General features: G+C 34.0%; 5 protein-coding genes, 1 long non-coding RNA gene and 1 pseudogene across 8 annotated transcripts; 3 read left to right on the forward strand and 4 right to left on the reverse strand.

The window, feature by feature from the left end:
* Positions 1–594: 594 nt before the first annotated feature.
* On the forward strand, positions 595–1,356 carry LOC102623691 (21 kDa protein-like). Its single transcript, XM_006490030.4, has one exon. The coding sequence runs from the start codon at positions 670–672 to the stop codon at positions 1,258–1,260; it is 591 nt and encodes a 196-aa protein (XP_006490093.2). The 5' UTR covers positions 595–669; the 3' UTR covers positions 1,261–1,356.
* Positions 1,357–9,786: 8,430 nt separating this feature from the next.
* Positions 9,787–10,701, forward strand: LOC102623982 (21 kDa protein). Its single transcript, XM_006490031.3, has one exon. It carries the CDS (start codon positions 9,859–9,861, stop codon positions 10,459–10,461), a length of 603 nt encoding a protein of 200 aa, XP_006490094.3. The 5' UTR covers positions 9,787–9,858; the 3' UTR covers positions 10,462–10,701.
* Positions 10,702–11,486: 785 nt separating this feature from the next.
* LOC102624263 (uncharacterized) lies at positions 11,487–15,055 on the reverse strand. Of its 2 annotated transcripts, none has more exons than XM_052433693.1 (7): positions 14,491–15,055; positions 14,138–14,402; positions 14,005–14,060; positions 13,720–13,843; positions 13,527–13,633; positions 11,798–11,867; positions 11,487–11,697 (listed from the first exon to the last, which is right to left on the reverse strand). In XM_052433693.1, the coding sequence occupies exons 2-7, from the start codon at positions 14,220–14,222 to the stop codon at positions 11,618–11,620; spliced, it is 522 nt and encodes a 173-aa protein (XP_052289653.1). In that variant the 5' UTR covers positions 14,223–14,402; positions 14,491–15,055; the 3' UTR covers positions 11,487–11,617. The 2 variants fall into 2 exon arrangements, with proteins under 2 accessions (XP_052289653.1, XP_052289652.1); XM_052433692.1 differs by having other exon boundaries at positions 14,138–14,405.
* A 13,998-nt stretch (positions 15,056–29,053) lies between these two features.
* Positions 29,054–31,188, reverse strand: LOC102609617 (endoglucanase 8-like). Its single transcript, XM_006490151.2, has 7 exons — positions 31,006–31,188; positions 30,518–30,925; positions 30,332–30,424; positions 30,030–30,227; positions 29,833–29,938; positions 29,569–29,732; positions 29,054–29,383 (listed from the first exon to the last, which is right to left on the reverse strand). Exons 1-7 carry the CDS (start codon positions 31,180–31,182, stop codon positions 29,054–29,056), a joined length of 1,476 nt encoding a protein of 491 aa, XP_006490214.2. The 5' UTR covers positions 31,183–31,188.
* A 999-nt stretch (positions 31,189–32,187) lies between these two features.
* Positions 32,188–37,123, reverse strand: LOC102624732 (endoglucanase 8-like; annotated as a pseudogene).
* A 6,358-nt stretch (positions 37,124–43,481) lies between these two features.
* Positions 43,482–46,330, reverse strand: LOC127899980 (uncharacterized). 2 transcript variants are annotated; one of them, XR_008051854.1, is made up of 5 exons: positions 46,009–46,330; positions 45,687–45,739; positions 44,699–44,756; positions 44,290–44,393; positions 43,482–43,858 (listed from the first exon to the last, which is right to left on the reverse strand). It is a non-coding gene; the product is annotated as an uncharacterized LOC127899980 (long non-coding RNA). The 2 variants fall into 2 exon arrangements; XR_008051855.1 differs by having other exon boundaries at positions 44,290–44,353; positions 46,009–46,326.
* Positions 46,331–55,023: 8,693 nt separating this feature from the next.
* Positions 55,024–60,498, forward strand: LOC102626776 (hypothetical protein). The gene is made up of 12 exons (XM_006493604.4): positions 55,024–55,697; positions 56,171–56,373; positions 56,442–56,639; positions 56,790–56,861; positions 57,037–57,132; positions 57,291–57,370; positions 57,552–57,627; positions 58,624–58,834; positions 58,926–59,119; positions 59,207–59,312; positions 59,402–59,491; positions 59,578–60,498. The coding sequence occupies exons 1-12, from the start codon at positions 55,151–55,153 to the stop codon at positions 60,321–60,323; spliced, it is 2,619 nt and encodes an 872-aa protein (XP_006493667.2). The 5' UTR covers positions 55,024–55,150; the 3' UTR covers positions 60,324–60,498.
* Positions 60,499–60,948: the final 450 nt, after the last annotated feature.

Here is a 60,948-nt window from a genome sequence, read left to right on the forward strand (position 1 = left end):
TTTTTGGCGATGAATAATAATAACAATAATAAAGGTCTTTTGTCGGCGCAAAACCATTGAGATTTTTTTCCCATTTAACAAATTTAGTTATCAAGGAAAAAAAAAATTAGCAACTCAATCTACCCGCTGAACTGGTTATATTTATCAAAATCATTGAAACCGATCAAAAATGTACTTGAGCGGAGGAAATTTCGCTGCAACCTATTAATTCAATCGTTCATCAAATCAGTCGGTTTTGGAATCAATTGAATTGTTTTCAACATCCTAACGAGAGTTGCATTATATTTATTTGTACATATATAACTAAATAAATTGCTTTAAAGAAACACTTAATTTGATTCACAAAATATCTTGTACAGATAATAATTCAAGTGAACATCATCGTCTCGGCTTTTATGCATCTGTATGGGATCCGTGACATATTGAACTGTCGCTAAATTTTGTTTCTACTCACCCACTTGCCTATATTAAAACCAATATATGTAGCAAGTACTAGCACACTTTTCTTGGCCGCTGGGCCACAGGTTCAATTTATTAGGGTCCCATTGATGTATTCATTGTCGCACTTTGTTGCCCTATAAAATGGAGACATTTTCTCCCCATTTTCGTCTCATGATCATCACAATATAGCCCATATATTCAGAATTCAGAAAAAGAGCAAGAGAGAAAATGGAATCTTCATCATCAAAATATTTGCTCATTTTACTAGCCATTTTTTACCTCATAAACTCAAGCTCAGCATCCAGAAATGTCCCCTCTAAAATTACAGCTAGCACTGAGTTCATCAAAACATCTTGCAGTTCAACAACTTATCCAACACTTTGCTATAAATCCCTTGCTAGACATGCAAGCTTAATCCAAACAAGCCCTAAGCTCCTCGCCCATGCATCCCTCAACGTGACCCTTGCAAAGGCTAAATCAACGTCAGCCGTCATGTTAAAGATGTCGAAAAGCCCTGGAATGAAGCCTAGAGAGGCGGATGCCATGCAAGATTGTTTGGAGGAGCTGAGTGATTCAGTTGATGAACTCAGAAAGTCTATTGGCGAAATGGGTCTGATCAAAGCTTCTAACTTTGAACTCACAATGAATGATATACAGACTTGGGTTAGTGCTGCTTTGACTGATGATACTACTTGCAGCGATGGATTTGAAAAAAATACGGTTAATGGGAAAGTTGTAAGAGGCCAGATTGTGAAGATTGCCCATATGACTAGCAATGCCTTGGCTTTGATCAATAGTTATGCTTCTCTTCATGCTTAATTAGAAACTGTGATGATGATGAGCTTCAGCATTAATGTTAACTCACATATGTGTATATTGTTAATCTTTTGTCAGGAAATAAAATTCTATTTAATATTGGTCATGTATCTTTAATATATTCCTACTGTAAGACAAACTGAGAACTGGAAAGAGATAGGTTGAAATGAGTGGTGGTACGTAGAAGATGTGTTAGGCGCTGTTTGTATTGAGCTCGCTCTATTGTAACTTCTTAAATTATTTGGTAAACATTAGTTATTGTGGTTTAGAAAGTAAATTGATTTGATCTCATAATTTCATAATGAAAAATTTATAAAATCTTTAATTTTTTTTAAAATTATTATTTAAAAATTATATTTACAATATATTTTTAACTTTTATTTTATAATTATAATTTTTTTTCCACAATAATTATCACTTAAAAACTCCAATACTTCAGTAACAAACAAGGCCTAAGTAAAGTTGTAAATGTTAACTTGGTAGATGCAAACATATTATGATAATTAGCTTTCAGTTGAATCCAAGAGAATATCACGTGGGCACAGAGGAAAAATTGGACAAACAAGAAGCTATGAACCAAGCGAAAATTGCTCCACCAAATTAGTGACAGACGATGATATGGAGGCCCTAAAAAAATGTCACATCAATCTAAAATTTTATACATTACCTTGAATTCATGACGAATTTCCTCAAGAACTTATGAGTTTCTCTTTTATTCTTGAAATTGATTGGGCCGAATGAAAAATTTGACCTGATCTGAGGCTGAATCATTTCATGGTGGTACACTAACAAAGTGAGATTTATATAATTAGTGGGTATATGTCGTCCAACAAATCTAAGGATGTTTACTTTATTCCGTTATTTTGTTAAGTGAGGCTATTTCGAATGCTGAACAATTAAGCAGGTTGCCAGATGTTGGGATTATATGCTCTTTTAAAGCATATTAATTTGTTTTTTTATTAATAAAACATTTTAGGTATTTTCAATTGCATAAATATATATTGAAAAATGTCTGTTTAATCATATTATATGTATTTATGTGATCATCATATGAATTCACAGAAGATATAAATACAAGTTATCTTATGATTAAATAAATTTAGTTCGTAGTTGATAAATAAAGTTGGACGCTCTATTTATGTTTAGATTGTAGTAAGTTCATTGAATGATTTGTCTTAATCATGTATGAATTTACTGATGTAGTTTTACTACATTGAACTGGATCACATATGAGATTTAATTAACCTTAAAATGACTGTCAGACTTATTAAATCTCATAGACATTGATTTTACTATAATCTTAATATTGAGTTAATTATGATTTCATGAATGTAATTGTTATTTCATTTGAGTTACCAATGGGCACGATACATACTTATAGTCAAGATTACCCAGTATCTTGGTGGGAGCAATTATAAGTATTGGAGTTATAGATTAACAATATAAAATTTGTACAACTCATCTCTTGATAGGTTTTCGGCACTTGATCATAGAATTCTCTAACCAGAGTGTGTCAACATATTTAGTATGTTGAAAATGATCATTAGAGAAAACCCGTAAGAATCAAGGAACAAGATGTAATTAAATTGATTGGATAATTGGGATATCAATTTAATTAATGATGTGGTACAAAAGATTATACAGTAAAGAAATAAATGTGGCTTGGGACGATTTATTATTCGAGCATACAATTATGGAGGTCAGTTCCAATCTTTTAGTGGAATAGATTTGGAATTAAATAATTGGGCTAGTTTAATTACAGGCCTAATTATTGTAGCTACTATTGTATGTTTCAAAATGATCCCCGGGTTAGCTCATTTAATTGACTGCACCAGCACCACTACTGGATTAATAAGGAAGATAACTAGCTATTTTGGTCAAAAGTCTAAATATATTATGTAGTGGGAGACTCCATTAATATGCTTGAGTGTAATGAGCATTGTGTTATTTTACAAGGTGGGCCCCTATAACACAATAACAAGTAAAGTGACTTTCGTTTTAATTATTTTTTAATTTAAATCAAAAGGGATTTAATAGAATTAAAAATAAATAAATATGGAGCCTAGGGTTTCCACTAGATAGAAATACACAAAGGGTTTATTTTCTCTTAAAAGAAGATATGAGTCACTTTATACAAATTAGAGAAAAATATTTTTCTCTCTAATTTTGAGAGAAAAAATTTCTCGTGCTAATTGCATTAGTGGTGATAAAGGTGCATACACGTCAAGTGCAGATTAAACCTGAGTCATAATCTGGAAGATTCTTGATGACAGTTCGTGATCTAACAAGTGTGGTGGTGACGGATCGTGATCTAACATGAGTAGTGGTGACGGATCGTGATCTGGGAGCCTAAATCACTTCAGTAGAAAAAGCCAAATTGAATTTTCAAGGTACGATTTTTAGATTACAAATTCTTATATATTGTATGAGAGTGATCTTAAAAATTTTTATAAAATTTTAAAAACTGATTTTTCTCCAACAATTGGTATCAGAGCCATCTCATATTAATATATAAGAATATTGTATGAAATCAATCTTGAAATATATGTATTAGAGTGGCACAATTTATTCAGATATATATTATTTGTTTAATATATGAATACAACATGTTTTGGTTTGTCTTAATTCATAGTTAGTGTTTAAGTATTAGAGTGGCAAAATATTTATCTTTTGCCACCAGCTTAGTGTTTTAGGTCTACATATGAAAATATTGTTATTCTCGCCGATATAAGTACAAAGGGTGTCAGTTGGCTCAACGGTTTAAATTTCTTAAGACGTTGAAAAAAAAAATTTGCTTCTCAAACTCTTGCTCATATAGGTAGAGGGCAGATTTAAATTTTAGCTAACTTACTGATCAAACTTGTTTTTATGCTTTTGTGTTTCGGACTAGCTAGTAGTGAAATCCTCGTTTTTCTTATCTTTTTTATTTCTTGGTGTAGATTAACTGATTCAGACACATTTTCATGGTTTTTGGTTTGAGTGTTAATCATTTAAGTTCATGTTATAGATGACAATAAGCCTAACTTATTTTCTTAACCCAATAACTAATCTTAAATGATGCGGGTATTTTCCCAAACTATCATCCTCCCCAAATGCAAATTGGTGTTTTCCATAGCCACTATCATGCAAAAAGTGAATGTATGTTCATTTGTACATTGAATTTATTGGATGTCAAATTTATATCATATATACATGGGGTATTGAAAATTATTGGATTTCATCTAAAAATGTTAGATTATATAAGTTTTAGATTATATAAGTCATAAAACTAAATATCTAAATTATTGCGGCACAATGCATAACAAATGTTTTTGTGAGAATTTAGTAAATTTATGTTATAGGAGTAAAATAGTCAAATTAAAATTATGTTAAAGCAAACTTATTGGTTTGTAAATTACAGTATGTGCAACGTGTATGTGCGACGTGTACTTTTTAGAGGTCATAACTTACGCTACATGTGTCTATTTTTTACGTATAATATACCGTTTCGAAGTTTACGAGGAGACGAATCAAACTCATAACATTTTCGCTGGTCTCCCCAATGATCAAACCAAAAATTTGTGTCAATTTAAATGCGACAGACACCTATTGTACATAAAGTTGTCTGTCGCACATATTCTCCGTTTTTGAGATATTTATGTAAAACGTGTCACATATTTACTTTATCATGTTTTGTAGTATGTATATGCGACACATTTTACATGGATGTCGCATATTTTCTGTTTGTGCGACATCCATGTAAAATGTGTCGCATATACATACTACAAAACATGATAAAGTAAATATGCGACACATTTTACATAGATGTCGCAAAAATGGAGAATATGTTCGATAGACAACTTTATGTGCAATAGGTGCTCATCACATTTAAAATGACGCTAATTTTTGGTTTGATCATTGGGGAGACCAGCGAAAACGTTATGAGTTTGATTCGTCTCCTCGTAAGCTTTGAAACGGTATATTATACGCAAAAAATAAACACATGTAGTTTAAGTTATGACTTCTAAAAAGTATCGTCGCACATACTATAATTTTGTGCGATATGCTGAATTATGTGCAACAGGTGCTTGTCGCACAAAAATATAGTTGTACTTATGTGCGACAGGCACTTATTGCTTAGCTTGTTGCACATAATTCAACATGTCGCACATAACTTGAATTTTATTTCTAACTCGAATTCTACTGTTTTCAATGATTTTTTTTTCTCAACTCAAATCTAACTACTTTAATAAATTACAGTATTTTATAAATGAAAAATAACAACATTTACAACAAAATCTATGTCAATTTTGAACTTAAACCATAGACTTAATCCATTAAAAATTTATATGTGTAAGAACATAAAATAACCTTTAGAATGCTCTTCAATTGATGATTTTATATTTTTCTTATGCTTATGCTGAGAGTGTTGAGAATATTAAGATTTATTGAGAGTGTTGAAAATGTTAAGATTTGTTAAGGGTGTTGAGAGTGTTAAGATTTGTTGAGAGTGTTGAGTATTATAAGAATCACATTGTTTGAAAATTTAATGAAAGTGGCAAGGGCAATTTGATCCAAAAGTTCAGTATTTGGCTAGTTATGATAGAAAAAAGTTTGAAGGGTTAAATTTAAAAAATGTAAAAATATTATAGCTATTTTTATAAATTTCCCTATATATTCCTACTGTAAGACAAAATGAGAACTGTAAAGAGATGTTGAAATGAGTGGTGGTACGTCGAAGATGTGTTAGGCACTGGTTGGTATTGAGCTTGCTCTATTGTAACTTATTAAATCATTTGGTAAACATTAGTTATTGTGGTTTAGAAAGTAAGTTGATTTGATCTCGTAATTTCATAATGAAAAAATGATAAAATCTTTACTTTAAAAAAAATTATTATTTAAAAGTTATATTTACAAAATATTTTCAACTTTTATTTTATAATTATAATTTTTTTACAAGTAATTATCACTTGAAAGTTCCAATACTTTAGTAACAAACAAGGCCTAAGTAAAGTTGTAAATGTTAACTTGGTAGATGCAAACATACTATGATAATTAGCTTTGAGTTAAATCCAAGAGAATATCACGTGGGCACAGAGGAAAAATTGGACGAACAAGTAGCTATGAACCAAGCGAAAATTGACCAAGCGAAAATTGCTCCACTAAATTAGTGACAGACGATGATATGAAGGCCCTAAAAAAATGTCACATCAATCTAAAATTTTATACATTACCTTGAGTTCATGACGAATTTCCTCAAGAACTTATGAGTTTCTCTTTTATTCTTGAAATTGATTGGGTCGAAAGAAAGATGTGACCTGATCTAAGGCTGAATCATTTCATGGTGGTACACTAACAAAGTGAGATGTATATATTTAGTGGGTATATGTCATCCAACAAATCTAAGGATGTTTGCTTTATTCCGTTATTTTGTCAAGTGAGGCTATTTCGAATGCTGAACAATTAAGCAGGCAAACGAATCAATAGTTGCAAACTCTTATTTTAGAAAAAAGATTATTTGCACACTGCTTAAGCAATGAAATTATGGGCATTATTATGGTCCCATGGTCAGAGCCTCTTTTCTTCCTTCGGTCCCACTGTTTAAATCAAGTCACTAATCACTATTATGTTGATAAGTCATTTTAAAATATTTGTCTTTTGCGACCGGCTTAGTGTTTTAAGTCTACATATTAATAGATTGTTATTCTCGCCGATATAAGTACAGAGGGTGTCAGTTGGCTCAACGGTTTAAATTTCCTAAGGCGTTGAAATAAAAAAATTTGCTTCTCAAACTCTTGCTCATATAGGTAGAGGGCAGATTTAGATTTTAGCTAACTTACTGATCAAACTCGCTTTTACACTTTTGTGTTTCGGACTAGTAGTGAAAGCCTCGTTTTTCTTATCCTTTTTATTTCTTGGCGTAGATTAACTGATTCAGACTCATTTTCATGGTTTTGGGTTTGATTGTTAATCATTTAAGTTCATGTTATAGATGACAATAAGCCTAACTTATACTTAAAAATTGAGAGATGTTTGCTTATATTCTTAACCCAATAACTAATCTTAAATTATGTGGGTATTTTCCCAAACTATCATCCTCCCCACATGCAAATTGGTGTTTTCCATAGCCATTATCATGCAAAAAGAGAATGTATGCTCATTTGTGCATTGAATTTATTGGATGTCAAATTTATATCATATAAACAGGGGTATTGAAAATTATTGGATTTCATCTAAAAGTGTTAGATTATATAAGTTATAAAATTAAATATCTAAATTATTGCGGCACAATACATAACAAATGTTTTTGTAAGAATTTAGTAAATTTATGTTATAGGAGTAAAATAATCAAATTAAACTTATATTAAAGCAAACTGATTGGTCTATAAAGAGATCTAAGTCAATGCAAAAAAAAAATCCAAAAAATTTTCATTATTTCAATTATTTAAAAATAATGGGAATTTTTGTATAGTTATTTTTTAAATCTAAAATACGAAAATTGTGGGAGTGTCCCCCACGCCATTCCTTTCCTTAAGATAGTGGCACTTTGGTCCCAAGCCCAGCATCATGCAATCTTTATTAGGGATGGCAATTTTTTCTGATGAGATGGGATCCTGCGGGATCCCATCCCATTTGGGACGGGATTGTGACATATTTTTGTCCCATAAAAAAATTTAGGGACGGGAGTAAGATATTTTTTTATCCCAATTACATATGCGGGACGAGAGTGGGATTGACAAATTCCGTCCCATCCCGTCTCATTATCGATTAAGAATGAAAATTTTTTCAATTGGGATGGGATACCGCAGGATCCCATCTCTTTTGGGACGAGATTAAGATATATTTTTGTTTCAAAAAAAATATAGGGACAAGAATGAGACGTTTTTTCATCCCATTTGCATATACGGGATGAGACTGGAATTGATAAATCCCATCTCATCCCGTCCCATTGACAACCCTAATCTTTATCATGCAAATTGAAACTAGTGGGCTCCGAGATGTGGCTAAGACAGACCCTACGCGGCTAAAGCAGCTAAATTTTGAAATTAAAATGCACTGCATTTCTTCAGCTTTCCATTCCTTTCTTTGGGGCAAACGTGAGGCCAATTTCCTCAACTTGTTTTGCAATTTGAGAGTTTAAGGATAGAATCGAATTATATTATTTCTTGTAGGTACACTCACACAACTTGTTAAGAGATTTTTTCTTAGAATATATCTCCAAATTTAATTAAGTTTCCTTGGTCAGTAGCAGTAGCCCGTAGGCCAAAGTTGAAACTAGAGGTGGCAAAAATACCTGCCCGGTCCGGACCTGGACCGTACCCGGGCGTTGTTGGCCGGGTATGAAGCTGGGTCGATCTTGGGCATCACTTGATAAACCCGAAACCCGGATTTTATTAAAAAAATATTATAAAATATATATTATTTTAAATATTTATATTTATTTGACTAATTTATTATACATATATAAAGTTTTAAACACTTAAAGTTTATATTTTTATGTCAAATTTTATTGAAATAAATTTAAAACTTATAAAATTACCAAAAAAATAAAAAATATACACATATAATATTAAAAAATATAAATTCGGGTACCCGGATTAAAACTCGGCCCGGACCCATACCAGGACCGGTTGCATCCGGGTAGGGTCCGGTCATTGCAATATCCGGACTCGGCCCGGGGTTTTGCCATCCCTAGTTGAAACCTTTCCCTCAACTTGGTCATTTTGTGGGCTCCCGGATTCAACATGCGGTTCAGTTTTGAATACCAATATGTTGTTCCTATCTTTCAAAAAGCATTGGATTTAATTTCGCCTTAACTTCATCTGCACAATTTGAGAGTTAAGGACGGGATCAATTATTGATTGTGCTCAGATATTTTTGGAATTGGCTTCCCGCCTTCCTTTTGGGCCCGCTGTCGACATTCTAAAAGCAAAATGAGTAGTAATAACCCAACAGTTGCACATAAACTCTAGAATCTGTTGAGCGTTACACGTTCCAATAATAAAGAAAGAAAGTGTGAGCACGGAAGTGCACTAGATCGGTTAAATCAAATTTTGATACATAAATCTATTTAATTAATAACAATAATCGATCAAAACAGATCAAATCAGATACAAATATCTCCTGCCAAAAACAAATTTATTATCGCTTGGTTCTTTAATTTTCTTTATTCAGAGATTGATATTTCTCCTTTTAACTACTTACTCTTTACAATTTTCAGAATAGTCGATTGACCATTCGCTGCCGAAATTTTGTAGCTGGAATGGGTTTATTTGCAAAAGTTCTAGCATAAGAGAGCAAAGGACTGTCATGAATTTAACCAGTTAACCACCTGCTACTGAAATGGAGAAACCGAGATTATGAGAGGAGCTTACTCCGTTAATTTCAAGATGAATTTTGTTCAAATTCACCACTCGCCTCGATTAGAATCTAAAATAGCTTTGAAGGATTAGTACATTGTTCTTGAACGTTGGCTACCAGTTGTCAACTTTGGGTCCCATTGATATTCTTGACTGTAGCACTTTTTGCCCTATAAAATGGACACCCTTTCCTTTCCGTTTTCATCACATAACTCAATCCTCACTTCATTTGCTCATAATTTCAAAGGTCAGAGAGAGAGACATGGAAGGTTCATCCTCAAATCATATGCTTAAATACTTTCTCATTTTACTAGCCATTTTTTCCTACTTAAATTCAAGCTCAGCCTCTAGACATTGCCCCTCTAAAATTGCTGCTGACAGAAGGTTCATCAAAACATCTTGCAGTTCAACAACTTATCCAACACTTTGCTATAAATCCCTTGCTAGACATGCAAGCTTAATCCAAACAAGCCCTAAGCTCCTCGCCCATGCATCCCTCAACGTGACCCTTGCAATGGCTAAATCAACGTCAGCCGTCATGTTAAAGATGTCGAAAAGCCCTGGAATGAAGCCTAGAGAGGTGGATGCCATGCAAGATTGCTTGGAGGAGCTGAGTGATTCAGTTGATGAGCTCAGAAAGTCCATTGGCGAAATGGGTCTGATCAAAGCTTCAAATTTTGAACTTACAATGAGTGATATACAGACTTGGGTTAGTGCTGCTTTGACTGATGAGACTACTTGCAGCGATGGATTTGAGAAGAATACGGTGAATGGGAAAGTTGTGAGGGCCCAGATTGTGAAGATTGCTCATATGACTAGCAATGCCTTGGCTTTGATCAATAGTTATGCTTCTCTTCGCGGTTAGATATTCTCATGATTAGCTCCATTATTGTAAGTGATTTATGCAGTATTAATCCTGCCTGTGGAGATCAGATTTATGAAAATGTAATCTTTACTGCAAGCAAATAACAGATCCAGAAAAAAAAAGTTGGATTTATCTATTTTCCTTTTCTGTTAGGGATGTCGAAGAAGCGTTGGCAAATGGCTTTGTAAATGTAAATTTGTACTATATAGTAATTAAATATAAATTTGAACTTGTTAGCTAGTTGCATGGTCTGTTTGATTAGAGGTTAGGTTATGATCACATGTAAACAGAGAAAAATTGGACAAACAAAAAACTATCAACCAAACCACAACTGCTCTTACCTTGTAGTTAGTTGGGCTGTGCAATCAAATACTAGGAAATTTTTCGTGATCGCCAAGAAAATTTATCATTTAGTAGGTAGTGTAACAAATCTAAGGAATATTTGGCTTTATTCTATCATTTTGGTTAGTGTGTGAATTTCAATCTACATTTCAATTTGCTCAAAAGCATATGGTGCCAGTTGCAAAGCACTGATACAACTATTATTTACTTTAAAACATTATTGCTAACTCCTTAAGCAAAGAAATTGTGGGCATTGCCGCATTGGCATGGCCCCATGGTCCCAAACTCTCTTTGTTTCCTTCTCATTCTCAATAAAGCACCAGAGAGCACACTCTAAGCCAGCCCAACCACTCTCCTTGTTCACGAATTACAGATTATAATGCAATGAGGCTGACCAAATAAGAGCAGTAAATGCTTTCACCATACAATTTTCTAAAGTGGTTTGTGTTTCGAATTTGCAAATGAGTGGAGCAAGATTTTTATGAAAGCTGACATGCTCATGAGCGTACTTAGATTGATTAAAACAGATGTGGGTCAGAGAGGCATGGTTCTGCATCATGCTTATAAAGGACAAAGAGAAGAAAAAGAAGTCTCATCATAATGAAAACTACAGTACAGGCACAAAAATATATTCCCATCGAGAAGCTCCTTGAGACAGAAAAGATGTAAAGCAAACCACTGGAAAGACAAAAGTAAATTCCTCTTTTAACCATTGACATATTAAGTGATTTTGCAGTTACAATCCAGCCAAAACAGAGCTCAGTTTGAAGATACAATCCCGCCCAAAAAAAAATATTTAAGTTATAGGAAACTACTAAGAAGATTTCTTGGGAGGAGACATGTTATGAACGAGGGAAATTGTAGTGCTGACAAGAAATATCTGTACCGATGATCCTGTATAAGGATACATAGAAAACAGTGTTTAGGTTATATAGATATTATGACACAAGCATGACAACAGATATACTAGTTAACATAAAGACAGTGAACTTACCGATCAGAACACGTGCAGTTTCAAGAAGTTCAAACTTCTTTGTTTCCCAGATGCTTGGGTTGTTTATAACCTAAACAAGAGATTCATATTACAGTCAGAGAGCTTGAGAGAACCGCTACTTAACCTCTGCAACATAACTTTTGAGATGAAATGAAAATCATTTTTCTTTAAGCATGCATTCATGCATTTGTAGTCTTGATGATCCAATTTTCTAATTCCAAACTCAGTAACCATTTTGAACATATGAGTTGAAGGGGAGCATACTCACCATTGATAAATATATAAAGTAGATCTATACCCTATTCCCTTCTTTCACAATGATTTCTGGAAATTATAATAGTTACAACATTATTAATCCGTGGTGGAAGGAGATATAACATCCAGATTCTTGGTAGAATTCTATAGGACCTGAAAGACTTATGTACTCTGTTTATTAGAAAATAACTCAACTAGCATTAAATAAGTACTGGATTATCCATTTTAGGAATTCCAGCATGACAGGATAAGTATTGTATGTTGATAGATAAACCAATCAGGAAGATTGTCTGTGCAAAATTCATCACTTCGAAATGCCATCATAAATTAGGCATGAATAAACAAATGTGATACCAACTTGCAATGATGTCCCAGGGTTAAGGTATTCATTTTTTTTCCCATGGGCCCCTCATGTCCTCTTGCTGTTTTACAAAAAAGGTTAAGAAAAATAAGCACCACCGAATTCAAATTCGTTGAATTAAGTCAATGCTAGACAGTCCATCCTCACTTAACTAAAATTACTTCCCCATGAACTTTATCAACAATAAGATCCATTTCCATATTTCCTCAAGCCACTTTGTAGAAACCAAAAATGGAACTGTTTTAATCTTGAACATTGTCAGCTTCTATAATGGAACAACAAGAACTTCTTGAGAAAAAGGGTCTCTAACACACATATATTCCCAATAAGACTCAACAGAAAAATCCACACTTCTGCAAAAACTCCTTGATCACTCTATAATGCTAGCAGATCATCAGAGCACTGTATTCCATATAAATCTACTGTATTCCATATAAATCTTACTCTCCAGTGCACACCCAACATATCCAACTTCAAAAAAAGATACAAATTTCTCACATTTTAAAAAATACATAAGTAGGGCTCTTCAACCAACTCAACTTTACCTATTCTAAGGCGGCAACTACTATTAAGCAATAACACACTCTACTTGATTGACATTGCGAATACTTCCCAAATACCAATAGGATAACACAAGCTAGTGGGCATTTTTACGAACTTCTGGTCCAGAATTGGAAAAAGAAAAAAGGACTTCAATACTTCAACGAACACCATATGTCATAGTCAATTAATATTTATTGGTTTGTAGAAATAGATTCTAAATATTATCAGGAAGAATGAGAATTGCTTGTTAGAAGTCAAAATCAGTTAATTTTGCGTGGCACAAGTCTTCTTCATCTAAATGCCACAACATGTTAGAAACATGTCTGTCATCCAGTCATTTCATACTCTAACGCACTGCCCCTTATTTTGGCTAGACTACTAAGTGCAGTCATCCATCAAGAACAACAATGTTAAGTTTTCTATCAAGATGGGAGTTCCATTTGAAACTAGTGCAATTGAAAAGACAAATAGCAATGTACCGAAACAGATAAATTAACACTTGTAAACAATGAAACTTCCCTCACAATTTTGAAAAAATTGAAAAGTGAAATAATAATAATAATAACTGACCTCTAAAATTGAATTAGTCCTGACGACACTAAATACAGAGAGAAGCACAGCAATAGACGATGCAACCACGCAAACTCTCAAGAGACTGACTCGGCTGCGCTTTTGACCTACAGTACATGAAGATATTCAACATTACGTGAACCAACAAGTCACATACAAAAATTAAAGGAAAATGATGAAGTTAAACAACAACCTAATTCTCCAATTATAAGAGAAACCAATCCAAGAGAAGCAGAGGAAAGAGAAAGTGGATTGGGACCCTCTTCCTTCGAATTTAATACAAACGTGAACAACAATCCTATCAATTGAATGGCAGCCTGCAATCACAAACATATACAAATCCAAAAGCAAAATTGAATTAAACCCAATTGATCAAATCAAATAAGAAGTTCAAAGAACCTACTAAAGCTCAGTGACCCAGTTCAAACTCAACAAACCCACAAAGTGTTACAAGTAAAATTACCAAAAAATTAGGTACCTGAGCGAAAATGAGTTTAGAGAGACGAGACTTCCCTCTAGCCACCTTTGTGTATCCTGTTGTTAAATTTTACCAACAAATCAAATGCATATACTGAATTTATGATCCTGTTATCATAAAAATGAAAACTTACGGGAATCGACGACCATCCGATACGAAAAATCAGATCCGTCGGTGCCAGATGGCCGCCCCGACGCAGTTGATTTTCTCTGCTGCATCTTGTTTCCCTGTTCTGGTTCACAGCTGCCACGGCGGGGACTGTGACGGTCGCTGCGGTTGCACGGTCGATTTCGCCGACGAACTCCGGCGAGGAACAGGTGATATCAGCTAATTCGTCGCCGGTGGCGGTGCCGACTACGACCGTGATTAGAACTACGAGTTGTACGACGATGCCGGAGCTTCTAGAAGAGAACGAAAAGTTGAGAAAAGAAAACGCGCAACTGAATAACGAGTTGAGTCAGTTGAAAGGATTGTGTAATAACATACTCGCTTTAATGACGAATTACGCGTCCGGTCAGCTGGACAACGTAAGTCTGCCGGAGGGGAAGACGGTGGATGTACTGCCGGCGAGGAAGGCCGATGAGGCGGCGCGAAGGTGGAGGAGGCGGAGGAGTTGGATCTGACTCCGAGGTTGTTTGGTGTGTCGATTGGGGCGAAGTGTGCGAGGAGAGAAGAGGAAGAAGAGCAGAATCAACTGCAGCAACAGCAAGGTGAGAATGAGCCGGGGTCGGATGTTAAATCAGAGCCGTTGGATGCGAATAATGATCATCATCAGGAACCTCCTTGGCTAGAACTGGGTAAATCGTGAGAACTGACGACGATATGGATTAATATGGTTGGTGCACGTGGTGATGGGGCGCCACGTGATGATATGTGCGGATCCGGTCAAATTGTTTGCTTATTAAAAGGCAAGCGCTTTTTGATCCCAGGAAGGTGGGAATGTGAAAGGAGTGCGGAGAGCAGCAAAGCGGCTGAAAAATGAGAGAAGGCAAACTCCTGAGGCGACGACGAAAAGGTAGAAAGCAACTGATTCAAGTTATAGGTTGCTCCAGCACAATGTGGAGGGGGCTTATTTGTGGAATTTTATTAAGATCTTCATGTTTACAGAGCAGTCCCTAGAGTTCGACGGAATTGTAGCAGATATACCGTCATACTTTTAAAATTATTTCAATACTCTAAAAATAGAATTTGCCAAAATTTTCATAGACACCCTTTAAAAACTGACATCAAATTATTAAATTGTCCTCATTTTAAAGCACTTCCAACTCAAACACAACTACTCTACTCAAACAAACACTCATATTCCATACATGCTAAATCAAACATCAACACGAGCAAATCGAGCATGAGAAGGGGAAGCTGCCACAACTGAGAAAGAGAAGCCTAGTTCGTTGTTGCACAATCGCGGGGAGAGCTGATCTTTTATTACAAAATTGTCAGAATCTAACTACTTAAGGTAAGTAATTCTTTGTAATTAGTTTTCTTATTGATATTTAGGGAAAAATAAAAAATTTAGGGTTTTATATTGAAAAAATAGATTAATTAGTTGTGTGTCTCTCATAACATATTCAAAAACAACTTTCTAGTTGTTTTGATGCATGCAAATTATGAAAAATTGATGGATTGTGCCTATTATAATTTGTTCATATAACACACAATTTGGTTGTGTAATGTCATGTAACATAAGATTCATAGTTGTGCAATACACGAGTTCATGTAATACACGATGCCCAGTCGTATATAACATGACTTTTTGTAATATTACACGACTTTCAATCATGTATTACAGGACCTTCACGACCTTCAGTTGTGTATTACACGACTTATATGTACTGCACGATTACACAATGCTTATGTATTACACGACCTTCATATATTATTCTAGTCAATTTCTTTTCATTGATATGTTTTTTTTCCTAATTGATTTCATGGAATTATCATATGCAGACAGTCCTCATATGTATACATATATGCTTTTGTAGAGGAAGAAAGCACTTTCAAAATAAAAAAAAGAATAAAATGATTGTAATCTCTTTAACTGCTATGTTCATTAGTGTATCCTATCAAGATATTAAAAAATCTCGAGAAAACTTTATTTGTTTATACTAATTACTTTAGTTATTTCTCGAAATGTTAGACATGTAAATTTAGCGGACTTATTGAAATTTTAAATTTCATTTCATGTACAACTGGGGTGATTGGAAAATTATAAGGCATGATAAGTCATGTATAATTAATGGGTTGGTATATGCACATATTTTTAATTAACAGTGAGTACAACTGAGGTTCTTATTAGGTTATATTACTACATGACATACTTACCAAAATAAAATACCATATATTTATATAGTTTTTGTTAAATCCAAGTCTCAACACCATACACTAACCCATTAATAATCAATCTATTAATTTATTCGTACATGATCAATTTATTCTTTGATGATTGCACATGTTTCCTTTAATATAATTTTGCTAGACAGTCGAAATTGATCTACATTCAAAAGTAACGTAGAGTGGGTTTCTAAACTTCATTCCACTAGCTACTTTCTCTAAGAAAAACTCTACATCATCATTGATTTAAATTGTAACTGGTGGCATAGGATCAGATCTCCTAAACTTGAACTTCATAGTGATTTCAAATTCCAAAGTATCTATATTAATAACTTGAGTTATCTTCTCCACCAATTCAACATATGTTGTTAATCGTGGTATCATTATCCCTTTAGCCTTAGAACCTTTGAACTTATACTTGTAATTTTGTTCAATCCATTCACTATTGAAGAGAATAGACACACATACCAAAACCATATCTATTGATACAATAAAAAAATAATATCAAATTTTATATACAAATAACTACACGCCCATGTTACTTACACGACCTACAAGACTTATATGACCTATATGACTATATAATCTACACGACTAATTACATGATGTACACGATGTCAAAAGTAATACGCGACACAAAACATTTTTGCCATAAATAAATTATATTGCTGAAAAAAAATTAAACAACCTACATATAAGGAAAAATGGTGAAAATAATTGAAAATGAAACATTATAATGTGAAGAAAATTTATAAATTTTCCTAAAAAAAAAAAAAAAACTTAAAACTCAACAATATTAACATACCTTATTAGGTTGTTTAATGAGCAATGCATCTCCTTTCAATTAAAAAAATAGTGGGAGTTAAAGAAGTAAATACATACTTGTATTTGTGGAAGAAGTTATGAGAGATTTTAGGAGATTTTGAGAGAATTTCGGTAAGAAGAGATTTGAGTGAAAGAAGTGAAAGAACTATGAAGATAGTGAAGTGAAGTGAATTTGATGAATTAGGATGTTTCAGACTTTACACGCATTTGTAAGGGTATCTATGAAAATAAATAAGAGAAGAGGTATTTAAATAATTTTATAACTATTAAAGGGTATTTAATTAAAAACCTCCTAGAGTTCTCTTTTATAATGTTCCAACCCTATCATGTTTGTCATTTTCAGATCTGACTCTAAATGGCATGTCATATATACTATTTAATTACAATCGACAAGTCATGTGATTTTTACTCCGGAATAAAAATTTCGAGACATTTTCATCTCCATGTTGAAACTACAAACAAAATTTCATACATATTTATAAGCTTAAAACATGTCATCTATGTGACGAAATGAAAAACGACAATCGTACAAAGTACGACTTTCATTTCGAAGTAAAAGCTTTACAATATGGCATTCACAACTTTGAAATTATAAAAATGACATTTCGTACAATAATAGTAGAATATTTACATTTTTCTCTGGTACTTTTCATTTTCCCTATTTATGCTTAATAAAAATTAATAAACCGCTCATTGTTTGAGTAATGAGCACCTCATCTCTTTATTTTTAAGGATGCTCTAATAATTTCAGTGACTCGCAACAAAATCTTATTTTCTTAAATCTTTTTTTTATTTGTTGAGCTGCATCAGTTTTCGATTCTATGTAAAAATTGCTTAAAATGGAAATCATTTTTTTATGATGAATAATTTTAAACCAAATTATGAGAGACCTAGAACCCATGAAAAATATAAGCCCAATAAAAATATTGTACATAAAATAATATGAGCTTATTCTCTATAAAAACGGTCAAGGTACTTATGATTCTAACAAAAGTATCTAAATGCAAGATATGACAAAATATCAAAAGTGGGATTCTTTAGAAAATATTTCTAAGTAGCCCACCCAAAGGACGAGTATTTGATAAAATGTCAAAGACAAGATTTAACAAAGAACTATCTATGTTCATTTATTACAAAAAAAATGACATAGGTCTATTCTTTACAAAGAACGACCTAAATCCATTCCTAACAAAGAACCACTTAGGTTCATTCTTTACAAAGAACGACTTAGATGAGATTTCGCACATTGGTTTTAATAGCGAGATACAAGTAAATAACGATCTTCTTTCTCAATCTTGACTTGTAAATCTTTTATTTTCATTTTTGGTTTGATTCTAACGCCATTCTATTGGGATTGCATGTGTTCTGGGCCCCCTAGAGAGAAAACGAGGTATTATCACTAAATGAATTTCAAAAGCATTATTCAAGTTTGAAGGACTTTCCAACCCCTGCATGCTCAAGTGATTGCTAATTAATCCAATTGCGCAAGACATATAAGCTTTGTGTTTATATTTTTATATGTTGCATTTAGGGGCTGTCATCCATTTAATTAAATGTTACTTAATCATTTATGTATTACAAAACGCACCATTTTGTGCAAGCTTTTGTGCACACTTGTGTGTGAGTACCATTTTCCATATGTATGACATATTGTTTACAGATATATATTAAAAAAAAATCACACAACCGTTGAGTAATAAAAAATCACATGACTCAGATCTGAAAACATCTTAATATTGTTTTATTTTATTTATTTGAAAATATGAATCATCATCAACCTTTGAGCAATCTAGTCAATGTCATGCGCATTTACACATTTACCACTTTTCTTATTCTTGAGCGGCGTTCTTCACCTTCTCATTCTCATTCGTCTTTTGCTCCATCATGTTCTTCATATTCTTCTCTATGAAGTCAAACACAACGATGAAAAACTGTATGAATTCGGCTATCCACTTTGTTTTTTCACAAAAATCTTTTAGTTTCGAAATTAGGCTGGGAATGGCCAGGAGACAAGAGACGATCACACGTGCTCTCGGAACGAATTTCATAACGACGGCAACCGAAATGCAAGTAACAACAAGTAGTATCTTCTTAGTTTGCACCGCCAGAAGCCGATTTCCGCCAAAAGAGTTGCTCTGTTTCGCGCAAGCGAGCGCGCGAAACCTGGCGCTATTCCTGAGATTCAAAATATAGCGAGAGTGCAACACGGAACCAACTGAAGTGATGAGATGCCTGCAGCGGCAGAGAATAAGTGCCGTCAGTGGCCGGACGATGACAGAGAGTGCTAATATCATGCTTTGCTCAACTGGAAAGAGAGAGAGCAACTTTGAATTTTAATTTCAAAAGCAACTTTGAATTTTAATTTCAAATGCTCTCTTTATATAGAGGAATAATTTTAAACCAAATTATGAGAGACCTAGAACCCATGAAAAATATAGGCCTAATAAAAATATTGTACATAAAATAATATGGGCTTATTTTCTATAAAAATGGTCAAGGTACTTATGATTCTAACGAAAGTATCTAAATGCAAGATATGACAAAACATCAAAAGTGTGATTCATCAAGAAAAGACGTAGATCTATTTTTTACAAAGAATGACCTAGGTCCACTTTTTACAGGTCCACTCTTTACAAAGAATGGCCAATATCCACTCTTTACAAAGAATGACCAATATCCACTCTTTATAAAGAATGACATAAGTCTACTCTTTACAAATAATGATCTAAGAATAACTTAGGTCCACTGTTTACAAAGAATGACCTAAGTCCACTCTTTACAGGTCCACTTTTTACAAATAATGACCAATATCCACTCTTTATAAAGAATGACCTAAGTCCACCCTTTACAAAGAATGACCTAGGTCTACCCTTTTACAAAGAATGATCTATGTCTATTCTTTAAAAAAAAAAATGAGGAATGACTTAGGAGTTTAGAAAATATTTCTAAGTAGCCCACCCAATGATCTATGTCTAAGGATTGTGCAGTAAAGAAATCAATGTGGCTTGGGACGAATTATTATTCGAGCATACAATTATGGAAGTCAGTTCCAATCTTTTAGTGGAGTAGATTTGGAATTAAATAATTGGGCTAGTTTAATTACAGGCCTAATTATTGTAGCCACTATTGTATGTTCCCAAATGATCCCCGGGTTAGCTCATTTAATTGACTGCACCACTACTGAACTAATAAGTAAGATAGCTAGTTATTTGGGTCAAAAGTCTAAATATATCATTTAGTGAGATGCTCCATTTAATTAGCTTTTGTATAAGGGGCCTTATGTTATTTTACAAGGTGGGTCCCCTATTGAAAAAGAAAATAACGTGAGTTTTATTTAGGGCATTATTTGGAGCCTAGGGTTTTCACTAAAGGGAGATATATAAGGCTTATTTCCTTAAAAGAAAATGGAGAAGCCACTTTATACAGATCGGAGAATAAAATTTTTCTCTCTATTGTTGAGAGAAAAATTTTCTCGTGCTAGTTGCTTTGGTAGTGATAAAGGTGCCCACACGTCAAGTGCAGATCGAACCTGAGTCATAACCTGGAAGATCATTGGTGACAGTTCATGATCTAACAAGCGTGGTGGTGACGGATCGTGATCTAGGAGCCTAAATCACTTCAGCGGAAAAAGCCAACTCAGATTTTCAAGGTACGATTTCTGGATTACGTATTCCTATATATTATATGAGAGCGGTCCTTAAAAGGTTTTATAAAATTTTAAAAACTTGATTTTTCCCCAACAATTGGTATCAGAGCCTCCTCATATTAATATATAAGAATTTCGTATGAAATCATTCTTGAAATTTATGTATTAGAGTGGCACAATGTATTCAGATATATATTAATTGTTTAATATATTAATTGTTTAATATATGAATAAAACATGTTTTGTTTTGTCTTAATTCATGGTTAGATTTTCCGTTGTATTTTTCCTTTAGATCTGTAACAAGAGGGGTGATTTTTTATCATCATGTTTCCCTCTTGATTTATTTTACTGTTATAGAATTTTTGTAAGCCAAAAATTGGCCTAAGAAATTTGTAAATTAATCTTGGATTTTCAAGATCAAAGCGACGGAGGCCGGAAATTTTGACTGACAGCGGCAGCAAACCAGGGCATGTTGCAGCAGCGCGCGCTGCGCTGCACGCAACAAAGCAGCGCGCGCGGCCAGCATTGGCCAGCGGCGCTCGCTGCGCTGCACGCAACAAAGCAGTGTGCGCGGCCAGCATTGGCCAGCGGTGCGCGCTGCGCTGGAAGCAACGCTGCTGAGGCCAGCAGCAAGTTGCGCGCGGGTTTGGTCGACTTCCGGTGACGCGGCGATGGTGGCTCCTCATCGGAGATGTGACGGAGACCGGCCGGCGTATCTGAATAGCGGCGGTTAACCGGGAACAACAGCTGGGCTTTTGTGGAGATGGTGGCTGAGGAAGAAGGAGAAGGAAAAATATGATTTTAGGGTTTCATGGTTTTTATCATAGAGGTCCCTATGGTTTCATAAGTTTTCCTTCGGGCAAAAATGTTTCAATTTTTTGCGTTTAAATTCAAAAACAGTTTTGGGCTTAAAGAATCCTAGTTTAAGGCCCAATTGAAATTTGAGCTTAATGGATTAAAATGCATAGATAAAATTGAACACATTAAATTTATTTTTGGTCCAAAAGTTTTATTTTAATAAAATTTTTAATTAATTATTTATTTCCTTCCAAAAATTAAAATTGGACCAATTATAAATTTAAAAACCCAATTTCCCCTAGTCCATTAACAAAGACAAGCCTATGGAAGATGGACATTGACAAGAAGCCCAATGAAGATTAGGCTTAGGGTTAATGTATTTTTCATTATTAGGAAAGCCATGAATTAAGTTTATTTAATTGTTTTTCTATATGTTATGTTTTGGATGATAACATGCCATGATAACATGTCATATAGAATAGGTAGTGCCACTCTATGTATAATGATACATGTCATTCATTAATTATGAATTTCATTATATTGTTTGATATTTGCATATGCTTAATAATATTTGATATCATCTAGATAATATTATAGGAAGCATGCAATTAACAATATGTATGTTTTAAAAAGGAAAAACCAATTTTAAAATATTGAGTGGGAGAGGGAAAATTCAAGATAATTTTCCCACGGGCTCCATTGTTAGTTCAATAATAAAATTATATATATACCTCGACTTCATGATACGGTGATGCTCCCTTCGGAGGGTATATATATTAGATATTTTATTTGATGAACTTCTTCAAAGATAAAATTGAAATATTTTTCAATCGATTGTTCACCCCAACGGTGACTATTGATATGAAAAATACGTAGATTGAAACAATGGTTATACACTCAACTGAAGTTTGTTATTAACCTTCCCAACGAAGCTTTGTTAACAAATTTAGGCCCAAAGGGATAACGATAATTATTTATCATGTCTCTACATGAAAGTAAATAATCTAATGGATAATTGGGTCTAGTAAGTGTAGACATGACTTCCCCAACGGATAGCTTGTTAAAGCGGTACTAGATTATCGTTACAATAAATTAAAATGCATTTATGGTTTTTTGCATTTTTGTCATTTATTGTGAATATTGTTTCAAAGTATTTATGCATGTTTATTTTATTTTATTTTGTCAGAAAATGTCTTTTATCAACCCATTTTTACTTATCCTTGTTAAAAATGAACTCACTAGCGAAAATTATTTAGATTGGAAACGCAATCTATTTAATATTCTCACTGCTAAGGGAAGAAAATATGTGTTGACCCAGCCTTGCCCTCCTGAACCATCGTTATACGATTATAGAAATCAAAGGGAGCCTTATGAGAAATGGTGCGAAGCTAACATAATGGCTAAGCGCTATATATTGGCTTCGATTTCTGTGGAACTGCATAAGAAACATCGGAGCATGGAAACAGCCACTGAAATAATGGCTAGTCTTCATCAGATGTTTGGACAAAATACCCATTTTGCCAGAGAAGCAGCATTGAAACGTATTACGGATACTAAGATGGAAGAGGGCACAAAAGTTCGTGATCATGTCCTCAAAATGATGGACTATTTGAATGAGGTAGAGATTCATGGTGTTCAAATCAATGATAAATCAAAGATTAACATGGTGATTGAATCTTTACCTGATACATTCAAAGAGTTTAAGGTCAGCTATATCTTAAACAATAAAGATATGACCTTAATTGAATTAATGCACGAACTACATGCTATAGAAGAGTTTTATCATAGCAGAAAACTTCCTGAAAAAGGATTCTCTTCAAGGCTTAAGTCGAAAGACAAGAATGAGCAAGCAAGAGTTGGGATCGACAAACTGTCCACTAAAAGAAGTGGCAAGCCAAAAGGCAAGTGTTACAAATTTGGACAGAAGGGTCACTGGAAGAAAGATTGTCCTAAGATTATTAAAATTAGGTATAGTAAATCTTTAAGCTTCCTAATTAATTCAGATTTCTATTGATTCATACAATAATGAATTCTGAGATAACTAATCTTATTTATAATTCATTTATTTGGTTTTCAGGAAACGAAGAGATTAAGTGAAGAAAGCTTCAAACAACAGTTGAGGACATGCTAGTTTATATCAATTGAAAGACTAGATCAATTTTACAAGACTTTAGTTTTGATATTTGTCTTTATTTTTCCAAATATTAGAGGAATATTAATTTCGGTGACTTGTTTTAATAAACAGGAGTACACTGTTATTTTTTTATCCTCTGTTTATTATTTATTTTGGTTATTTATAAAGACAATTTATATCATATAAGTCTATTGATCTATTCAAAGTAAGATATAATGATAAAGAGTATATGCATTTATCTAAGAAAAGAAATGTTTCTTCAAACCAAAATTACCTCTGATATTTATGCTTAAGTCATATAAACTATAATAAGATTTTAAGAAAATGATTAATGATAGACTTGTTGGCCTATTAAGATTGATCATTGTAACTCTATAAATCTTATTTAGAAAAGTAATATGACAATGATGCTCTGTTTGAGCTAAAAGCATAACATTGTATTTGATGATTTAGCGCATACAAATGTATACGGGCTAATTAGTTTACATGTTATAAGAGGTTATGTGTATTCTATCAATCTTGTTAATGAATATTCATTTTAATTTATGTTTGTCTAAATGCGTCATGATTCCATTGCTTTTGAAATTCAAAAGAGTACGTGGATAAGACAGAAGCAATTAGACAGGAACATAAAAGAACTTCGATATGATCGAAACAAAGAATATCTCTATGGAGAATTCAAGCACTATTTGGTTGTCAATGAACACTATGATACAATAGTGTAATTAAATGGAGAAACAAGATTCTTTTGGATAAGACAATATATCTACTAAGTGGTTTATCATTTACCTTTTTTGATTCCAGATACTAGTATTTGAAACTATAAAGTTTTGTTGAACTTAGTTTCATCTATCTCGGTGTCTACTACTCCAAGAAATTATGAAAAAGTCACAAACATGGTTTGAGACACATTTGTATTTGGAGTGTACTAGTATGTCTACTAGAATCAGAGATAGAGAAGATGGATTCGTGTTCAGAAGCTTGCATGTTTTAGGTATCTTAAAGGAATAAGGGAAAGTCCGAATTATAGTCCTCAAGATAGGAATGTATTTATAGAAATATTCTTTACTTTCTTTGAGGAAGACTATATAATGACTTATAACCTAAGAGTAAGGTAAAACTAGAGAAATAAAAGAGATCGGGTTGATGCTCAGCTTTCAACACCTGTTATAGAACAGGAAGAACAGCAACAACCAGCTGATCAGCACAGGATTATCCTTGAACAACCATCACTTTTAGAACCTCGTCGTAGTGGGAGGGTAACTAGGTTACCTGCGAGATACATGCTTTTGGGAGAAACCTATACGGCTATCTCAGATGAACATGTACAAGATCCCACTAGTTACAACGAAGCTCTAATAGATAAAGATGTTGAATTTTGAAAAAGGCCATGAATCAAGAAATGGAATTTATGTATTCCAATAAAGTCTGGGAACTTGTAGAGGCACCAAATGGGGTAAAATCTATAGGGTGCAAGTGGATCTACAAGAGAAAAAGAGGAGTAGACGGAAGGGTGGAAACATTTAAAGCAAGATTAGTAGCCGAAAGGTTTACTCAAAAAGAAGGTATCAATTATGAGGAAACCTTTTCTCTGGTTGCTATGCTTAAATCCATCAGGATTCTGCTCTCCATTGCTGCAGTTCTAGATTATGAAATTTAGCAAATGGATGTCAAGACTACCTTTCGTAATAGGCATCTTGAAGAAAACATCTACATGTAGTAACCAGATGGATTTATACAAAAAAGACCAAGAACACATGGTATGTAAGTTGCAAAGATCCATTTATGGATTGAAGCAAGCATCCCGGTCATGGAACATCAGATTTGATCAAGCGATTAAATCGCTTGGATTCATTCAGAACATTGATGAACCATGAGTATACAAGAAAATTCAGGGAAAATTTGTAGCCTTCCTAGTTCTTTGTGTGGACAATATTCTCCTGATTGGAAACGATATATGAGTATTGACTACAATAAAGATTTGGTTAGCAAAACAATTTGATATGAAAGACCTGGGAGAGATAAGTTATATTCTTGGTATCAAGTTACTACGAGACCGGAAGAATAAAACTTCAGCCTTGTCTCAAGCGGTCTATATCGATAAGATGTTGGCTAGATTTAGCATGGAAAATTCCAAGACTGGTTTATTACCATTCAGACATGGAATTACATTCTCTAAGGATCAATCACCTAAAACATCTGAAGAGATAGAGAGAATGAGACGAGTTCCCTATGCAGAAGTTGTGGGAAGTCTCATGTATGCCATGCTTTGCACTAGGCCAGACATCTGTTTTGCGGTAAGGATGGTTAGCAGATATCAATTTAATCCTGGACCTCAAATACTGGACTGCAGTCAAGCATATAATGAAGTATCTGAAAAGAACTAAAAATTATATGCTTGTGTATTCCGGTGATGATCTCATTCCAGTGGGTTATACTGATTCTGACTTTATGTCAGATAAGGATTCCAGAAAATCAACTTCCGGCTATGTGTTTACATTAGGAAGTGGAGCTATTAGTTGGATGAGTGTGAAACAATCTTGTATCACAGACTCAACAACTAAAGCTGAATATGTGGCTACATCTGAAGCTGCAAAAGAAGCTATATGGCTCCGCAAGTTCCTACGAAATCTTGAGGTGGTACCTGTTGTAACTGCACCCCATAAACTATTTTATGATAATGGTGGTGCGGAAACTCAATCTAAGGAACCAAGGAACCACAAGAAACAAAACATACTGACGGGAAGTATCATCTTATAAGGGAATAGTGTAGAAAGGTTATATGACAGTACCCCAAATGACATTAGATGCTAAATGGCAGATCTTATTACAATGGCCATTAGTGGGAAACCTTTATAACCTGCACTTAGAGCCCTAGAGCATGTACAATATGCTAGATATGCTTTGAGAGCTAGTTGGAGATTGTTGGGAAAATATGCTCTTTAAAAGCATATGTGTTTATTTAATTGTAATAAACAATTTTTCTGATTAATAAAATAAATGAAGTATTTTATTCAAATATCTTAATTGCATTAATATTTGTATTAAAGTCCATTTAATCATATTATATGTATTTATGTGATCACCATGTAGATTCACAGAAGACATAAATACAAGTTATCTTATGATTAAATAAATTTAGTTCGCAGTTGATAAATAAAGTTGGGCACTTTATTTAGGTATAGACTGTAATAAATTCATTGAATGATTTGTCTTAATCATGTATGAATTTATTGATGTAGTGCGACTACATTGAACAGGATCACATATGAGATTTAATTAACTTTGTAATAACTGTCAGACTTATTAAATCTCATAGGCATTGATTTTACTGTAATCTTAATCTTGAGTTAATTATGATTTCATGATTGTAATTGTTATTCCATTTGAGTTACCAATGGGCACGACACATACTTGTGGTCAAGATTACCCGGTATCTTGGTGGGAGCAATTATGAGTATTGGAGTTATGGATTAACAATATAGAATTTGTACAACACATCTCTTGATGGGTTTTCGGCACTTGATCATAGAATTCTCTGGCCAGAGTGTGTCAACATATTTAGTATGTTGAAAATGATCATTAGAGAAAACCAGTAAGTATCAAGGAATAAGATGTTATTAAATTGATTGGACAGTTGAGATATTAATTTAATTAACGATGTGGTACAAAGGATTGTGCAGTAAAGAAATCAATGTGGCTTGGGACGAATTATTATTCGAGCATACAATTATGGAAGTCAGTTCCAATCTTTTAGTGGAGTAGATTTAGAATTAAATAATTGGGCTAGTTTAATTACATGCCTAATTATTGTAGCCACTATTGTATGTTCCCAAATGATCCCCGAGTTAGCTCATTTAATTGACTGCACCACTACTGGACTAATAAGTAAGATAACTAGTTATTTGGGTTAAAAGTCTAAATATATCATTTAGTGGGAGGCTCCATTTAATTAGCTTTTGTATAAGGGGCCTTATGTTATTTTACAAGGTGGGTCCCCTATTGAAAAAGAAAATAACGTGAGTTTTATTTAGGGCATTATTTGGAGCCTAGGGTTTTCACTAAAGGGAGATATATAAAGCTTATTTTCTCAAAAGAAAAGGGAGAAGCCACTTTATACAGATCGGAGAATAAGATTTTTCTCTCTATTGTTGAGAGAAAAATTTTCTCGTGCTAGTTGCTTTGGTAGTGATAAAGGCGCCCACACGTCAAGTGCAGATCGAACTTGAGTCATAACCTGGAAGATCGTTGGTGACAGTTCGTGATTTAACAAGCGTGGTGGTGACGGATCGTGATCTAGGAGCCTAAATCACTTCAGCGGAAAAAGCCAACTCAGATTTTCAAGGTACGATTTCTGGATTACGTATTCCTATATATTATATGAGAGCAGTCCTTAAAAGGTTTTATAAAATTTTAAAAACCTGATTTTTCCCCAACATATGTATCTCCATGCATGGGTTTTGGCTGACATTTGTCACAAGAAAAATGCCACATAACCTCTCCAATTGACTATAAGTTGCTTATATAAAGGCCAAGACTTCTTATTTTTAGGGAAGAGAGAAAAAATGGTAAAGAAATGCTGTCATTCTCTCTTTAGATTCTCTCTCTATAATCAAATTTGAAAGGTTGACTTGAGCGTCGGAGGGTTATTGCCAGCAACCTCGGCACCCTTTGATAATTGTTTCTTTTTGCAAAACAATTAACCACAAGGAGACATGTGATTTGAGACACTTACCTCAAGGAAAAAAATAAGCCACAAAACTCGATTTAGAAGAAAGTCCAAAACACAAATAAATCACTGTACATTGAGCAAAAATTTGCATCAACAAATGAGAATAATCTCTTTTCTTTAGTATAAAATTGATCAACCAATCATAAACAATGTAATTAAAGCGGCTCTAATCTTAGAGATGGGGGGCTTTGCTTGAACTGTAACTTAGCAAATAAACAGTATTTGGGGGTGTGCCGGGGGGGGGGGGTGGTTGGGGAACCTCATGATTTCTGCTAGGTCGTTTAATTTAATAAACCTTCTTCTGGTTGATTTTCCCATCACCTTGTTTCAAGTTTCGAGTTTCATCGTCCTTAGACCTTCTCAGCTTTAAAGATGAATCCAGCTTGTAGTTATGGTTCAATTTATATAAAGGGATGCAAATACTGTCACATTAGTCCCAAATACTAGCTTTGAAGTTTAATTCGACTGATAAAATTAATGAATAAGGACATCATTAGTTTCAGCAAATTATGTTGTTTCCTTACACTTTAAATATGCTATAATTGCGATACATGAAGAACAGGAATTCAAATGTAGATATCTTCTAAGGATGAGGATATGCTTTGAAGTAAGACAATACTCCAACAAAAGGTGCATTTATGTATGTGGTAGGTTCTGATTGTGACCAATTAATCCTAGTATCATTGTACTGATCATTGATATCAGGTCCTCCAACAATTGCTCCTGTAAGCAAGTTAAAATTGGGATATTTGCTTTTGAAAAAAATGCTGCCCTCTAGACATTTTACATGCTTTGGATGTGTATCAATGGAAGGTAAGGAAGAGCCACGATGATGTATTCTTCTGGGAAACTTTCTGCCATATCCCACCATGTATGACATACTCAAAGGATTGCTTCCTAGTAAATAATCAGCCTGCAGTCAATTTAACACCAATTTCATGTAATGAATATAGAGTCATTCTCCAGTGCTGACTTTTGGCGTGTTACTTGAATTTCAAGTAATCAACAATAGATTATAGAGTCATTTTCTAATGCAGACGCCTATACGTCTTGAATTTAACATAGATTTTAGGCTAGATGAGAAATGTAGGAGCATACCTGGGTTTTTGCTACTTGTATGAGCCTGGATGGAGTGACAGCTATATTGCCACACTCAAGGCTTCTATGGAACCTTGTCAAATAGCGTGAATAAACAAGGAGAAGAAAGGACATAGCTGTAACATGTTGCGAGTTACTTCCTCCAGGTTTGAACAGTAAACCACCTGATAAATTATATATATTACTCATTAACTTTCAATTTTTTTAAAAAAAATTATCTAAAATGTCTACGCGTCTAACTCAGTTTGAGCTACAGAATGTTACCTGAAGAGTATGTGACAAGCTTGGTTGGTGATTCGGGCAATACAGAACAAATAAATTTGTCAGCGTGCCGAACAAAAGGATCGGATTTAGATGTATTCATCACCAACTGTGAAGACATCATATAATAAAAATATTAGATTTTGGATTAATGTGTTCTAATTGATTATAAAGGGGAGAAAAAAATGTTGTATGTTTACTCTGGAAATGAGCACGTTGATGCCAGCATGCTTGGCATCCCATCCGAATTCTGCAAAGCTACCACCTACGAATAGGGCTTCTTTGGATTGTCTCATGGTCGAATTTTCCAGGTAGTGAATGTTATCAACAACATATTTCATATAACTTTGTCTGTTGGTGGCTTTGAATAACCAGGCTGCTGCCCATATTAATTCATCCTGGAAAGCAGAATCCATAAAATTCTGTACTTGTGAATTAAGTTTTGGGCAATAATGTTGCAAATGAATAAATTTTAATTCTCTAGCTACTCTTTAGTCGATACCATATAGCCATCAAAATCGCAATAATAAGGGCAGACCCCACTCCCGACGCTGGTGTTATAAGAGCCCTGATACTGATCCGCAAATTGAAAAACCTATTCCAGGATTAAAAAAATAATAATAATAACGATAATGATTACTCGTCAATTGAAAACATATGTTAGATGACTGGTTTGGTGCTCAAGTACCTGAGATGCTCTCTGGAGAAGAATTTTAGAGTATTGTGAATTAACGGACTTGAAAACAATGGAAGAAGCTGCTAATGCAGCTGCAATTTCAGCAGAAACCTCCGAACCGGGATTTGTTGTATTAACAACATAGGAGGTTCGAGGAGTGTCCATGTCTTCAGGTCTCTCCCAGCAATTGTGGTCAGCATTGGGCTCACCAACTTGAGCAATAACTTTTCCTGGAACGCTGGTGGCTTTCAGGAAATAGTCTGTTCCCCACTTCAGAGCTTCTTGTGCATTTTTCTGCTCTGGGCCCATATGACTGCCGAATTCTAATATGCTCCAAGCCAGCATCGTTGTTGTAAAAGCCATTGGAAAACTGAATTTTATGTTGTCGCCAGCATCATAATAACCGCCCACCAAGTCTACCTGAAATTGTTCACCAAAATATTGTAAACGTGTTTTATTATCAGAGAATTGAATGTTCATCTAAACAGCGAGAGGCTTACACCAACATCAGTGCCGTCACGAAGAGCAGAATCCTTCCTCCAAGTCATCCTTTGAGTAGATGGTAGCTTCCCTGACCTCTGGCCTTCAAAGAACAAAACACACTTCGACAATGCGTCGCCATAATCGTGTGAAGCCACTCCCACTACCAAAATCATCCCCACCAATCCTAACAACATTTGGATGCTTCTATATTTTCCATTCATTTTTTATCTTTCAAGTTCTAACTCCTGTCAGCCCACCACCATTCACAAATGAAACTTAATTAAGCTTCTAAGTTCTAAGCAATGATGTGAAGTCTATGCAAGAAATTTATCACCTGTACCATTTCAGAATAGGTAGGAACATAAAGCTCTTGCATAAAATTTCAATGGCAAATATTATACTATAAAAAGAGGCACCGATTAATTGTTTTTAATCATGAGTAAATTCCTATATATGCAAGGTCCACACTGTAAGAGTCATAATTATTTGGCTTGATTATATTAAGCGGCATTATGGTGGCAAATAGTGCCTGATTTAATTCTCTATAATTGGTACTTTCTTCTTTCCTTGGGAATTCAACATTGCAATGCTCATAAAACACAATAGAAAGGCTTAAAATTCTCTCCCTACGACTAGGGCAAACATATAGGTTGTCTTTGCACGGGGTAAAGAAAGGGCAAAAAATGATGTTCTTGTAGAAAATAAAGACAACTGTAAAATGGATATCAAGATAAATAGAAAGAAAATAGAAGGCAAGTCAAAGAAGATAATCAAGAATTGATGGAAGAAAAATCAAGAGATTCAAGATTTCCAACTAAATTCATCCTTCTTTTCCATTTTTTCTTTTATTTATTTCCATGATTTCTCTCCAGTTGGTTTAATATTCCCATATACATCCTGCTAACTTTATGTTGTATAATACTATCCAAATCAGGAGAGAATCAAACTTATGGTAACCCCAATTTTCTTCTCTTTTTTGGTCTAAGTATCCCAACTAGCTACTTCAATCAATAAAGTTTCTTCTGTTTGAATTGACGCTGACCTTGGTCCAAGTTCCATTATCTTTTACCATTTTATAGAATGCAGCAATTGCCAAGAAAAAGCTAAAAGATTCGTAAAATCGACACGTTTACTGAAGTTTCAGCTAGAAGATTCTGATTTCTGCTAGCTGCTAAGGATACTTAGATAAATAAAAGTTTCTAAGGATTGGGATTTCCTTTGAAGTAAGCCAAAACTCCTACAAACGTTGCATTTATATTTGGCTCGGATTGTGAACAATTAAGCCGATTTTCTTGTAGTTACCATTGATATCAGGTCCTCCAACAATTGCTCCTGTAAGCACATTCAAATTAGGATCCTGTCTTTTGAAGAATTTGTCGCCATCGTGACACTTTATACGCTTTGGATATTTAGCAATGGAAGGTAGTGTAGAGCCTCGATGATGTATACTTTGTGGGAACTTTTTGCCGTATCCCACCATGTATGACATTCTCAATGGATTGCTTCCTAGTAAATAATCAACCTGCATCCATTTTAACACTTTATTTTCAGGTAACCAATAGCTGATTAAATCAGTAGACAATACTCTTGCTGTTAAGAATCTTTTATAAGATATGTGTTAAGAATCTTTTATAAGATATGAATTCAACTGCATCTGATGCGTAAGCAATCAATTTTAGGGTGTGTTTGTAATTGCTGTTTTCTGTTTAGCTATGAAAGTACAGTAGCTATAAGGTATTTGATAAACACCAACATTTATAGGACAAAGAATATTTACTTCTCACCCTGTCGTTCATCGTTAGACAGAATGAGGTGTTTGATGAAATGAACTAGTTGTTCGACGTATTGTCTCAGTGAACAATTCTTCACCAGGCCTCATCAGCGATATCATTTACATGATCAGTTGGTGACTAAGAAAATGTTGCTGACATGTTAGGTGAGTCATCAATTCTTTAAGAATATTTTAGATCCATTGCAGGTAAGCTAAAGGTTGAAGCGAAGAGAAACGCAATTGTCCTTTGTAAAGGACAATGCGCAGCAGCTGTTAGATCAAAAGAGTTTATCTGAGAAGAAGATCATTACCCCATTTATAAGTGGTTGCCGCCAATTCCATATTTCATGGACGCAGGTTAGAAGCCAAAACAGCTGAGCTCAATGCCAAACATTGTCTTACTAGGTTACTGTCTTAATTTTTATCACTTTTGACAAAGAAAGTCTCCCGCAATATGTGCTGTTATTAGAACATAACAGCTGCACAGCCCACGACTGGAAATTAATAGTTGGGATCAAGAAGGCATACCTGTGTTTTCGCCACTTGTACAAGCCTAGATGGAGTGACAGCAATGTTGTCACACTGAAAACTTCTATTGAACCTTGTCAACTACTAAGAATAAACAAGAAGAATAAAGGGCAAAGCTGTAAAATGTTGCGAGTTGCAGCTTCCAGGTTTGAACATTAGACCACCTGATATGTGGATACTCTTTTTTCTTTTTTTTTTTTGGCAAAATGCATATATCTTTTCAAATCAACTAGCTATTATTTTGTTTCTTAGGCAAGTTTGAGTTACAGAAAATACTACCACGAGAGTATGTGCCCATTTGGTAGGTGATTCATGCAATACAGAACAGATAAATTGATCGGCATGGCGTACAAACGGATAAGATTTGGAGGCGTTCATAACCCATTGTGAAGACAGGAAGGGAAAAAAAAAAAAAAGATGGTGCAATGATGTGTTGTATAAAATTGAGAACATGCAATGATGAGTTATAATTAGAAAACAGAGATGTCAATAATAGGATTATCCGGAAACAAGTATGCTTATGCCAGCATGCTTCCACTCCCATCCGAATTCTTAAAACATATCGCTGATAATCTCAGCTTTGTCAACAACATATTTCCAATATCTCTGTGTGTTGGTGGCTTTGAATAACCAGGCAGCAGCCCATATCAATTCATCCTGGAACACAAAATCTATAACATTTTTAACCTGTAAATTTAATTTTTGGATACTTTTGCCGAGCAGACTGCCCAATATTTTGTAGTCTGTACCATGTAGCCACTAAAATCGAAATAGAAAGGGCAGACCCACCTCCAAAGCTTGGATTATAAGAGCCGTGATACTGATCTGCAAATTGAAAGACCTACTCCAGGAAAAAAAAAAAAAAAGAATACTAAAGATCTTATAAATTCAAAACTTATTTTAATGAAAAAGAAACAATCTCAAGTACCTAAGATGCTCTCCGGAGAAGAAGATTGGAGTACTAAGAATCAGCAGACTTGAAGACGAATGAAGCTGCGAATGCTGCTGAGATCTCAGCTGAAACTTCTGAACCGGGTTTTGTTGTATTAGCGACATACGAGGTCCGGAGACTGTCCATGTCTTCAGGCCTCTCCCAACAGTTGTGATCACTTTTGGGGTTACCAACTGAAGCAACAACTTTTCCAGGGATACTCGTGGCCTTCAGGAAATAGCATGTACCCCATTAATGCATGTTCGTGTTCTGAGCTCATAAGATGACCAAATTCTAACATCTCCATGCCAGCACTGTTGTTGAGAAAGCCATCGGAAACTGAATTTTACGTTGTCAGCAGCGTCGTAATAATCTCCAGCTAGATCTAGCTGAAACATTTGTTACGTAATTAATGAGTATTGAATAAATAATAAAAATGTAATAAACAATTCATCAAATTATACCTTTAGTATCTATATAATTGAACATAATCCTCCCACTGAAATTATTCAACTAACTAGAAAGTTGAGTGAAGACCAATTTTACAATTCAATTTTTTGCTCGAAAGCACCCACAATTAACCACTTCCTAGTATGAGATTATACTTATTTTCTTAAGTTTTTTATTTATTACATGATGTGATTATTTACTTGTTTGTAAGTTATTTTCAATAGTGAAATTTTTTGACATCACTATTAAAAAAAGAAAAGAGATTAGTACTTAAAAGGTTTTGGTCTTAGGCCTGAAATTTGCTGGAGTCATCCCTGTCCTCAAAAACGAAAGAAGTTTAAAGAAAGATAGATAAATTCATAGATAGATGGATAGACTTACACCAACATCAGAGCCATCCCGAAGAACACAATCCTTCCTCCAAATCATTCTTTGAGTAGAAGGCAATTTCGCAGACCTCTGGCCTTCAAAGAGCAAAATACGGTTTGGCCAAAGCATGCCCATAATCATGTGAAGCTGTCACTCTTACCACTACCATCATCCCCACCAACCCTAACAATATTTTCCACTTATCATTTTTTTGTACCCTCCACCCACTACCTTAAGTGTTCTACTAGAGTTAAGAATGATGAATTTGTTTGTTTACTAAGAAAATGGAAGGAAAAATCAGAGAAGCAAGAAAGAGAAAATCTTGTATTTTATTCATGAGTAAATTTGATTAGTTACACACGTTCATATACTATGATATGGAATCTTCTTCATTCTGTTAACACACGCTGGATTAGCTAAGCTAGTAACGAAAACTAACTTGCCAGATAGGCAGCCACGTCAGCATGGATGTTTAACTAACAACATTAATCAGCATGTGATTAATGTTTAATCAATTTAATTATCTTAACAACTAGAAACTTAATCTTCAGTCATGTGAAGTCTATGCTGTGCAAATTTTCATACATTAACTACCATTTCAAAAAGGAGCTTGGAAATTTGTAGATTCTACTTGAAATCTAAAACGTAATATTATACTATAAAAATAGGAAGCCATTAAATTTTATTAATTATGGGTAATGCCTACGTTAGGTAACCATAAAAGTCAATTATTGTTTGCCTACATTAAAAGGTAATATAGTAATGCTAGCTAGTTGGCTCAAAATTTACCCAAAAATGATAAAAAGTAATAGCTGTTTGCCTCCGTTAAAGAAATTCTCCATCTAATGTTGGTGCAAATGAAATTATTTGATCCCTTGACCTCTTGCACCAACCAATAGATCTAGATCAACCAACTCAGTTATTCTTTTTGGGATGCATTTCAATAATTTAGTTATAAAAAAATTAAAAAATTAATTAACATGTCAATCAATAGCCATAACTAGCACTGCAATTCTTTCAAAACACAACTCTCCAGGACTCCATTCAGAAGAGAATTGGGCAAGTATTATACAAATTCTAACTAGTGGGATACACTTTGAAGTAAGTCAAGACTCCAAAAAAAAGTTGCATTTATGCAGGTGGTTTGCTCGATCGATAGTTTCCAATTACCGATCATCCTTGAACTTATCATTGATATCAGGTCCCCAACAATTGCCCCAGTCAACACGTTCAAATTAGGATATTTCGTTTTGAAGAATTCATTGCCATCATGTCATTTTAAGCGCTTTGGATATTTATCAATGGAAGGCAAAGTAGAGCCTCGATGATGTATTCTATGAGGGAACTCTTGGCCATATCCCACCATGTAAGACATTCCCATTGGATTCTTCCTAGTAAATAATCTGTTGAAATTAAACAACACCAGCCCAATATCAAGATCCAAGGGTGTTAGAAATAATTTGAAGTTCAAGCCCAAGCATGAGAAGGTTCTAAATTACGTGGTTATAAACTACATTATAATAATGGAGTGCAAATGAGTGAAGCAATAAGCTATATACTTTTTTAATGTGAGTGGAAATAATGGAGTACAAACAATAAGTTATATAGTTTTTTAATGTGAGTAATGGAATGTAAACGTGTAAGGCAATGTTGCGCATGGTTGTAATTTTTTCTTTGTTTTTTTAATGTGTGGACTGCAATGTATTTGCCAAACTATAAATACCCCTTTGCTTGTTTGTATAATCATCCGAGAAGAAATAAAAAACAAATAAGACATTTAGCCATTGGGTCTTGGTTTGTTTTAAGAGTGTTTCGTGAGTTCTTTTAGAGTGTGTTTTTAATTTCTTTGGATTTTTTTGTTTTACTCTTTTTATTCAACATAATCATTAATTGGAGAACACTTTTTAGTAGATTAAGGACGACTCAATTTAACCCCACAAAAATTGAACTGGTATCAAGAATCACACTAACTCAAAAGAAACCCATTGAGTCACTGACAGATCAATATCAGAGAAACGAAGAACAATGAAACCGTCATGGTTCGGTCAATGTCACCTACATCCATGGGTGCAAAAGCTGCAGCCATTGTTCTTTCACTAATCTTTCATGGTAATGCAAGATTTTTAGTAGATCAAAATAAGACGCAAGCAAATTGATGCTCTGTTCATAAAGATTTTGGCCCTTTTATATAGCTCTGTTCATCAACCTTGAACTATTTCTCAGAGGTTTAAAAACTTTAGTCCTTACTATTAAAAACATGAAAAGACTACTTTGCCCTTGGGCTCTCTTATTTTGAATTACTACTACAAAACGATAGGAAATTTTACTTTCATTATTACCTCTTCTGATATGTACAGGTCTCTCGCTGATTTTTTTAATATTATTATTCTAATTACAATAGACTTCATTGAACTTCAAATTGAACTTTTTCATATGCGTGAGAGATTTTAAATCCTCAATCTCTTACTTCATTGCAAGAAATCAAACCAACTGATTTACCTGTCTTTGTTAAGACAAAATTAAAATGTCTTTTTAATATTGTTGTTTAAAATATAAGTGAGGATGATCCATTAGCAATGACCCTTATCAAAACACAGCAATTTCAATTCACAACTCTGGAGTATCGCCTGCCCCTGATCTAAAGCCAGTGGTTCGAAATTTTAAGACCTACTTATATCGATGGCTTTTTTAGCCCGCTTGGCTGGTCAAATTGGTCACCGGGCAACAATTTTGCACTTGACACTTTGTTTTATGGGGAGTATAAGAATTACGAGCCTGGTTCTTCCACTAGAAAAAGGGTCAAGTGGAGAGGCTTTTGTGTTATAACTAGCGGTTCATTGTTGATAACCTTATAGCTGGCCGCACATGGCTAGCGGCTACTAACGTGGCATTCATTTTATGCATGTAAATTGATCATTACTTATATATATAAGCATGCCTCTTTATTTTTTTTTAAATATAGACACACTGTTAAGCCATTCACGTGGTTAATAGGCTTAAAAACTAACTTTATTAAACAACACAACTTAAAAGTGTCTGTATGAAAAAAAAAAATTAATGTATGTATGTATGTATGTGATTGTATGGCATATGAATACTGCGGTGATATATTATCCAATGTATTTATCTGTTAATAGCGACTTATTTTGTGCGATTTAAAATTTAATTCAAACGTTTTATACTAGAATATGTATAATCATGTTATGATTTATATACCTAGAAAAAGAACTGAAGAATAAAATGTGGATACATTCTTTTTCTTTTGAGTGTGCTACTAACTTGCTTTTATAGGATGGGAATTTTCGGTGACAAGTCAAGTGAATTCAAACAAAGTTAATTGACTAATTGTTGAAGGAATTTGCCCAGTTGAATTGTTTCTTGAAAGATTCATGGAGAGTGATTAATCCAGCATGTAATTTACATTGGAATTTTTCCAAAAAAAATTTGCTTGAGAGATCAACATTCTTTAGAAGCTCCAATGTTTATGTACTCTTAGGTAATTTACTCCTTAATTATCCATACAAAAAGGGTTTTATCTTGACATTTTCTTAAAAAAAATCAATTGGATTCATATTTTCAACAAGAGTGTATATGCAATAATTGTATTTGGAATCTCCGAATGAAAAATGCATGACAAAGCAAGTCCAAGCATTAGCCAAGGCCCTTGTGAGCCCATGCTCATGCTTATGGTGCCTCATGGCTCATGCTTATGGTGCCTCATCGAATTAATCAAATTCTTTGGTGTAAGGACTGATTTCGGCAGTTGGGATTTTAAAATGATCACAGTTTTTATCTCTTTGTTCAAAACTTGCTAGTCCGTCACGCTACCAACAACCTACCACCAATCTCGTGTATATATATAGATTCATGCCCTCACATTTTCATAACCACAACAGGTACTAATTCAATTCTTTGAGCTTCCATTAATGGCAATGAAGCTAAGCTTATTCGTGTTATTCATATCCTTAATTTCACTCTTTGCTCTTGCTCTCTTTCAAGCGTTGCCTCCTATGGCGTCGATTATTGGTGCCGCCTGTGTTGCGGAATGTGATGCCACGGGCAATGAACCCTCCTCGGGTCAAACGTAAGTTTTTACACAAATTGTGCATGAGTATTCTTTCCGTGGTCGTCCTAAGAACGTTTTCTATTTGCTTAGTATTGGCACAAGATCCAGTGTTACCATGACTCAAGAATTATGGATTAAAATTCCTGTATTTTGATTTGGGTCTGCTCTGCCTTGAGCAGTGGCCACGTTCTTCTGCTTATCTATCGGCCTTCTTGCATACATCATATAATTTTGTCAAACAACGGTGTCATTTCCAAAAACGAACTCAACTGCCATAGATGTAGGTTTTTTTTGTAGAATTGTATTTGTGAATGGGCGCTGAGAGTATCTTAGTAACCTTCAAAGATGCACTGATAGAATACAGAGAAATTAGAGCCTGATCGGAGGGCGACTGGTTATTTGGGTCGGTTATGTTGCGGAATGTGGTGCCATGGGCACCGCCAAAATTAAACATCATTACTTAGAACAGATAAAATTTGTAAAATGGATAAATTATGAGCTTGCTTATATACCAACAGTCGCAGAGTTGAAAGTTGTGAAGCCATCGCCAACACTTCTGCTACCAGTAATAATCGTGGATGTCAATCCGTCACTGGCCAGCATAATGTTTTTCATTTTTTTACCAATCTCAAAATTCTCCTTGTAAACTCCTCTCTCAACATGCATCACAAATCTTGATGTCACGCTGAAGAGAACGAGCAATGGGAGATTTGTGATACATATTAAGAAAGAAGTTAATAAGGGGAATCTTGAGATTAGTAATAAAATGAAAAACATTATGACGGTTGGTGATGGATTGAAATAGACTATTATTACTGGCAGCAGAAGTGTTGATGGCGGCTTTACAATTTTCAACTGTGCAATTGTTGGTGCTCATAATTTATCTATTTTATAAATTGTATCTATTCTAGGTAATGATGTTTAATGTTCTTTTGTTGGATTCAGCTTTGACAAGAGAAGCGTTCATTGCTTGTGGCATCACATTCCGCAACACAGCCACAAAACCAGTAAGCAGTCGCCCTCCAATCAGGCTTCGATTTCTCGATATTCTACAGTGCGGCTTTGAAGGTTAGCAAGATACTCTCAACATCCATTCACAAAGACAGTTCTGCAAAGAATGCGCTATCTATGGCACAGTTGAGTTCATTTTCAGAAATGCCGCCTTGTTCTGCAGAACTTTATGATTTGTGCGAGACGGCCAATGGATCAGCAAAAGAATGTGATCACAGCTCAAGGCAGAACAACTAATCTAATACAAGAATTTTAATCTATAATTCTCGACTCATGAAAGCACCAAATCTTGTGCCAATGTTAAGCAAATTCAAAATATTCTAAGGACGACCATGAAAAGAATACTCATGTATAGTTTACGTGCAAACTTACCTTGATTCTTTTGTTGATCCTGCTAGTTAGCTCGAATAGAGTGACAATTTTGCTCTCAACACTCTATTTTACCTAGCGTTTTAGAACATTGGCCTGGTTGTATCAACTAGTCGGAGACTGAAGTGGCGCGGCTACCAGGTTATTACCAGCGGAACCAAAGCATTAAAGTTCACAGTTGAAAACTTCATTGCCGGAAACTCATGGTTGTCGGCGACTGGTTTGTCGTTTAGGACTGGCCTTTGATCATGTTCAACATTGATGTCCCCAAAAAAACTTCTAGATTGTGATGAACTTTACTAATACATATAGTGATTCCAATAAAATAGAAAAATAAAATGGGTCTAATCATAATATTTACAAAAAAAAAAGAGTATCCTACATTTTAATTCAAGATATTATGTTGTACTAGTAATATTCCTATAATATAAATGATGGTGGATCAAATGCTGAATTCACTAGTTGTTGAATATAAATAGGAGGAAGATAATACAATTGTAAAAGCTACAATTTTAAGCCATATGCAAGATGAACTTATTCCTTTATTTGAAGATTATAAGATTGCAAAAGAAATGATGAAAGCCTTGCAAGCTAAATATAGTGCTAAATATCAAACTCATGTACAATTGTTGCTTGAAAAATTTATTGGAATATACACGAAAGAGGGAAATGATGCGGTTAACCATGTCAATAATATGACACTGCTAGCTAAGGAATTATCATTTTTAAGTAATATAATTATTGATAAAATGCAAGTTTCCATGGTTCTTAATAGCTTACCACCATCATGGGATTTGGTTGTTACATCATTGTTCAAATCAAGTTTTGACTATGGACAATTTAGCATCAATTTTAGTGCTGAAACAAGAAAGAAAGAATCACGGAAAACACTCAAATTGGACGATGATGGAGGATTCTCCGAAGCCTTCTAATCAGTTCAAGAACCAAGAAAAAGGAAAGAAGAAAAATAAGAATAAGTGGCCAAATCCTTAAGATGAAAAAGATTAAGAAAAATGAATGTTTCAAACGTAGCCAACTACAACAAAAACATGTATTAGCGAGGGACACAATCCCTCGGTAAATATAAAAATTTCTCGGTAATACATATTACCGAGGGAAAATGTCCGTCGGAGTCCGTCGTGAAAACGCTTGTAGTTAATTCTATAATTCCCAGTCCTTCAGAAAAATGGATTATTACCAAGGGAAATATCCCTCGATAGAGAGCAAATACTTCCGTCGGAATTTTTATTCAAACGATGAATAAAATTATTGCCTAAGGACATATTTTCTCGGTAATGACATATTTCCAATGGAATATATCCGTCGGTAAAAATTTGTAACCCTTGGAAAAATGAGACTCCAACCATATTTTGAACCCTCGGAAATATTGGATAGTCCCTTGGAAATATATTATTTTTTTGCCATTACGTTAATCAATTTGTACATGAATTATACAATCAAAGTGTAACAAAATTAAAACAATTACTAAAAGAAATCTAATAAGTTCATTATCAAAATTATAATCCAGTACATGTAACAAAGATAAATGCAATTCATTCATTGTTCAACTTCATATACATAAAATGATTCTTCATCTTCATTTGGTCTTACACTTCAAGAAGTTGGATTAGACATTCTTACTTCTCAAATATTCCATCAAATATTCTGCTCATCACTTGCAATTTGTTCCTCATCTTCATAATTAACTATGGCCAATGAGCCGCGCCGGCAAGTGTCGGCCCACCAATTTGGTGGGCCGTGCTGTGCCTACATTTTTTTTAGTTGAGCCCGGCACGGCCCACGGCACGAGCCCTCTCGTGCCGTGCTCATTCCATGCCCAAAAAAAGCCCACCAACTTTTTTTTTTTTTAGCGTGCCTAAAAAAGCCCACGTGCCTAGCGTGTTTTATTCAAGCCCACGTGCCTAGCATGCTTTATTCAAGCCCACGTGCCTGACGTGCTTTTTTAAGCCCACCAACATAATAATAATATTCACAATCATAATCATATTAATTTTTATTAAGAGAGCAATTAACATTTTATTATTAGTTTATCACAATTTCACAACTATATATTTTATTTCACAATAATCAATCATAATTCATAACACAACAATATATAAATTTAATTCCATAGATCATAATAATAATTAATTAAAATTAAAAATACAATCCTCGAATAATCATTATAATAATTAATTTCTAAATGAACATCGGTCAAGATTCTCATAAGAGACATTAGACTCTTTGTTGTGTTTGAAAGATTGAGAAGATGCTAAACGCCGAGTGCAACAAGATTGGCAAAATGCTTTAATTAAACAAATTGAGAGTTTGAATGTTGATCAAGATGGAGTGGATCCAGATTATGCAGAGTACTGAACATTGAAGTCACTTCCAAAGACTAGAGATTTTTTTTTCTTGTAACTTTTTCTGTAACTTTTTGAAACAATTTTTATTAGTGAGAAGGTTGTAAATTTGCAAATGATAGATGGTTCAGTAAGTGCCAACCTAGTTGGGATGTACTGTTAACTATAGTGATGCAAATTACACCTAATTTTATTTGAATTACTAATATTATAATTGTACTTTAATTTCATTTAATGAAAATGTAATTTTTAATTTATCATAATTTTTCTTGTGTATAAAATGGAAAATATTTCATTCACAAATGAAATGTATCTCTATTAAATATTAACTAAGTTATGATTTAATATTAATCTGAAAAATATTTCATATGAAAAATATTTTATTATTAATTTTGTAAAAAAAATTATTTTTTTATTTATAATTTATAAATTTATGATATTTATAACCTTATTTATTAAAATCATGATATTTAATTATTTACTTATTCATTTAATAAATTATAAACACAAATAAATAATTAAATAAATATCATAAATAAAATTATGATATTTATAATTTTATTTATTAAAATCAAGATATTTACTTATTCATTTAATAAATTATAAACATAAAAGATTAGAATATTTATTTAAACTAAGATTTAATGATTTAAATTAATTTTTAAAAGTCTATGCTAAAAAATATATTAAAACATTTAATTTCAAGATATTGTACTTTAATTTCATAACATTTTATATTTACTTTTTGTTAAAAAACATTTACTTAAATATATTTTGGCCCACGTACTATTAATGGCTCACGGACCGTGTGCTAGCCCACTAATGAATCGTGCTTATTACGTGCTTTTTCGCGTGCCGTGCTTTAAGGCCCGCGTGCCTAAAATTCTAGGCCCGGCACGGCCCACATGTGTGCCATGCCGTGCCTCGTGCCTCATCGAAATGTGCTCGTGCCGTGCCGTACCCGTGCCGCCCGGCCCATTGGCCATCTTTATTCATAATCTACAATAAGATCCTGCATTATTGGAAAACCACGTTTTTTTTTTTTTTTTTGAAAGGGGAAAACCACGTTGATAGTATTTAGTTATCAACATAATTGAAAACTATATTAATAGTATGCTGGTACTCTTTTAGCGTATAACAATTATCAAGCAAGCATAGGGCATTTCACAATTTTCCTTAGCAACGGTAATAAACTATTCTAAATGTATATCAATCATGTTCGATTACTCCAAATTTTCTTAAGTCAAATCCTCTTCGATTACTCCAAATTTACTTAAGTCAAATCCTCTATACAAGCACTGTCAAACTAATTCATGAATGAATCTGGATTCTATTTTGATGCATGAGATCATAAAATAGTTAAATGAACTATGCAAAATATGATTTTTAACTACTAAATACACATGCTCAGAATATGTAACAATAATTGCCCAGCATACATACCTTTAATTTCTACAAACGAGCTCCTTGATACAAGTGTAAAGTCCTCAATCTGCCTTAAAAAAATCTACATGCTTACCCATCAATAAAATTTTTAAGTCATTTATCTGCGTCAAGTTTAAGGATATTTCAGGTACATACATCTTCATTTGGCTCAAATATGGAGCAAAATAAACAAACTAAAATTACCATATGCGGCTTTTAACATGTTCAAGAAATGTAGATGTCAAAACCCCATTTGGCTATATATTTTACATATATTAATTAGGCCAAACGGAGGAAGAAGTATGCAAAACTTATAGCCTGCAAAAACTTCCTTATATTTACGTTTGCTTAAAACGTAAAAGAACTAAATTTAAAAAAAATTGAAAAAGAAAAGAAAGAAATAAAACAATATAGATTGACATCTCACCCTTGCGTCAGTGAATAATATTAGGAAGTTGAGCATCTTCTTGAAATTCACTTTATCTCTGTAACAAGGGACAAGGCCATAATAATTTAATGTCATATACTTGAATTAAACATGAACTCAACCTGAACAGAAGTAACATTTGAAACTTCAATCACGAATTAATCCTTAGCAATTTACTTGGACATTTTACTTAGTTAATGCAAAGTTTCGCAATTTCAACAATAGGCCACTGTAATAATTGTTTCCCAGATTTATCTAGCTAAAGTTTACTGGGAATTGCCAGCAAAATTAGTCCAAAAACAGAGTTTTTAAATATAAACTTCAAAAGCTAGTCAACAGTTCTAACTAGTTTAAATAGTATTTAAAGCCAAATTACATGTACTTCAGTCATAAACCATTATAATGAATCAATAAGTAATCAAACTACCAGCTTATATTCAATAAACCACGTGCGCTCATTCAATTCATATGGCATTATCTCAACGAAATGGGCGCGAATGCAACATATATTTTCCTAGTGTAAGTATCAGTTTCGGGCGTTGGGTATCCTTGGAAATCCACATCCCCTCCTCTCAAGTAATTACGACGGGGACAAGGAGGGCATAGGGACATAAGTAGAATCGGGGATGGATATGAGAATGTCGATCCTCCCCTCCCCCAAATCGCCATCCCTAGTAACAATAGGATTTTACAACTTTAAAATATCCTATTATACACTAGAAGCTATCAAACTAATGATGGTCATAATCTGAATAGAAAAAATATCAAAACAAGATAAATCACAAAGGATGTTGAACCAGAATATCAGAGAAATCAAGAGCTTGATTTCTATGGGCCCATTATTTATAACCGAGATAAAGTTTTTTCCTCTCAATTAAGCCTAGAACTTCTGCACTCTTTCAAAATAAAAATTTACTTTTTATTATCCAAGCTACAAACAAACAAAATCTTCATATAAAATATAAAATTTGGCTGTTCAAAAACTAACCTGTCACCAAGAGGTGATGATCCAGCCGTATAAGGAACAGAGACGGCAGCTCTCTTGATGGCAGAAACAAAAGCAACAATAACGGGAGAAGAAGAAGAATTAGCTCTCGAATTCATGCAAGCAGGTTTGAAAAAAGGGGGGAAAGAAGTAAAATTAACAATACAAATAGTCCAAATCACAATTAGAATTCATCTAAATCAAAGCTATACATGCATTACGAAAGTATTAAAAAATTAATTGTTACAATAAAAGGCATGGGATTTTATTACATAGCGTTAGGTGCAGCTTGATGTCATCTAGGACTTCAAATCAAACGCACTACCTTTAATTCGGCAATCCCAACTTCTGGCAGTTCTTCAAATCGCTCAGGCACGACATGATTTGCAACAAAACCATCGGAACTCCGCCACCGTCGATCTACGAAATTGATGGTATATTTTCATCATTCTCATCGGAGCAAATTAAGGGATTTTGATGGAGGTCAGGAATTTCATTTCTATAATTCACTTTCTTTACCTCAATTTGGAGACGATTTCCTTAAAAAATTGCAAAATGTTTATTCATGGATGTGGGGGAAAAACTCACAAAGTGGTGAGCTAAAGCATGATATGGGTGTCATCGCTCGATATTAAAACCAAAAAAAAAAAAAATCCTATTTCCTAGGGCTCAATGATGCCGTCGCTCCAAATTTTGGCGCTATAATACCCGCCAAAAAAAAATCACTTTACCGAGAGATTTTTGATATTTTTTTCCGAGGGAAATATTACCGTTGGTAATAATATGGAGGGAATTGCGTGGGATATACCTCGTTTCCCTGGTAATACTTAAAATATACCTCAGTTAATTAAAATTTGTAATTTTACACATACATATTTAAAAAAATAAGGGAAAGTATAAAAATAGCCTCAAAAAATGCTAACAAAAAATTAATACTCGACTCATTCAATTTACTTACTCGACTTATTTAATTGTCTTCACTTCTTACTCGATTGAATGCTCAACTTACCAGACTTCATACCCGACTTCATACTCGACTAGATACTCGACTTAGATGCTGGAGAAGCTATTCGGAGTTTAGAGACAAATAACTATTTTGGTCCAACCTTGGTAAGTTATACTCTTCGTCCTGTGGAAGGATCTAGGACTCTAGCAAAGCCTGCCGATTCAGTTTCTCAACCTGGCGAGGCACCTCCCCTTGACTTCATAAGGCAGAATCTTGAGATGATGACATCAATGCTAAAGAACTTTGGGGATAAACTTTCTCTAGAGATGAAAGCCAAATTGGAGAGTGAAATTAAAGGCCTTCTCAAAAGGGTCAGCTCCATGCCCAATTCTTCCTCTTCCTAGTAAGAGTTTTAAGATGTAGGTTCTCTAGTTAGGTTGTTTATTGATGTAGTGGCCCTTTCAGTAGAGACTAGATATCATTACAGTTCCCGGTTCTGAGGTTTGTATCACTTCTTACTCGACTGAGTGCTCAACGTACCAGACTTCATACCCGACTTCATACTCGACTAGATACTCGACTTATTCAATTGCTTTCACTTCTTACTCGACTGAATGCTCAACGTACCAGACTTCATACCCGACTTCGTACTCGACTTATTCAATTGTTTTCACTTCTTACTTGACTAAATGCTCAACTTACCAGACTTCATACCCGACTTCGTACTCAACTAGATACTCGACTTATTTCATTGTCTTCACTTCTTACTCGACTGAATGCTCAACTTACCCGACTACTTACCCGACTTCGTACCCTACTTCGTACTCGACTTATTCAATTGCCTTCATTTCTTACTCGACTGAATGCTCAACTTACCACACTTCACTTCTTTAAAAATATTAATACTCGACTTAATACTCGGCCTCTTGAAAAATTACATAAATTTAACTTGACTTTTACTTAATACTCGACTCATTTAATATGCTTACTCGACTTCCTACTAGACCATATACTCAACTTACTTATCTTCAATTCTTACTCGACTAAATTCTCGACCTACCCGACTTCATACTAGACTTCTTCTTGCACTGAGAGGAAGAAAGGTGTGGATTCTTGATTTTTTTAAGGTTATTTTTTACTTTTCCTATTTTCCTGAGGTATATGTATGTAATAGAGTATAAATTTGATATTTAAGGATAAATTAGGGATATTTAAATAAAAAAACCCAATAATATGTGCATTTTTCTCTAATTACCTACGAAACCTTAAAGTCCCTCGGAATCAGACTATTCACCTAGGGGTTTTGAGGTCCCTTGAAAATAAATGGTCGGTAATATACATTTTTGTTGTAGTAAGCTGGACATTTCAAGAAAAATTGCCCAAAGATTAAAAGGATTGAAAAACTTGGGGAAAGAAATGAAAGAGGTTAATCTTACTGTCTCAAAAGCTTTCATAATGGAGCCTGGTTTGAATCATCAGTGGATAGACTCTAGAGCGACTTGTCACATGGAAAAATCAAAAAATGGCTTTCTCATATTTAAAGAGCTAGCACCTGAAGCACATCAATTATTTATGGGAAATAATACATTCAGTGACGTGTTGGGTTTTGGGAGTTACAAAATATGTAATGATAAGTCTAATATTGTAATAAATGATGTATTGTATGCACCAAGTGAAAGGCATAATTTTATGTCCGTATCTGAGTTGGATAAAAAAGGATTTGAGGTTAGGTTCAAGTATGAAAAGTTGATTGTTGGAAGAAATCGTCGAGTTTATGTAAGAGGTGATAAAATAGATGGCATGTATTGTATTGCAATTTATGATGGTAATAAAATAATTAATTATTTTTCAATGCTTTAGTCCAAGCTTAGTAAAATTGATTCTATATTTGGCCTCTATGACATATTAATAAAGATAAAATAAAAAGAATGCATAAAAAATGTACAATACCTAACATGCAAGATATAAACTTTAAAATATGTCAACCTTGCGTACAAGTAAAGTTGTCCAGAAAATGATTTCTAAACATTGGCATTCATCTGAATCATTAAAAGTAATTCACATAGACATTTGTGGATTTTTAAGAGTAAAAACACATAGAGGAATGGAATTTTTTTTACTTTCGTAGTTTCATTAATGATTACTCTTTTGGGCAAAAGATTAAATCTTGAAATAGTGATCAAGGTAGGGCATATATTTTAAATCTTTTTTGAATTTTTATAAAGAACATGGCATAAAACATCTAAATACAATGTCTTATACACCTCAACAAAATAACATTATTAAAAGAAGAAATAGGACATTAATGTAAAAGACAAACTCTATAATGTCTCATTCTTATTAACTATTAATTTTTGGGGAGAGGCTCTTAGTATATCAATGTGTTTTGTTAAGAGTGAACCATAATTCAATATACAAAATAAAAACAACAATGTCGGTTACAAGTACTTGCTGGAGACGACATGGCGGATGGAAGCTCATATTGGATGTATGACAGTAATCCCATGTCAGATAAAGTTTGTTAAGTGAAAAACGTGTTTTGCACGTGACCACTTAACAACTTACTGCTTCAAAATGGCAAGCTTCTCATGTCGGTTAAACCACTTAATGTTAGCACATGTTCAGCACGTGGAAAACCTATTATAATAAGTTAAAAGAAGCAGGAATTTTTTGGGTTTGTTGCAACAAAACCCAGAAAATTCTTTGTAATCTAAATTGCAACATATAGTGTGAAGCAAGGCTGGCTTCAGGGTTGAGTTTCTAGGTGCTTCCATCCTTGTATAAAAGGCTCTAATCATCGTAATTTAGTGATTTTTCAATTCTTTGTAATCTCTTGGGAAAGCTTGTACCTTGTTCTTGCATTAATGGAAAGAATCATGGCCCTGTTTCTCAAGAGGATGTAGGCCTTAAAGGCTAAACCTCTATAAATCTTCTTTGTGTTATTTTATTGTTTAACCTCTGTTTTTAGATTGTTTTGTTCTCAAATTAGCTAGTTAATCATTCTTGATCAAGATATCAGTGTGTAGCATTGTTCTTGGGGTCAAGATTGGATTGAGTTCTAATCTAAATTGCAACATATATTTTAAATAGAGTCACCACAAAGTCCAAAGAATTAGTTTCTTATGAATATTGGACTAGTAGGACACCTGATTTTTCTAACCTAAGGATTTGGGGCTTCGAAGTTTATATCTTTAAACCTAAACCTTAAAGAAATAAGCTTGAAAATCAAACTTATGAATGCAAATTTATTAGGCAGCGGATAACAGTTTAGGATATAGATTTTATCATCCTTTAGAAAAAAATATTATGATTAGACGATGTTAAGACTATTAAGCCTTTAATCTCAATAAGACTCACGAATCTTGATGAGTAGAAGGGGTAGTTGGGTTCTAAACCCACTTAATGGTTATTGGCCATCTTACACTTGAGGCATAGTTGCTACAGTATTTACTACAACGCTAAGCAGAATCTCTAACGCATCCTTAACTATCACATTTAAATATCTTATGTCTATATGCAATCTAACAGTGACCACTTGTTAAACTAACATTAAACATAGCATTATATGCTTCAAACACTATTTGCACTACAAGTTGAATCTTTATATCTAATTATTCACTAATTTTAGATTAAGCATGGCCATATTCAAATTAAAATTAACTCAACTTAGGAAGTCCAATCTAAAGTCATGTATTGTATTAATTTGTTCCACTAAGTCAAGTCTTTTTAATGCTTTGTCTTAGCTAATATCCACTAAATGAGTGGTCAGCCGAAATAGAGATTTACAATATGTAAAATCAAGATTAAATACTACAGCAGATTCTAAGCAACGTATATATAAATGTTAAATAACCATTAAGCTCATTCAAAACCCAACTACATTAAAGTTTAGCTCATGATGAACTTTAACACAGTAAATAAGTGTTTGCCATGAAATACATAATAAAAGAGCAAATACAACAAGCAAAATACAAGAATAAAGTCGAGATACATAAGGACCCAAGTGTCACGCTTTAGTCATTAAGTTTCTCTCCTTCTCCACGAGATACCCTTTGTTGCAACTCTGAAATCTCATTTTCTTTTTTTTTCTTTTGAGCATGTGACGGCAATGGATTATTTATTTCCTTAAAAATGTGCCCTTTTATATCTTAGAATTAGGGCAACCAAAAGGCATGAAGACACATTTTTTCTATCAAATAGCACATGAAACAACCTAGACAATTTTTTCTGTGCTTGGTCTTGGATTGCTGTAGCAAGTGCTACAGCATTCTCTCTCGTTCAGACTTGTTTTTGTTCATGTGTAGATAAGCCTTTTGTTGTTTTTTGCAGGTATGTTGCTTTAGTAATGCAGTCCTTCTTCTCCACCATCCATCAACAAAGCAAGCGTTTTTTGAATCACCTACAATAGTACACTTAATCAGAGCATAAAATGGTCTCAAACACATTAAATTACTAAAGTTAAGCTTAAATAGATACTTATTGCAAAATGTAACTAAAAATGGGATAAAAATCATTATTTACTCGCTAAGTGATACTAATTTAAAATTATAAATGTAATGATAACTCTCATTTCATAAAGTTATAAGAGGATATTGAATTTCAAAAATTCTCCGTGAAAGATCTTATTCCTCATGCAAAGCGAATTTCAAAAAATTCTCCCTGAAAGATCTTTTCCCTCCTATTAAGGACCATACAACCCTCCTGAATATTTTTACTGCACAATTTAACTCCCCAAATCCTCTTGGTTTCCCAAATCCTCTTGATGTTGTTTGCTATGTACTTCAAAATTGTGCACGTCTATTTTCCAGCCGAATTTTGGACGATCAGGAAGAATGGGCAAGCCGCCAAATCTTCGAAAGAATGTCAGAGAAAGATTGCGTCAATTTAGTAGCATTTGAGTTGGGGTTCATGTACGATTTGCTCTACACCAAGGCAAAATTTATTTTTTCTGTATTCGGAATCTCGGCGCGCTGCTTTAGCTTCTTATCCTCTGTTACAGCATTAGTGCTCTTCTCAATCTTCATTGATATTCCAGCATACCCATTCGTTGACATCACCATCACTTACTGCTAATTGGTGCTATTTTCACGGACCTGTACGGATTCATCCTCCATCTCTTCTCTGATTGGACAAAGTTCACACTGGAAAGGAGACGATACACTGATAGTTCTGACAGAAATAATCTCACTGATATTTTTGGTGCTACCTTTTATTCTCATCCACTCTTGGGCAATCACAAGAGGTGGAGCAGATCGATGGGACAGCTTAACTTAATGAGCTATTGCGTCAAAGACGAGACGATAACGGCCAAATCTGGCAAGTTACTTGCGACCATCAAAACTTTAGTTAATTTGGAGAATCAATGGTACGTGACTTGGGCAGACGTCAGTGATGAGTTGGAGGAACTGATCTGCAGAGAGCTGAAAGAGAAAGTTGCCAGTTATACAAAACCTGAACCATTTTGCTCGACTCCAGAAGGTCTAAGTATAATGACTGGGAAAGGTGATTATGTGCTTAAAAAAAGGTACGGTCTTGATCCTGAGACGTGGTTAATAGCTTCAGAACGTTACGACTATAGCCTCCTTGCTTGGCATATTGCAACGGATCTGTGTTACTATGATGATCTCGACGAACATTGCCATGGAGATGCTGATAAACTTCATCCGATATGTAAAATTAGCAAGTGCCTGTCGGATTATATGCTATATCTTCTAGTAGTATGTCCATCTCTGATGCCCGAAGAGAATTTTATGGACTCAAGATATGCGAATACCTGTCAAGAGATCAACGACGATTACCGTGCTTGGCCCCTGATAAGCCGGTTGGAAGAGAGGACCCTGGTGCCTAAGGTAATTTAAAGTTGAAAACAGAGTTGTTTTCAGGAAATTTTTTTTTTTTTTTGGCCTTGAATTCATTTTCTTTTACATTTCTGATTTTTCTTTTTTTCTTAAATTCAATCCATCCAGAATTCTACATTTACAAAGAACATAGAAAGCTCTAGAGGTATTATGTTAATTATGTTTTTAATATTTAATTTTAATTATTTACTCACGCAACCGTTGAAGTTCGGAGCACGAACCAAGTTCTAGGAATGTTACTCGTTATACCACAAGAGCTAAACCTTGGCTCCAGCTTTGTTTTACATTTCTCAAGTCTTTTTGCTTAAACCAACAAGCAAAAATTCTTACACTTTAGATCTTCTTAAAACTAATTAAGCACAGCAACCTTCCAACTTCTCCTCAATATCCTAACTAGCTAGATTATTAATTACTTTTCATGTTTCAACAGAGTAAAAGTATTGAAGCTCGTCGGCATTTGTTGAGGACAGAGGGTGGGGAAAAGCCTCAATCAGCTTCAAAACGTGGACGTCAGCTTGGCAAGCGATTGCAGGAGCAGGAATCAGAAGTAGATTGGAGTAACGGAAGAAAGTGGGAAATGATAAGTGAAGTGTGGGTTGAAATGTTGGCGTATGCAGCATCTCACGGTACGTGGAATGAGCATGGTCAGCACCTTAGAAATGGTGGAGAGCTGCCAACTCACGTTCGCCTTCTGATGGCTCATCTTGGCTTAAGTTCACAATATGATAAACACGGGATTTATCGTGATGTTTTGAATATGGAATTTGGAGAGTTTGTACTAAATGAATAATAAGGGATTTGTATTTATCATTATCAGCATAGATCCTTATTTGTTAAATATATCAAATCTGAAATTTTATTAATTTTAAATTTTTTCTAAATTTACTTGTTTATTTTTAAATTATGTCTGACTTTTAGACATTTTGCATTTAAATAAAAAAGTGAATTTTTGTAATTTTTATCTAAATAACAAAATGTTTGAATGAGAAGCAAATACTGTATTTTAAAAATATATTTATTTTATAAATAATAATACCCAATCCTTTTATTTGTTTTGACTTATAAAGACATAAATGTTAAATAATCATGTTTCATATGTTTTTTATTTATAAAAACAAACAATATATCCCTTATATTCAAAAATTAGAAAAAGAAAAACAAACAAGTTATTTAGATATTTATGTTTAAACTCATTTAAACTTCAACTAAATTTAGATCTATTTCGATTTACCACCAAAAAAACAAAATTTACCATTCGAGTTTTTTAATTTATTTATGTTTTCTAATTTTCCTTAATTAACCTTTTTCTATTTGACAAGGTTTTGAGTTATCTTATTATTTTGATTTCCTAACTGATATTTTTTTCCCATCAATCATGGACTAACAAGTGATTTCGACTTTAACATAAGAAGAGTCATTCTCTAGTGAGGATGACATTAAATCACAAAAAATATCTATTTTAATACATAGGATATTGGATTTTTTTTTAGTGCACCGAATTTTATAATTTTTTCATATTTAGTGGTACATCATTTTGTTAAAATAAAAGTATCTTCATTAGAAAATTATTCAATATAAAAAAACCATATTTTTCAATTTTTGAGAGGACAAAGTTTGTAGATTTTTTTCCTATGAAGATTTAGTTTGACTAATATATTCGTTATTTTATATATTAAGTTTATTTTATTTCTCTCATAATATAATCTTAAAATTATTGTCTTCATTACCCCCCCCCCCAAACCAAAAAAAAATCTTTCTTTAAATTTTTAAATCATTATCTTTAAAAATTAGTAAAAATTATTTTTTAATCTGGTACAGTTTAGGCCAAAATTTTGAATCCCTATTCAGGATTTTTTTTTTAGTCAACCCTAATCATAAAAAAAAAACGATTTATCTAATACAACAACTCGAGAAATTAATTTAAAATTGTTAAATTTTTGAGCAAATTTTACTCATTTCACATTAGTAAAACTCAAGCCACAAGTCTATTTAAAATAAAATATACTCCTAAAATTACAAAATTAGATTTTTTTTTTCCTTTCAATAACTTAGTAGGGAAATAAACCCCTCACCTCATGTATTCGATTCTTTTCGTGGGTGAAACTTTAATGTTGATACATTGAGATATAAACCCTTTCTAGTGGAACCATTCTCAACCCAAAATTTGATCCGACTAGAATTGAACCCACTCGGTTCGGCAGTTAATATGCTGATGCCTAAAGTTGAGAAGTACGAAGATATTTTTGGTCTTAAAGAAAAGTTAAAAGAAATAGTGTCGATTCGTATTGTATTTTTGAACTCATTTGACCTATAACAATCTGGCCAAATTTGACCATTTTAATGAATTTTATTAATTTTTTATTAAAAAAAAAGAATTAAGCTGGTTTGGGTTAGTAAGGGCATTTTAGTAACTTTAAATGAATTTTAGGATAACCATGAAGGAAAAATACGGGTCAAAGCATTTTTATGTAATGATCCACTCTTGGCGCCAAAAATGGAAAAAACTATAAATTAGGAACATATTCAGTACAAATCCCTAAAACAGTACAGAACATAACAGAAAGTCAAACTGTTCACCATTTCAATTTTAAAGAAGATAAGAGATTACTCCCCAAAAAAAAAAAAAAAAAAAAAAAGATAAGAGATTTTCTTCTCTGTAATCAATGAAAAAATGGATGTGTTCAATCGGGTTCTTCAAATTCTTGCTCACGTTTCTCCTCATCGTGTCAGCTGCTCAGGCTAAAGAGTGTACAAACGCTTATCCTGAATTAGCATCACATACATTCAGAAGCAACCTCTTGTCATCCAAAAATGAATCATATATAAAACAGATTCACTCTCATAATGATCATCTGACGCCGTCGGATGACTCGGCGTGGCTGAGTTTGATGCCGAGGAAGATCCTGAGAGAGGAGGAACAGGATGAGTCGTTCAGCTGGGCGATGCTGTACAGGAAGATTAAGAATCCGGGTCAGTTTAAAGTGCCTGAACGATCTGGAGAGTTTCTGAAGGAAGTATCACTGCATGATGTTCGGTTGGGTTCTGATTCGATGCATTGGCGTGCACAGCAAACGAATTTGGAGTATCTGTTGATGCTTGATGTTGATAAATTGGTATGGAATTTTCGAAAAACTGCCCGTTTGCCGGCGCCGGGGGAGCAATACGGCGGCTGGGAGGAACCATCCTGCGAGCTCCGGGGCCATTTTGTTGGTACAATTGCATTTTGCATTCATTTCAATGGAGTGTTACAGTTTTGTAGCCCAGAAGCTCTCTCGCTAGCGATGTGAGATGTCATAGATTCTTCAGATATTTATGGATTGGAAAACTTTTTTCTTACTAAAGAATATAATCTTTAGCAAAAAAAAAAAAAAAAACTAAAGAATATAATCTTGTTTAAGTGCCTTCATTAAAAAAAAATGGGTATAATGTACTAATTTAAGTTGATGTTTGGTGATAAAAATGAATTTTTTTACCTGCTTTCTCTTGTATTTTGATCAAAGCGAATAAAGAGAAATCAATAATTTTATGAAGAAAATAAAAATTTGGGTGAAAATAAATATTTCTTTTAGGGAAAAATTAGACTTAGTGGGGGCAGGTGCCCCCGCTGTAGCTCAACCACTAGTGTTAATTCATTGGGTATGCTAGCAAATGATTCTTAACGTTTATATTTTGGCTTCTTGAAGGGCATTACTTAAGTGCATCGGCATTAATGTGGGCAAGCACTCACAATGAAAGTCTCAAAGAGAAAATGTCTGCTGTTGTCTCTGCTCTGTCAGCTTGCCAGAAAGAAACCGGTTCGGGGTATCTTTCTGCTTTCCCAACTGAACAATTTGATCGCCTTGAAGCACTAATTCCTGTCTGGGCTCCATATTATACAATTCACAAGGTGACTGTGTTTTGTTTCTATATTAAAGCCATAGCATTTGCTTGAAACTTATTCTATTTCACTTGCAGATCTTGGCAGGCTTACTGGATCAATACACATATGCGGATAACGCTGAAGCACTGAGGATGACAACATGGATGGTTGAGTATTTCTACAATCGAGTGCAGAACGTGATAAAAAAGTACAGTATTGAAAGGCACTGGCAGACACTTAATGAAGAAGCTGGCGGCATGAATGATGTGCTGTACAAATTATTTAGCATAACGGTAGGTAATCCTAATTTTTCCAGTTAATTGGTTTTGTAATCTTGGTGGCATTTGATTCAATTATGGTACTTTCCAAATGTACAATTGATCATGCATTTATGTACTATTGTTAAGTTTTCCTTCTGAAATGACTTATTTCATTTTTCCCAGCAAGATCCAAAGCACTTAATGTTGGCTCACCTTTTTGACAAACCATGCTTTCTGGGTTTACTTGCACTACAGGTAACCAACATCATTTTGCTGTTTATTGGCTCTTACATTTCACTTTACCAGCGCCAAAAAAATTGAAGAAAAGAAAAAAATCTGTTGTGCTATTTGATTTTTCTAACTGACTAAAATTGGGATTTGTTCCTCATTCTTGATTTTAATTCGTATAAATTAGTTATTGTGCTTGTAGGCTGATGACATTTCTGGTTTTCATTCAAATACACACATCCCTATTGTTATTGGATCTCAAATGCGATATGAAGTAACGGGTGATCAACTTCACAAGGTAAATTGCATAACATAAGTACATACTCAATAGAAACTATATCTATTGACCATAAGACAGTAATTTTTCCTTTTTGATGATATTTGAATTATGCTTGTAAGAGTGTCCTTGGAAAAATTTTAATCTTTGAATCATCTAATTTTGGTGTGGATTACCAGACGATATCGATGTTCTTCATGGATATTGTTAACTCTTCTCATACCTATGCAACAGGAGGGACATCAGTTGGAGAGTTCTGGTACTAATATTGGGCACTTCAATTTCAAGTTCTTGTTCATTCTTGCTTCAGCTTGAAGTCCATATTTTATCTGAAATTTTATCATTTTGTAGTTTAATGTCTTTATCTGATTTCTGGTAGTGTGCAGCTCCATTTCTGATTCCATGTTGTTCTTAATTCTCTTGCCTTTATGAATGAGAAGGTCAGACCCGAAGCGACTGGCAAGCAATCTGGATTCAAACACTGAAGAATCATGCACAACTTATAATATGTTAAAGGTATGATAGATAAAATTGCAAACTTTATAGATCTAGTTATGCACTGAGAACATATCTGGAAACGGATGTTTTTATATTTCTATCAGCATACCTTTTTACAAATTTTTGCTTATAAGTATACATGTATCAACTATCTACAACCATGTTGAAACTGATCTAATAGGCACAAGTTCATCAACCCGTAACCTTATGTCCTTACAAGGAAAGATTACACTACATTTCCTTTTCATCAAGTGTCCTTGTTCTTATCCAGCATATGCTGAATTGTCACTGGTTATTCTTGTTGTCAAGACGAGATTATTTTCTATTTCCCTCCCAGCAGCAGTGTTTGAATTTCTAACTGATTTTATTGAACATCTTAACCTTACAGTTGTTTTCTTCAATAAGTGCTATTCATTGCAAGCAAATTCCCTTGAATTTGATAATGGGTTTTCTACTGTATTCTCTCATATAGTTGATTATATATGAATTCTTAGGGACATGTATGTTTGCATGTGGTAAAATCTTGATTTGGACACCACAAACTGTTGTTCAGCACCTACACATTGTATTTAACCTCACTTCTGGATTCTGCATATGTGGACATCTACAAAATGCAGATTGATTAATCAGATGAAAAAACAGAGCATACAATGCCGCTTTTCATCAAAACAGTGTGGTTTTGCTCCCACATTATGTTAAAGAGCAGACATGTGTACCTGAGAATTTCTTTATGCATCGTGTTAATGTGCATCTTAAGGGAGCATATTATTAGGAAGATTACTGGCATTTGTCATCTTATTGATGGCTGAAAATTACAGTAATCAACTAGAATCCAATTGCATTTTATGCTTTTAAATAATTTCCACTACATCACAGCCAATAATGGACTGACATTGATGGCTGAAAAGTTGTTATCTTATTCCTATACTTTCCTAGAAAACAACATTTCAATTTTTGGTCTATATCAGCATAAATTCTTCCATTTTTCATTTCATATTTATCTGGATATTGTAGGTCTCCCGTCATCTGTTTAGATGGACAAAAGAAATTGCATATGCAGATTATTATGAGCGTTCCCTAACAAACGGTGTTCTAGGCATCCAACGAGGAACCGAGCCTGGAGTGATGATTTATCTGCTTCCTCTAGCCCCTGGAAGTTCCAAAGAAAGAAGTTATCATCATTGGGGAACACCATTTGATTCATTTTGGTGCTGTTATGGCACAGGTCTAAGATTCAGGGCCGATTTAACAAGTCTCATTAGTTTGCTTTCTTAGATTTAGTAATTTACTAGATTTTATTCTCACTGGCCGTATAGGAATTGAATCATTCTCAAAGTTGGGAGATTCCATATATTTTGAGGAGGAAGGAAAATATCCTGGTGTGTACATCATCCAGTATATATCAAGCAGACTTGATTGGAAATCCGGACAGATTGTTGTGAATCAGAAAGTTGATCCTGTTGTCTCTTGGGATCCTTATCTTCGTGTCACATTGACCTTTTCTTCAAAGGTAGCGGCTGTTAAAGTTATTGATTTACTTACAACACTGTATTAACAAATTTGAAATTAGTACTTAACCTGAATTTGATATATGCAGGGGTCAGGCCTAACAACTTCCTTGAATTTGCGAATACCAACTTGGACGAGTTCAAATGGAGCAAAGGCAACATTAAATGGCCAGGATTTGCCTCTACCATCTCCAGGTCAGAATACAATTATAATCTCTTAGATTGCTTGATTCTTTTTCGTCTTTTTAGAAGATAAGTAACTATCAGACATAATCCTGATGCAGGCAATTTTCTATCCGTCACTAAAACATGGAGCTCGGACGACAAATTAACCATTCAGCTGCCTCTCACTCTGAGGACAGAGGCTATTCAAGGTACTTTCGAGTGAGGTTAATGTTTACTATTTTATTTGTTTATTTTTCAATGTAACATCTATGACAAATTTTAATTTATTTCACAGATGATCGGCCTGAGTATGCTTCTATTCAGGCAATTCTTTATGGTCCTTATGTGCTTGCGGGTCATAGCATTGGAGACTGGGACATAACTAAGTCTGCTACATCACTTTCGGATTGGATAACTCCAATTCCTGCCTCGTACAATTCTCAGCTTATTACTTTCACCCAAGAATACGGAAACACAAAATTTGTTTTAACAAACTCAAACCAATCAATCACGATGGAAAAATTTCCTAAATCTGGAACTGATGCTGCTCTTCACGCCACATTCAGACTCATCTTGAATGATTCATCTGGCTCTGAATTTTCATCACTCAACGATTTTATTGGCAAATCCGTTATGCTAGAGCCATTTGATTCTCCAGGAATGCTTGTAATTCAGCATGAAACTGATGACGAACTTGTTGTCACAGATTCTTTTATTGCTCAAGGCTCTTCTGTTTTTCATCTGGTTGCCGGATTGGACGGAGGGGACAGAACAGTATCTTTGGAGTCAGAAACCTACAAAGGCTGCTTCGTCTATACTGCGTTTAACTTGCAATCGAGTGAAAGCACGAAGCTGGGTTGCATTTCAGAGTCAACAGAGGCCGGATTTAACAATGCAGCCAGCTTTGTAATAGAAAAAGGATTGAGTGAGTATCATCCCATCAGCTTCGTGGCAAAAGGAGCAAATAGGAACTTTCTTCTGGCGCCATTGCTGAGCTTAAGAGATGAATCTTACAGTGTTTATTTCGACTTTCAATCTTGAAAAACAAACAGAACAGACATCTTTTGTTTTTCCCAGATGGTGGTAGCATTTGGTATCTGTATATATTCCTCAATAATGGCTGACAAATATAGCGAAAAAGAATCCCGGCTACTCTTGTAAAATATTCTCTTTAAAGTGGAATGATCACAATCAATCTATTCTGAATTTACAATGATATTTTTAGTTTCTAGGGGCAATTATTTTTGCTACGAATTTAAATCTGTTTACTCAATTCAATTTTTTTTTCCCAATTTACTTTCTTTATCCATATAATGTTATATAAAAATTTGAAAACCCTTCCATGTAATAGAGAATATTGAGATAGAGTAACGATGGTCGATTCACATTTGTGTGGTAATTTAGAAACAGAAAATGAAGATATAATCAGTCATAGATATACTGTTAAAGTCTTTAATAATTTCTTTGACGCTTCTGCTCACTCTTCTGCTGTGACTAAGTGATCGTATATCTGTATATTAAACATGAGATACCGTAACTTGTATTTCAAATGATATGCTATCACTAAAATTTTACTATTTAAATAAGATTTAATAATTAATATCACGTAGGTAAGAAAATGAGACAAATAATAAGTTTGTTCGTATTTATCTATTTAATTTTTTTT

Source organism: Citrus sinensis, chromosome 9 (genome assembly GCF_022201045.2).
Source record: "Citrus sinensis cultivar Valencia sweet orange chromosome 9, DVS_A1.0, whole genome shotgun sequence".
Lineage (NCBI taxonomy): Eukaryota > Viridiplantae > Streptophyta > Magnoliopsida > Sapindales > Rutaceae > Citrus > Citrus sinensis.

Excerpts from the sequence above, each read along its gene's own strand:
- LOC102623691 (XM_006490030.4), top strand. The coding sequence starts at position 670 with ATGGAATCTTCATCATCAAAATATTTGCTCATTTTACTAGCCATTTTT.
- LOC102609617 (XM_006490151.2), bottom strand. The coding sequence starts at position 31,182 with ATGTTGTTAGGATTGGTGGGGATGATTTTGGTAGTGGGAGTGGCTTCA. Across the intron at positions 30,228-30,331 it reads GCGATTTTGATGGCTATATG|GATGAATTAATATGGGCAGC; the intron begins GTATCGACTAAA and ends TCTGCTTTCCAG. Across the intron at positions 29,939-30,029 it reads TCAACGTGCTCATTTCCAGA|TTGGTGATGAATACATCTAA; the intron begins GTAAACATACAA and ends ATGTCTTCACAG.
- LOC102624263 (XM_052433693.1), bottom strand. The coding sequence starts at position 14,222 with ATGCAGCAGAGAAAATCAACTGCGTCGGGGCGGCCATCTGGCACCGAC. Across the intron at positions 13,844-14,004 it reads CTAAACTCATTTTCGCTCAG|GCTGCCATTCAATTGATAGG; the intron begins GTACCTAATTTT and ends TTGTGATTGCAG. Across the intron at positions 11,698-11,797 it reads AACTGCACGTGTTCTGATCG|GATCATCGGTACAGATATTT; the intron begins GTAAGTTCACTG and ends ATCCTTATACAG.
- LOC102626776 (XM_006493604.4), top strand. The coding sequence starts at position 55,151 with ATGAAAAAATGGATGTGTTCAATCGGGTTCTTCAAATTCTTGCTCACG. Across the intron at positions 57,133-57,290 it reads CGGGTGATCAACTTCACAAG|ACGATATCGATGTTCTTCAT; the intron begins GTAAATTGCATA and ends GTGGATTACCAG. Across the intron at positions 59,313-59,401 it reads TTTGCCTCTACCATCTCCAG|GCAATTTTCTATCCGTCACT; the intron begins GTCAGAATACAA and ends ATCCTGATGCAG.
- LOC102623982 (XM_006490031.3), top strand. The coding sequence starts at position 9,859 with ATGGAAGGTTCATCCTCAAATCATATGCTTAAATACTTTCTCATTTTA.